The following is a 72,089-nucleotide window of genomic DNA, read 5'->3' on the forward strand; positions in this document are numbered from 1 at the left end:
TACCCGATAAATGGAGGAATTTTGCCACATTCCTCATAAGCCTCGTAAACACGAGAGGAGCAGGACTTAGGCCAAAGCACAGGGCCTGAAACTGGTACACCACATTGTCGAACACAAATCTCAGAAAAGGTTGGGAATCTGAGTGAATGGGGATGTGGAAGTAAGCGTCTCTTAGGTCGAGAGAGACCATCCAGTCTCCCTTTCTGACCGCTGCTAAGACTGACTTCGTGGTCTCCATGGTGAACTTTGTCTTTGTGACAAAGACGTTCAGAGCACTGACGTCTAGCACCGGTCTCTAACCTCCTGTCTTCTTCGGTACTAGGAAGAGACAGTTGTAAAACCCCGGTGATTGAAGGTCCGAGACTTTGACCACCGCTCCCTTCTCTAGCAAAAAAGACACTTCTAGTTTCAGGGCTTGTCTCTTTGCTTCCTCTCGGTACCTGGGAGAGAGATCGATGGGGGAAGTCGCTAGAGGAGGTTTGCGTACAAATGGGATTTTGTACCCCTCTCTGAGCAACCTCACAGACTGTTGATCTGCGCCTCTCTTCTCCCAGGCTCGCCAGAAGTTCTTGAGTCTGGCACCTACTGCTGTCTGAAGCTGCGGGCAGTCAGACTCTGCCACGCGAGGACTTGGCTCCTTTCCTCTTTCCTCTCTTTCCTTCGGCACGAGTACTTCCCCTGCTGGGGGCTCTGCCACGAAAGGGCGGAATAAACCTGGACGCTGGAGTGTCTATCCTAGGTCTAGCAGAAAAGGCAGACAAAGGGGTCCCTTTGCGAGCCGAGGACGCAACCAAGTCATGGGTGTCCTTCTGCACTAGAGACAATGCTATGTCCTTAACCAAAAGTTCAGGAAACAAGAACTTAGACAAAGGGGCAAAGAGTAGCTCAGATCGTTGACAGGGCGTCACTCCTGCTGACAGAAAAGAGCACAGAGACTCTCGTTTCTTTAGGACTCCTGAAGTAAACGAGGAGGAGAGCTCATTGGATCCATCTCGGATGGCCTTATCCATGCAGGACATAATGAGTAAGGAGACATCTCTATCGGCCGATGAGATTTTCCTACTCAAGGCTCCCAAACACCAGTCAAGGAAGTTGAAAACTTCAAACGCCCTAAAAATGCCTTTAAGTAGATGGTCAAGGTCTGAGGATGACCAACTAATCTTCGAGCGTCTCATGGCTAGGCAGCGGGGAGAGTCTACAAGACTTGAGAAGTCGCCCTGGGCAGAGGCAGGAACTCCCAAGCCGAGAACTTCTCCTGTGGCATACCAGACGCTCGATCCAGACGAGAGTTTAGATGGGGGGAAGGCAAAGGCCGTCTTCCCTAAACTCCTCTTGGTTTCCAACCAATCGCCTAACAGCCGTAAAGCTCTCTTGGATGAGCGAGAGAGAACGAGTTTTGTAAAGGCTGGCATGTCAGCAGGTACGCCTAAAACAAACTCAGACGGCGGCGAACGAGGAGCCACAGAGACAAAGTGTTCAGGAAACAACTCTTTAAAAATGAGCATGACTTTTTTAAAGTCCATAGATGGCGGAACTGCTCTAGGCTCATCAATATCTGAAGGATGATCCTCAGGCTGAGGGTCAGCAACGTCCTCATCCGAAAGTTCCTCATCTGACAACTGATGAGAAACAAGCAAAGGGGTTGGCAATGCTTGACACGCAGCGTCCGCCCGCACTGGTGCATAAGTGGCGGAGCAGGACGCAGCGTCCTGAAACTGCTTGACAGTCTGGGAACTGTCAACAACAACAGGTGCGTGAGGACGCACAGCGTCCACCCGAGACTGCTTAGACCGCCTAGGTTGTGCAGTCAAAACAACTCTAGGTTGCGGAGGTTGACGCACCGCGTCAAAACAAGTCAACTCTGATGGTTGGCGAACGTCCTGAACGTCACCAGGCGCATCAGCGAGTTGCCTAACGTCCACATGCGGCTGAAAATCCACACGAGACCGCATCGAGTGTGGTACTAACCCAACCGTTTGACGTGAGATGGCTACACCAACGTCAACAGGACGCACAACAGAACGCTTGGGTGGCTGAAGGCCAGGATCTCTATGAGATAAACGGCTAGGCTCAACGGAAACCTTATCTGCATTGTAGTCTTCCATAAGGGACGCAAGCTTAGACTGCATGTCCTGCAGTATAACCCATTTAGGGTCTACGGGAACGGGTGCGGTAACAGACGGGGTTAGCGTCTGAGACGGCACAACTTTGCCTTGCTTAGGCGGCGAGCAGTCATCCGATGACAGCAACGGGTCCGAACTGTCCCAATGACTACATCCAGGACGTTGGACCTGTCCTGAAGGGACCGACTTCCGTTTAAGAGGCCTAGAAACCTTGCTCCATGGTTTCTTGCGTGAAAAGCCTTCGGAAGACGAGGTAAAAATGGGCTCTCTCGTCTTATGGTAGGGGCGATCTTGACGAGATACGCCTGATACCATAGAGGGAACGTCTGTTCGCTGATCAAGGCCTCTCGAACCCATAAGTCGTACGACATTGCTTCTCCCCTGGGCTTGGGAGCTTGCAAGAGGTCCCGGACTAGGTGAATGACAGGCACGAACAGACGAACCCTCGGTCGCAACACTGTTCACAACACTTTGCGCACTAATCACTTTCCCACTTTCCGCCGTGGCACTATGGCACTTAAGTTCCTTCACGTCAGCCATGAGTTGATTACGGTCACTTGCTAACGCTTCAACTCTCTCCCCCAAGGCATGAATAGCACGTAACATGTCTTGCATAGACGGTTCCTGAGTGCTAGAAGGGGGGTTAGGAACAACCACTACAGGGGAAGGATTAGGTTCAGGGGTATGTGGAGAGGAAAAATCTACGGACCTAGATGAACTTCTCCTTACCCTATCTCTCTCTAGTCTACGTGCATATTTATCGTATTCGAGCCAATCGAATTCCGAAAGGCCCACGCATTCCTCACACCGATCTCCCAATTGACAGGTTTTACCCCGACAATTGGAACAAACAGTATGTGGGTCGAGAGAAGCCTTTGGAAGACGCCTATTACAGTCCCTAGCATTACACTTTCGAAATCTAGGTACTTGAGAAGGGTCAGCCATTTTGAATTAGTCAAAGAAAATTCCAAAAACAATCCAAGTCATCAACAAATAATCCGATTCAATAAAGAGTTCAAGAGTTTATGTTGAGGAAAACACCTGTACTGCGAAAGCTCAAACCAAAATAAAGTACTTCACCAAATATGATGGGAAAACTCCAGGTTCTACAGCGAGTATGAATACGTCTTGTCGTCAACGTCGACAGAGAAGAATTGAAGGTTTTGTTTACATACAAGAGTGGTATCTGGCCGACAGTTGGCGCTGGTGGGCACACCCGCAACCTTCATAGCGATCGCTCGCGAGTTTTTTGAGTGTGTTTTCTGTCGAGCCGCAGAGTTGCAGCTATTATATATTCACCGGCTAAGTTAAATATTTAAAAAGCAAGTGAAAGAGAAATAAGATCGAAATATATGCCTAAGTGTACCCTCAAGCAAGAGACAGTGGAAGACCATAGTACAGAGGCTTTGGCACTATCCAAGATTAGAGAACAATGTTTTGATTTTGAAGTGTCTTTCTCATAGAAGAGCTAGGTCTACTTTTGCACCATACTGATTCTGTAATACTTATAGGTCTATCCTTCACATTCCATAAATCTTCAACACGCTTATTCAAACACAAAATTCATTATTAATACAGTACATCTCTTGATATTAGTATTTTATCTTAAAATCCATTTGCCTATCAACCTTCCTTTCAGCAACTGCTTTCCTGTTGAACATCTCTTCAATTTCTTAAAACAGATTTAATGATGTACTTGCAATTATTTAAAGGAAAAAAAGGAATATATTCATCCAAATATACTTCTCAATACTTTCTACGACACCACCTAAGCTATCATGAAATACACTCTAGTGGACAGATGAATATTTTTGCAACCGCCCAGAGTAAATTATTATTCGTTGTCAGTCCATTCAGATCAAAACCCTTTTCCGTTCATGCGACCATAATTGCTTTATAGAAAATCAATTTAAATTTCTAATGCAATTTTCAATTTCTTTTCATCTTTATTCCTTTTTTCAATATTGCTAAGAAACGTCAACTCAAGTAGGTTGGTACATTTCGCCATTGCTCTCTGGCCAAAAGTCATGAGACTGATAGCAATTCTGTCATGCCAGGGACAACCACTGTGTAAAACCTGTCACTATAGAATTTTCTTTTCCACTGTTATCCCTACATTAAGGAGTTGGTTGCATGATGCATCCTCTCCTATGTCTTCTTCTCTCCATATCATCCTTCACCTTATCTCGCCCTCTAATTCTCTGCCTCCCTCCTCGTTTTCTCCCCGTACAAGTTCCTTCCAAGGCCTCCACACTCCCGTCCTACCATTCATCTTCAACACGTCCACACCATCACAGCCGTGACATTCTTCTCACCTCTGTAATCTTCACTTTGCCTGTCATTCTTCCTATTCACCATTTTCCCATCTTGCAAGCAGCGATATTACCGTATAACATACATACATACATACATATACCAGGGCACTTCCCCCAATTTTGGGGGGTAGCCGACATCAACAAAGAAACAAAAACAAAAAGGGGACCTCTACTCTCTACGTTCCTCCCAGCCTAACCAGGGACTCAGCCGAGTTCAGCTGCGTTATCCCTGCGTGTCGTAAGAGGCGACTAAAAGGGACGGGACGAGGGGGCTAGGAACCTCCTCTCCTGTACCTACATCCTGTGAGACATCGACATTACTGTATAAACCAAATATAAACCTTACAATACAATTGAGCATACGCTTCACATGGGAAATAAAAAGCCTTTGTATTATCTTTATCTATTTTCAATACAAATGCAAAATAAATACTATTGCATGAGTAGTTCTACAGTTTAAGAAATTTTCTTAGTACTCATACTAATGAATATAACCCTTTGTGAGCCAGTCCTAAAATTTTATGAGATCAGATTATAGTATCATTTGATTGTAATCCATTACAAAAATAGAGCCTTTTTCAAAGCTATAAAGCACTAAAAAGACATAAACGGTAGCTATGTTACAACGATAAAAAACAAAATATTTTCAGCATCAATCAATAATCATGCTTGATATTTTTCAATTAATCAATTGTTATGTGAGATAACCACAGTACAAGCCTTCAATGTCTCTTTTTTTACTATACCTATTTGAATACCATCCTATTGTACTTTGAAATAAATGATACTTTAACATGATTATTGATACCGACAAATGAGTCTCTGGACTACAAAACTGCCATGGATTGCATTGTAATACTACAAAAGTTGGAATGGAGTGAAAGAGAAAAGGATTCTGGGGGATTTTAAGTTTGCTGTGATTTCAGTTTACCATAAAAAAAGTTGTGCCATGAAATAGTGACAAAAGAAACCTAAAATGTTTTTTAATCTGAAGGGTCAACTCTGTATACTGTGGTACATCAACTATAGTCAATTCCTTTTAGTGAGGCAAATTTGCACAGACTCACATGGGTGCCCTTTTAGCTTGGAAAAGTTTCCTAAGAGCTGATTGCTGATTGGTCGGAAGTATTTTTGTCCTACCAATCAGCAATTATGAAACTTTTCCGAGCTAAAAGGGCACCCCTATGTCGGTACAATTCTGCCTCACTAAAGAGAATTGATTATAGATGCATAACCTTAATTATGCAAAAAGACAATGTGAATGCAGTATACATATGTGAATTAATATGTATCTTAAAATTTTCGTCATTGATACATTTCTCCTCACCAGTTGAAATTCTCAACTCTTACAGGCTGGTGACATGAGACTGAAATCAAAAGGACCAAATATTAACTGGAATCGAGATTTGTAGTAAATTTTCCATCATGACTCCAAAAATGTTACACAACCAATATAAAAAAAAATATAAATAAAAACAGAGATCATGGAAGCAACAAGAAAATGACAACTATGAAATAGGAAAAAACAGATTTTGGTAAATACCAAACTTTATATTTACCTTTTTTTTTGTATTTTCCAATACCTTTCAAAGAAACCTCTGTAAAATATCATTTGTTGATGCAATTCAGTTTCAAAGACTTTTATTATATCACTGAATTCATCTTAAAAGACATTTTGAGACATGATATTTGGCAGGTTAACCAGACGTAATTTGAGCCCATCATGTGGATAGCAAAAACATACCCTGCTGGGTACCTATATAGAATAACCTTCAAGATGCTTATTCTTATTCCCTTGTTAAATAATAAGTATGATAAACAAGATTATTCCCAACTGCTATTTTTCAAGCAGATCTGAAATTTCTATTAAACAAAGGACTACAGCAGTGAAGCAATCTTTTATATGAAAAAAAAAAATCTCAAGCCCCTTTGATTTTTTGTGATTTAAAGTAAAACAATAATTAAACAAATTATAGTTTCAATAAAGATAATAAAAACAATTTGAAAGATCAAAAGACTAATTTGTACCAAATACTCTCACTGAAAGTTTTCATCCTTAATAAATACTTAAAGTTATGAGATGGAAGGAATTGATTTAAATATCTTCTATAAAACAAGCAGATGGCGTATGAACAATGAAACCTTTGATTTTGTCGACAAGTGTTTGATTCTGGTATCGCCATAAAGGTAAGCACAATTTTTATCAAAAGAATGTGTCAAGAATTAATCTGGTAAGCACAATTTTTATCAAAAGAATGTGTCAAGAATTAATCTGGTAAGCAGAATTTTTATCAAAAGAATGTGTCAAGAATTAATTTTATGGCAGGGACCATATGAGATGATTTCTTTAATAAACACTTTGGTTAATTCAAAAGGAATGAATGTATTTCTAATTCTATAAAATTTGAATTGTGTAATTTAAATCTTGCAGAATCTACAATATATAAATTCTTATCCAATCGCCAGTTGATCGATTAAAGAAATAACGAACAACAGACTCTTCTCGCATAACGTTAGAAGTTTGAGAAATGTTATCATCTGAAAAATATCAACATTCACAAACTACGTCAATATCGTTAAGTCTGACTTGGTGGCAGGAAAGTGATGCCGAGATCTAAAACTTGAAACTTTAAAACAGGTACTACTTTAAAAGCACTCCTTACATGATATACTATGGCAAGTATCGAAGATTTTCGTTTGTACTCTCTCCAGTGCAAATAAATATTTCCATAATTTCTAAAAGTTATGACAAATTTTTCACCTTTCATTTCAAAAACCGATTTTTATGCTAACCCTGTGCGACTTCAGAAATTAAGCAGTAGTCATGACAATTTAAAATAATGAAACTAACCAAAAAGAACTGAAATTCAGGTAAATAAAAATAAAACTTCATAAATAACAACGCTATAAATTATAGATGAAGACTGAAATTTATTCAAGCAAATATACTGAATCTTCTTGATATGGAATTGGTTTTACTTACTGCACCGAGTTGAACTTTTAACGTAGGACCACATTCAGGGAAAATCTTATATCAAAATGCTGATGATGACGACGGTGACACACTGTACGGTATTCCAAAGCAAGCCAGAAATAGATTAAAAGTGTTTGTTCACTGTAAAACCATGAAACAGCCTTATCAAATATCTAAACCACCTTCCACCTCAGATTAAAAATCAAACAAAAAAGAAAAACACTCGAGTGACATGGATTAACAACAGAACCCTAAACATCCCATTTTTTTATATTTTTAGGGGCTGACTGGTCACAGAGGGTTACTACAAATTGAAGGATGCTAATTCACATAAAATCTCTTGTTCAGCACAACAATCTGAGTTCAAAGGAATATGCTTTCCATACCTGTGAATCTATCGCACTAAAATCCCTACCAGAGAGAAATACACTAACAGATTAGGCTGCGGTAATTTTTTTTCACGGCTCTTTATCTTCTACGTGACAAAAAATAGGTCGAGAGAGTATTGTCTAAAGGACCTGAGTAAGTGCCTACTGTGGGGTCAAATGCAAATATACCCAATAACACAACTGCATGAAGAACAGTAATATAACAGACCCAAACTTGACCAGTAATCCTTACCCTTTCTCAGTTTTATAGCTCCTTTACACAATCTCCAAAAGGTCAAAGGTTACAAATTGTACTTGTATAAAATATTTTTGCACCTGGAAGGAGAATACACAGACAAAGGATGTGATTGTAACTTGAATTTTCAACTTGAAAAGAAAAAAAAAAAAGTCAGACGCCAGTCGATTTTTTCCCTTCTTTTCAAAAACTTCAAGTTAATAAAGTGAAGAGGTGGGATCTGTATATTGTTAAAAATATATAGAATACATATATATATTCAATGTCAATGAAAAAAATATTCTTGAAAATCTCAAAATGATCAACTGAAAACAACGGCTATCTCCATCTAGATATTTTGCAGTTCACCATCTTGTACTTTTAAAGATGCACATTAAGAAAGATATATAAACTTCCTGCTGATTCACTATCTTCCAGCGACACCATAAACAAGCAATGCTCTAATTGTGACATCTGTGTGTACCACTATACAATGAACCCCTGATCTAAACCGCTACGGAAGAAACTGTTGAAGAGAAATTGTTTCACCAAGGCCTCCGGAGCTCTTCTACAAAATGAGGATAAACAAACTAAAAGCAGAACGGTGTTTACGGGTAGCTTTCATGAAGCACGAGTCTAGAAATGATATCTACTTGAAAGTAAGTTGTACATAACAGGAAAAAAAAATTTAAATCTTTGTAAACAAAGGCAATGAGATGTAAACGAGCAAAATTGCCTCTCTATGCAACGTCTACACGATGGTAATTTCACCCACGGTACATTTTCAATGATGTTATATATCAATTTCAATGAATAGTACACACGCGTTAATTATTTTACAGCGTACGTTAACCACTAACAAGTTTAAGGCTATCAAAGTGACCTCTTAAATGCCAAATCTGATGAAAACAACAGCTAGCCAGCTACCGGCAAACACAAGCACAACAATGACTGAGATGCCTTGAGCATCACCTGTCTTCTACTAATAAAAATAACATAGGTTATATTTCAAGAGGGAAACATACTTAAGCTTCTTTGCTAGTCTAAATATGAACACTTAAGATAATAAAGCTATCTATAGCTAATTTTGATGATGACAACAAATCGCTGAGCTGTTGCATTTCAATCCAATCTGCTGAAAAAAAAACTAAATTGACAACAGAAATGAAAAAATAAAATACTGGACCAACGGCACTCATAAGAAACACTATACTACTATTACATAAAAAACTTGAACATAGCCACAAAAAAAAATTTCTGTTCTTTGAAATAACAATAACCTATAAAATGCTTACGATACTTATAAATAGTAACTTCCTGTGAATCAAAGTATCATAAGAGCATAATATCATTGATGTATGAAATTTACCTCAACTATTTCATAATTTCACATCATGTTAAGTGAAATGTTACACTAAAAACTCAGAAAAAAAATTCTGATTTAAACACAGTATTAACATTATACATCTGCTTAAAAGAGGCAACTCATATCTGGCTCTCCACAGCACCTACATTCTCAGCTCCCTGTTAAGTAAAATCATAATTATTTCTCCTTCAAGAAACATTATACCAACAAATTCTTCAATGTAAATAAAGAGGCTCTACAGTAGCTCTCTTTCTTTCCTTGGAAAACATAAACAGCATGCATCTAAATTTCTCCAATTCTGGTGTGTTGAAGCTTAAAATGTCCCCATCACTACTTTATTCAACTCATCCTGCATCCCTACAACCCTTCCTTACACTTGTTCATTGCATTATTCCAAGAAAGACAGTAACCAAAAAAAAAAAAAACATTATTTCCTCATACTGCAGTAAGAATAGTACAAAAAAGTTTAAATTTCAAACCAAATGGTTTGTCCTGGCAAGAATGAGGTCCATGGTGTGCAGTGGCACATTGCTATTTCCTACCTTAACATAATTTTTTCATACGATGATGAAAAAACCAAGAAAGACTCAACACAGGAAAAAGTTTTATAGCTGTGGAAGCTGTTCGACCGGCGTGAAAAACTTGAAATCCTCTGGGAAAAGATCTTTAGCTTTTGGGTACATCAGTTTGTAGGATTGTCTGATGGTTACATCAGCAACACCTGCTATGTCACCAATTTCCTTCTGAGTTTTCTTGTCTTCTGAGGCCTGAAATGTAAGGAAAAACAAGACTTATGAATTTGAAATATATGACCAAATATATGAACACTGAGATTACCAAACAATTCTTCTTCACCCGAGTGGTTACTGCACTATCCATTGTTCAGTGGCCACTTTCCTCTATATAAGGCTAGAAAAGACTCTTTAGCTAAGGTAGGCAGTTCTTCTAGAAGGACACTCCAAAATCAAACCATTCTTCACTATTCCTGGGTATTGCCACAGCCTCTGTACCATGGTCTTCTACTGTCTTGAGTTAGAGTTCTCTTGCTTGAGGGTACACTCGGGCTCACTATTCTATCTTATTTCTCCTCCTCTTGTTTTGTTAAAGTTTTAATAGTTTACATAGGAGATATTTTAATGTTGTTACTCTTAAAATATTGTATTTTTCCTTGTTTCCCTTCCTCACTGGGCTATTTTCCTTGTTGGAGCCGCTGGGCTTATAGCATCCTGCTTTTCCAATTAGAGTTGTAGCTTAGCAAATAATAACAAGAAATGCTGGGGTTGGGAGGTCATTTGTCATGCAAGTACAACTGGGGGGTAAAACTCTGCAGTTGCTCTAAAGAGTTAGAATCAGAACAGGTTTAACAGCAAAATGGTCGAGAGGAAGCAAGAACGGAGGTGTAAAAAATTAAAAGTCAGTATTGCCAGGGGCCAACAAGATGCTGCAAAAAAGACAAGTCGTGCATACAGTACACCCTGTGAGGTGTATTAACAGAACTAACCTCCCTCTACAGGAAGAGGAGCAATGATTAAAATTTGAAGTTTAAGATTCTATAAAAAGAGAATGCTAACTTGCATCTAGTGTAGGCATGTTTTTCTAAAGTTATGGATACTTCCATGTATGTGGTCAAAACAAACATTTCAATCTATCTGAAGCTGAAACACTCATATATAATAAGAATTATACACATTATTATTATTATTACTAGCCAAGCTACAACCCTAGTTGGAAAAGCAAGATGCTATAAGCCCAAGGGCTCCAACAGGGAAAAATAGCCCAGTGAGGAAAGGAAATAAGGAAATAAATAAATGATGAGAATAAATTAACAATATATCATTCTAAAAACAGTAACAGCGTCAAACAGATATGTCCTATATAAACTATTAACAATGTCAAAAACAGATATGTCATATATAAACAATAAAAACTCATGTCAGCCTGGTCAACAAATCTAGTTTATAAAGTGATATTTATTTTAATATTGTTGCTCTTCTTAAAAATATTTTATTTTTCCTCGTTCCCTTTCCTAACTGAGCTATTTTCCCTGTTGGAGCCCTCTGTGCTTATAGCATCCTGCTTTTCCAACTAGAGTTGTAGCTTAGCAAGTAATAATAATAAGAGGAAACGATACTTTGGTCACATACACCCCGTTTCTTCTACTATGCAGTACATGAAATTGAGGTGAAAGGCAAAACCTTGCTATTCGTGATAGTAAAAGAACAGAGGAATATATCATTCACATAGATACAGAATAATGAATCATAATTTACTGACTCATTTTTCTCCAATGACTAATGTAGCATGAAAGAATAATATACCACAGATGTTACCATGATCATAAAATTACAATATTCCACAGCTGAGAGAAGCCCAGGTGTTACCATAATGAGGATATGATCTCGAAACAAGTTTATCGTACATTCAATAAAGGCAGATAACATCACAAACTGACTTTCAATGTACTCAGAAGATTTATGATGCTTCAGCTACTAAAACATTCCCCACTAGTTTTGAGTATAATAACTCAGTTTTAATCGATTAAACCTCGTAATGAAAATCAGAAAAACAAATTTAATCTAAAAAAATTAAGAATTAACAGCTGAATGACATGATTTTTTTACTAGCCAAATTCCCAAGAATTTAGCAAATCAATTATTGGTCTTTTGATGAGCAATAACAATTTTATAGGGGGAAGGTTTTCTCCAAAGCCGTGTCTAAAAATGCTGCGATCTGATTTTGAAAACTACCGTATACTTCGCCATACAAGACAACCGTTAGATGAGATGAAGACGAAAATTAGGGCAAATTTGAATGAATTTAAGTCATCTTTTATACAAGATAATTGCTAAATTACAAAACCATTTGTGTATAGGTTAGATTTTGCACTAACAAAACTCACAAAATATTGGTTTTGTACTGATTATATTTTTTTAAGGAAATAAAGGCGATTTTATATAATTTTTTTCCTAAGCACGCCACCTAAAGGGAAACCATTGTTTTGTTTACTCTATTGCCGATCATAATGAACACACACACTCATCCAAGTGATAGCTAATGATATGAATAGCTTTTAGTAATGATGTTATTACAAAAATTACAAATTCGGAGACAATTTGTATTTTTCCCTAACGCATAGAAACCTGTAGTTACTGTACCCTTAGAAATTCTTACAAAACAGGAAAACCATTCTGTTTGTGTTCAGTCAACAATAATAAACTATCGCTAATGACAGTATCTTCTTCTTCTTTGTCTACATCTTTTCCCACTTCTATGTGGGGTCGATGTTTCTGGTCAGCTTTCCCCATCTACCTCTGTCCCACACCTCATCACCGGTTAATCCCTTTGATCGAAGGTCATCTTTGATACAGTACAATTTATGATAATTTTACTACCCACATTAACAATACCATGAACATTATTGATAGGGTAGAGATCTATAAAGGTTGCTGAGAATGCAACCATAACTCGATGTTTTCAATTCCTTAGCTGGACTCGCACGGATGAAAGTTGATTTCATTGTTATCAAAATTTTTGTTCAAATAGGTTATCATGAACATATGCCAATATGTACAGTAAATATGCTTTGGTTACCTTTATTTTCAGTTATCATAGTCAGGCCTGGGCTTGCCTATCAATAAGCATCACTTGGAATTCAAGGTGTGATTTTCAGAAAGATTGTATGAGACTAACTCCAATTCTCAGGGGGTGAACCTGAGGATTTAAGGGTCATTGTATATGTGGCAATATTTGTTACTACATTTGCACTTTAAACTCACTCCCCTCAGTATAGCACACTCGACAGTGAAGCTTACCACCCTTCAAAAAAAAAAAAAAAAAAAAAAAATGAAAAAAAATAAATAAATAAGAAGATCTCTACCTGAGATGCCATATAAATGGCTGCTGCAGCTACAGAGATCGGTGATCTTCCAGGAACGATGTCCAAGTCAACGGCTTTTCTTGCTATGTGAGTCGCACCCTTTTGGACTGAAGCCGGCAGACCCAAGTTGGAGCAAAATCTGGACATGAAATCTCCAGTGGTGATGAGGTCAACCTGGGTTTCCAAAGCCTTCAAAATCAGCTTGAAGCAGCGACCAATTTCTTTCTTGCTAATTTTACTCACGGCACAAATTTCCTGAAATATTGGGGGGGGGGGGGGAATTGACGATAAAGGAAAATTCTCAAAGGCTTGAAGAGGAAATTTCTAAATGTTCAATGCATCCTCCAAATACTTAATCTATACATATGTATATTGTATGGTGATACAAAATGTCATATACGAAAAACCAGTGCAAATCTAAAGATCCAATCACAACATCGTACAATTAAACCCTCTGATCACCTTGAATGTACGTGGGACTCCCTCTTGTCGACAGGCAATATAGAGAGAAGCAGAAGCAATCGCATCATTACTTCGTCCTTTAAGATTTTTCCCATCATGGACCTGAAAAAAATAAACTACTGTAGTGTTTCTTAAATTGAAAATATCAAGTGAGATTAGAAACAACACACAAGGCTACAAATTATTAAAATGTTTCTATCTAACATAGTGGTACCAGTACAAGATCACTGTCTTGTTAAAATCACCCACATACACACTTGCTACAATTGGGAAATGAACACTACAGTATTGGAAAGAGATTAGGTGTTTAATGCTAAGAAATTCATCAGTCTAGTTACATTCCTTAATATATAAAAGGAAAACATTCCTAAATATATACAGTAAAAGAAAAAAACATTAATAAATATATAAAAGAAAATTATCAAACTGCCTTATATGTCACCCGTGCACTCCCCATTTCTTATTCTGATCGTTGTTAATGTTTCTAAAATGTCTTATTTTAATTGTTCATCACTTTTTATAGTGTTTATTTCCTTATTTCGTTTCCTCACTGGACTATTTTTCTTTGTTGGAGCCCTTGGGCTTATAGCATCTTGCTTTTCCAACTAGGGTTGTAACTAAGCTAGTAATAATAATAATAATAATAATAATAATAATAATAATCCAGAAACTTAGCCGGTAAGTACTTGAAGAATCTACCTATACAACAGAATCTATTATACATTTCGGTAATTTGCAAACAAAAATATTCTAATAAAGAAAAATTACTGGTCTTTACAAACCAACATCTAAACAGCATCAAACAAAAATACAACATCCATGCATTAGTAAATGAATAGGGAAATAACTATTCATAATTAAAATGCCCGAAGATATTCCTACGCAAAACTTTAAAAGATATTCCTACGCAAAACTTTAAAGATATTCCTACGCAAAACTTTAAAGATATTCCTACGCAAAACTTTAAAAGATATTCCTACGCAAAACTTTAAAGATATTCCTACGCAAAACTTTAAAGATATTCCTACGCAAAACTTTAAAAGATATTCCTACGCAAAACTTTAAAGATATTCCTACGCAAAACTTTAAAGTTAATCCTACGCAAAACTTTAAAAGATATTCCTACGCAAAACTTTAAAGATATTCCTACGCAAAACTTTAAAGATATTCCTACGCAAAACTTTAAAAGATATTCCTACGCAAAACTTTAAAGATATTCCTACGCAAAACTTTAAAGATATTCCTACGCAAAACTTTAAAGATATTCCTACGCAAAACTTTAAAAGATATTCCTACGCAAAACTTTAAAGATATTCCTACGCAAAACTTTAAAAGATATTCCTACGCAAAACTTTAAAGATATTCCTACGCAAAACTTTAAAGATATTCCTACGCAAAACTTTAAAAGATATTCCTACGCAAAACTTTAAAGATATTCCTACGCAAAACTTTAAAGATATTCCTACGCAAAACTTTAAAAGATATTCCTACGCAAAACTTTAAAGATATTCCTACGCAAAACTTTAAAGATATTCCTAAGCAAAACTTTGAAGATATTCCTACGCAAAACTTTAAAGTTATTCCTACGCAAAACTTTAAAAGATATTTCTACGCAAAACTTTAAAGATATTCCTAAGCAAAACTTTAAAGATATTCCTACGCAAAACTTTAAAGATATTCCTACGTAAAACTTTAAAGATATTCCTACGCAAAACTTTAAAGTTATTCCTACGCAAAACTTTAAAAGATATTTCTACGCAAAACTTTAAAGATATTCCTAAGCAAAACTTTAAAGATATTCCTACGCAAAACTTTAAAAGATATTCCTACGCAAAACTTTAAAGATATTCCTACGCAAAACTTTAAAGATATTCCTACGCAAAACTTTAAAGATATTCCTACGCAAAACTTTAAAAGATATTCCTACGCAAAACTTTAAAGATATTCCTACGCAAAACTTTAAAGATATTCCTAAGCAAAACTTTGAAGATATTCCTACGCAAAACTTTAAAGTTATTCCTACGCAAAACTTTAAAAGATATTTCTACGCAAAACTTTAAAGATATTCCTACGCAAAACTTTAAAGATATTCCTACGCAAAACTTTAAAGATATTCCTACGCAAAACTTTAAAGTTATTCCTACGCAAAACTTTAAAAGATATTCCTACGCAAAACTTTGAAGATATTCCTACGCAAAACTTTAAAGATATTCCTACGCAAAACTTTAAAGATATTCCTACGCAAAACTTTATAGATATTCCTACGCAAAACTTTAAAGTTATTCCTATGCAAAACTTTAAAGTTATTCCTACGCAAAACTTCAAAGTTATTCCTACGCAAAACTTTTAAGATATTCCTACGCGAAACTTTAAAGATATTCCCACGCAAAACTTTAAAAGATATTCCTACGCAAAACTTTAAAGTTATTCCTACGCAAAACTTTAAAGTTATTCCTACGCAAAACTTTAAAAGATATTTCTACGCAAAACTTTAAAAGATATTTCTACGCAAAACTTTAAAGATATTCCTACGCAAAACTTTAAAGATATTCCTACGCAAAACTTTAAAGATATTCCTACGCAAAACATTAAAGATATTCCTACGCAAAACATTAAAGATATTCCTACGCAAAACTTTAAAGATATTCCTACGCAAAACTTTAAAGTTATTCCTACGCAAAACTTTAAAAGATATTTCTACGCAAAACTTTAAAGATATTCCTAAGCAAAACTTTAAAAGATATTCCTACGCAAAACTTTAAAGATATTCCTACGTAAAACTTTAAAGATATTCCTACGCAAAACTTTAAAGTTATTCCTACGCAAAACTTTAAAAGATATTTCTACGCAAAACTTTAAAGATATTCCTACGCAAAACTTTAAAGATATTCCTACGCAAAACTTTAAAGATATTCCTACGCAACACTTTAAAGATATTCCTACGCAAAACTTTAAAGATATTCCTACGCAAAACTTTAAAAGATATTTCTACGCAAAACTTTAAAGATATTCCTACGCAAAACTTTAAAGATATTCCTACGCAAAACTTTAAAGATATTCCTAAGCAAAACTTTAAAGATATTCCTACACAAAACTTAAGATATTCCTAAGAAAAACTTTAAAGATATTCCTACTCAAAACTTTAAAGATATTTCTACGCAAAACTTTAAAGATATTCTTACACAAAACTTTACTTACTTGCTTAAAAAGAACATTAGCTCTGTCTACAATGGCTTTGGGAAGGTTGATTTTGTCCGCCATGTTGGCTATCTCCCTGAAAGCATTGATGAGGGCTCTGTCTGAACTGCTCATCTGAAATATCAAAATGACATAAGATATATTAGTTCAACAAAACCTTTTATTTATCTTGATTTCACTATACACTGCGTTCTTGTGGGAGACTTGAAAAAAAATATTAAAAGATGACAAATTCGAAGATAATTTGTATTTTTCCTAACCATACAAACCTTAGCTATTTACATTGGGTTTACCTTTTAGCGCAGCTGAAATGGCGAGCCATTAGAATTTAACGAGGGTGTATTACCCCCGCGCTAGTTAGCGGGGGGGGGGGGGGGGGTAGGGGAGTGGTAGCTAGCTACCCCTCCCCCCCTCACACACACAGATGAATGCTCACTTTCACTTAGAGGTAGGACTTGTCTTGGGGGACAGGGCTGACGGGCAAATATGTGTAAATAGCTAAGGTTTGTATGGTTAGGAAAAATACAAATTATCTTCGAATTTGTCATTTGTTCCGTAACCGAAATACAAACCACGCTATTTACATTGGGTGACTTACCCCTTAGGTAGGGTGGAAAGTCCCCAGCCATACTGGCTTTGACTTTACCCGGGGACTCAGAATCCGAGTGAGTCGCACTCGAGAAAAGGAGTCCCTGCACCTCACAAGTTCCTTGCTCCGCAAGGAACCGTGTGGCCTACATAAGCTTGTGTGTGAAGGAAGAAGTGTGACCCGTCCTAGGCAGTTGACCTGGAGTTCCAGAAGGAACTCTGGGTTAGGACGTTCCCAATACCACCTCGTGAGGGTATGGGGGACGCGACAGTATTGACTCAATACTCGGAACACAAGGAAGCATGGTTTACCTGCAGAGGTTCGAGGTCAGCTATGCAGAGACCAGGATGCTGCTTCCCCGTAGAGGGGATGATGAAGAAAGAAATAAAGGCCAGACCTACTTCTTTTGTTCATGCAGACTAAAACCTGATAACAATGCACTCAAACTTCTGCTACCTGTCCAAAAAGGAGCCTGAGGTTAGACCAGCTGTTGTGTAGCCACCACAGAGCGATAGAAAACGTATCGAGACTCCTGTGGGTCACGCCCTGCAGGAAGCGGGCTGCGAAGGTCATTAGACGCTTCCAGACTCCAGCTTGTAGCACCTGCGTCACAGAGTAGTATTACTCGAAGGCGAGGGACGTTGCAATGTATCCGACATCGTGCTGTAGGGCGACGTGACGGGGGAGGGTCTGGAGTCAGGTCGAGATGAATGTCCTTGAGTCCGAGCTGAAGAGGTGTACTGGTGACTCTCCCCAGTGTCCTTGTGCTCCCAAACCAGCTGCAACTGAGGACAAACTGCAGCTGTTCCCAAAGCTAACCTCTCGATTCCTTTACTGGCAAGAAAGAGAAGGTCTTGGGACATCAGATACAGAATGGAGACTCGAAATCTTGAAGGAATTGGACCGAAGGGCCGGGACCCCCAGATTCTGAGTCTAGCCAACAACTCAGGAGCGAACCTGAATGTTGCCTTCCCCCATTCCTTAGAAAGGGCGGAGTCGTACGAGACCAAGAAGATTGCTTACACACTGGCCGCGGCCAGAGTGAGCAGGAGCCCCAAGACGGAATACGATCAGAGGCCTGACGTAAAGGGTCTTGAGAAGATCTCAAGGGACTAAAAAGTCCGAGCCATGCTCCAAGTTGGAGGTCTTCCTCCGACTAGGGCAGGGACGATCGTAGCTTCGCATGAGCGAGGAAAGATCCAGCGGGCAGGAAAAAGTTATTCCTTTAAGCCTGAAGATCAGGGAAAGGCTGAGCGACAGGCTTCATTGCCGAGAGAGGAAAGGAGTTTCCTCCCGCCGAAAGGCAATAAGACCGTTATTGCTGGAGAAGAGGCCTCAAGGGAAGAGGTATATCTCCCACGGTACCAACCACCGAAGACTCTTCACTTTGCCTGGAAGACCCATGCAAATGACTATCGCAGATGACGCGACCTCCGTACCGCGACTGTAGCCCCAGGCCTCAACAAGACAGCTCACACCGTTGCCATATTACAGAAACGAACTAGATCGGTAACTGTAAAAAAATAAAACAAAAATCATTAGTACACATTCATTCCCCGGGGAAGGCTCCGAAGAGGATTCCCGAGGGAAAGGAAACAAGAATTACACAACAGGCACGTGCTCTCACAACCACTTACACTCACGGAAGGAGAGCTGTAACCAAAACAGAATTATAACAATTATAATTATGAAACTATGTAATTATGTTATTTTCCTTAGTAAAATAAATTTTTGAATATACTTACCCGATGATCATGTAGCTGTCAACTCTGTTGCCCGACAGAAAAATCTAAGGTCGGGATACGCCAGCGATCGCTATACAGGTGGGGGTGTACACAACAGCGCCATCTGTCGAGTAGGTACTCAGGTACTTCTTGTCAACAAGAACTCAATTTTCTCCTCGGTCCACTGGTTCTCTATGGGGAGGAAGGGAGGGTCCTTAAATTCATGATCATCGGGTAAGTATATTCAAAAATTTATTTTACTAAGGAAAATAACATTTTTCAATATTAATCTTACCCGATGATCATGTAGCTGATTCACACCCAGGGGGGTGGGTGGAGACCAGCATACATGTTAACATTAGAAGCTAAGTATCCCGTATTTCATTTTAGCAGTTATTCAAAATAACAAACATAAAATAAATAAGTACCTGGTAAGGAAGTCGACTTGAACCATTACTCTGCCTTTTTAAGTACGTCTTCCTTACTGAGCCTAGCGATCCTCTTAGGATGCTGAGCGACTCCTAGGTGCTGAAGTATGAAGGGCTGCAACCCATACTAAAGGACCTCATCACAACCTCTAATCTAGGCGCTTCTCAAGAAAGAATTTGACCACCCGCCAAATCAACCAGGATGCGGAAGGCTTCTTAGCCTTCCGTACAACCCAAAAAACAACAATAAAAAGCATTTCAAGAGAAAGATTAAAAAAGGTTATGGGATTATGGGAATGTAGTGGTTGAGCCCTCACCTACTACTGCACTCGCTGCTACGAATGGTCCCAGGGTGTAGCAGTTCTCGTAAAGAGACTGGACATCTTTGAGGTAAAATGATGCGAACACTGACTTGCTTCTCCAATAGGTTGTATCCATAACACTCTGCAGAGAACGGTTCTGTTTGAAGGCCACTGAAGTAGCGACAGCTCTAACTTCATGTGTCCTTACCTTCAGCAAAGCAAGGTCTTCTTCCTTCAGATGAGAATGGGCCTCTCTAATCAAAAGCCTGATGTAATAAGAAACTGCGTTCTTAGACATCGGTAAAGCAGGTTTCTTGATAGAACACCATAAAGCTTCTGATTGTCCTCGTAATGGCTTTGTACGTCTTAAATAGTACTTAAGAGCTCTTACTGGGCAAAGTACTCTCTCTTGTTCGTTCCCAACCAAGTTGGACAGGCTTGGGATCTCGAACGACTTGGGCCAAGGACGAGAAGGAAGCTCGTTTTTAGCTAAAAAACCAAGCTGCAAGGAACATGTAGCCGTTTCAGATGTAAAACCTATGTTCCTGCTGAAGGCGTGAATCTCACTGACTCTTTTAGCTGTTGCTAAGCAAACGAGGAAAAGAGTCTTCAATGTGAGATCCTTAAAAGAGGCTGATTGAAGCGGTTCGAACCTTGCTGACATCAGGAACCTTAAAACCACGTCCAGGTTCCAGCCTGGTGTGGCCAACCGACCCTCCTTTGAGGTCTCAAAAGACTTAAGGAGGTCCTGTAGATCTTTGTTGGTGGAAAGATCTAAGCCTCTGTGGCGGAAGACCGCTGCCAACATGCTTCTGTAACCTTTGATCGTAGGAGCTGATAGGGATCTTACATTCCTTAGATGTAAAAGGAAGTCAGCTATCTGCGTTACAGAGGTACTGGTTGAGGAAACTGCATTCGCCTTGCACCAGCTTCGGAAGACTTCCCATTTTGACTGGTAGACTTTGAGAGTGGATGTCCTCCTTGCTCTGGCAATCGCTCTGGCTGCCTCCTTCGAAAAGCCTCTAGCTCTTGAGAGTCTTTCGATAGTCTGAAGGCAGTCAGACGAAGAGCGTGGAGGCTTGGGTGTACCTTCTTTACGTGCGGCTGACGCAGAAGGTCCACTCTTAGAGGAAGAGTCCTGGGAACGTCCACTAGCCATTGCAGTACCTCGGTGAACCATTCTCTCGCGGGCCAGAGGGGAGCAACCAACGTCAACCGTGTCCCTTCGTGAGAGGCGAACTTCTGTAGTACCTTGTTGACAATCTTGAACGGAGGGAACGCATACAGGTCTAGATGGGACCAATCCAGAAGAAAGGCATCCACGTGAACTGCTGCTGGGTCTGGAATCGGTGAACAATACATCGGGAGCCTCTTGGTCATCGAGGTAGCGAATAGATCTATGGTGGGCTGACCCCACAGGGCCCATAGTCTGCTGCAAACATTCTTGTGAAGGGTCCACTCTGTGGGGATGACCTGACCCTTCCGGCTGAGGCGATCTGCCATGACATTCATGTCGCCCTGAATGAACCTCGTTACCAGCGAAATCTTTCGATCTTTTGACCAAGTGAGGAGGTCCCTTGCGATCTCGAACAACTTCCTCGAATGAGTCCCTCCTTGCTTGGAGATGTACGCCAAGGCTGTGGTGTTGTCGGAGTTCACCTCCACCACCTTGCTTAGATGGAGGGACTTGAAGTTTATCAAGGCCAGATGAACTGCCAATAGCTCCTTGCAGTTGATGTGAAGTGTTCTTTGCTCCTGATTCCACGTGCCCGAGCATTCCTGTCCGTCCAGTGTCGCACCCCAGCCCGTGTCCGATGCGTCCGAGAAGAGACGGTGGTCGGGGGTCTGAACAGCCAATGGTAGACCTTCCTTGAGAAGAATGCTGTTCTTCCACCACGTCAGTGTAGACCTCATCTCTTCGGATATAGGCACTGAGACCGCTTCTAGCGTCATGTCCTTTCTCCAGTGAGTAGCTAGATGATACTGAATGGGGCGGAGGTGGAGTCTCCCTAACTCGATGAACTGGGCCAGCGATGAAAGTGTCCCTGTTAGACTCATCCACTGCCTGACTGAACATCGGTTCCTTCTCAGCATGCTCTGGATGCATTCTAGGGCTTGACTGATCCTGGGGGCCGACGGAAAAGCCCGAAAAGCTCGACTCTGAATCTCCATACCTAGATAGACAATGGTTTGGGATGGGACGAGTTGGGACTTCTCTATATTGACCAGGAGACCCAATTCCTTGGTCAGATCCATAGTCCATCTGAGATTCTCCAGACAGCGACGACTTGACGAAGCTCTTAAAAGCCAGTCGTCCAAATAGAGGGAGGCTCTGATGTCTGCTAAGTGAAGGAATTTGGCAATATTCCTCATCAGTTTGGTAAACACAAGAGGTGCCGTGCTTAGGCCAAAGCACAGGGCTTGGAACTGGTACACGACCTTTCCAAAGACGAACCTTAGGAAAGGTTGGGAGTCTGGATGGACGGGGACATGAAAGTACGCGTCTTTCAGGTCCAACGAGACCATCCAGTCTTCCTTCCTGACCGCTGCTAGGACCGACTTCGTCGTCTCCATTGTGAACGTCTGCTTGGAGACAAAAGCATTGAGAGCACTGACGTCCAGCACCGGTCTCCAACCTCCTGTCTTCTTCGCTACCAGGAAGAGACGGTTGTAGAAGCCCGGGGATTGATGGTCCCGGACTATGACTACCGCTCCCTTTTGTAGCAAGAGCGACACCTCTTGTTGCAACGCTAGCCTCTTGTCCTTCTTGTAGTTGGGAGAGAGGTTGAAGGGAGAAGTTGCTAGAGGGGGACTGCGGCAGAAAGGAATCCTGTACCCCTCCCTTAGCAACTTCACAGACTGAGCGTCTGCACCTCTGTTCTCCCAAGCCTGCCAGAAGTTCTTGAGCCTGGCTCCCACTGCTGTCTGGAGAGGTAGGCAGTCAGATTCTGCCTTTTGAGGACTTGGAACCCTTCTTCGATTTGCCACGATGACTGTCGGCACGGGTACCCCCTCTGCTGGAGGTTCTGCCACGAAAGGGCGGGATGAACCTAGACGCTGGTGTGTCCATCCTAGGTCTAGGCACGGAAGGTAAAGCTTTGGCCTTACGTGCGGAGGACGCCACCAGGTCATGGGTATCCTTCTGGATCAACGAGGCAGCCATCCCCTTGATCAGCTCTTCCGGAAAGAGACACTTGGAAAGCGGAGCAAACAACAACTCCGACTTCTGGCAAGGAGTGATCCCAGCAGACAAGAAGGAGCAAAGATGGTCTCTCTTCTTAAGCACTCCCGACACGTACGAAGCCGCAAGCTCACCAGACCCATCCCGAATGGCTTTGTCCATGCTAGACATGATAAGCATGGCAGAGTCCTTATCCGAAGGGGAAGTCTTTCTGCTTAACGCTCCCAAACACCAATCGAGGAAGTTGAAGATCTCAAAAGCACGAAAAACTCCCTTCAACAGATGATCCATGTCAGAAAAGGACCAGCAAATCTTAGATCGTCTCATAGCCAGCCTGCGGGGAGAGTCAACCAGACTTGAGAAGTCGCCCTGGGCAGAGGCAGGAACTCCCAAGCCGGGTTCCTCTCCCGTGGCATACCAGACGCTAGATTTGGAAGCAAGCTTGGTAGGCGGAAAGATGAAAGCAGTCTTTCCCAGCTGCTTCTTGGACTGCAACCACTCTCCCATAACCCTCAAAGCTCTCTTGGATGAGCGTGCGAGTACGAGTTTGGTGAAGGCAGGAGCTGCTGACTGCATGCCTAAAGCAAACTCGGAGGGAGGAGAGCGAGGGGTTGCAGACACAAACTGTTCCGGATACAACTCCCTGAACAGGGCAAGGACTTTCCTAAAGTCTAAGGAGGGAGGCGTAGACTTGGGTTCTTCTAAGTCGGAGTGCGGATCGTCCAAATGCGCAGCTTCGTCGTCATCAGATACTCCATCATCCGAAAGCTGAGGAGGAAGTGGCAAAGGTGGAGCAGAAAGCTGAACGGCTGAATCCGGCAGCACGGGTGCATGCGTAGCTGCTGCGGATCCAACATCATGCCGCTGCTGGTCAGTCTGCGAGCTGGCAACAACAAAAGCGGAGTGCTGGTGCGTGGGAGGGACTGCCGTGGGTTGCGGAGCATGCCGCATTGCGTCAAAACACGGCAGCTTGACAGCACCTTCCCACTGCTGATGCGGTAGCTCACGCATGTCAACGGAGGGTGCAGCATGAACATGCGTCTGGCAGGGTCGACTGCGCATCGGTGGTGGAGCTCTCACAGGTGGAGTGTGGGAGCAGGCAGCCGCAGTATCTGCTGAGCGCACAACCGTGGCAGGTTGTAGGTTAACAGGTGCAGTGTCAACCTTCTCAGCACGATACTCCTGCATGAAGGAAGCAAGCTGAGACTGCATAGTCTGCAGCATGGACCACTTAGGGTCTACCGTGGTTGGTGCGGCAACAGACGGAGTAGTTGCCTGCTGCGGAACCACTCTACCTCTCTTGGGAGGTGTGCAGTCTTCGGAAGACTGCGGCGAGTCCGAACTGACCCAGTGGCTACACCTGGGCCGTTGGACTCGCTCGGAAGGGACCTTACGCTTGAGAGGTCGTGAGACCTTGGTCCAACGTTTCTTCCTCGAAACTTCTTCCACAGACGAGGAATGATAGGGCTCATTCGTCTGTTTGTGGATGGGACGATCTCTGACAGATACGTCCGCAACCACTGAGGGTACATCCGTACGCTGATCAAGGCCTGTCGAACCCTTTGGTCCTTCGACATTGCTTCTCCCCTGGGCTTGGGCGCTTGCAAGAGGTCCCGGACTGGGAGGACGACTGGCACGAACAGATGTACCCTCATGCGCAACACTGACACTGACACTTTTCACTTCACTTGCACTCACTACACTTCCCACTGCACTTTGCGCTTTCAACTCTTTGACATCGGCCAAAAGTTGATTCCGGTCATTAGCTAATGACTCCACTCTGTCACCAAGAGCCTGAATGGCACGCATCATGTCCGCCATGGAGGGTTGAGCACTAGTAGCAGGGTCGGGAGTCACCACTACAGGGGAAGGAGTAGGTTGAGGGGCATGGGGAGAGGAAAAATCAAAAGAGCGAGAAGAACTCCTCCTGATCCTATCCTTCTCTAGCCTACGTGCATTCTTTAGGAATTCGTTAAAATCGAATTCCGAAAGCCCAGCGCATTCCTCACATCGATCTTCCAATTGACAGGATTTACCCCTACAATTGGAACAAACGGTGTGAGGATCTATGGAGGCCTTCGGAAGACGCCTAGAACAAGCCCTAACGCTACACTGCCTGTACTTAGGGACTTGAGAATGGTCAGACATCTTGAATTCTTGAAATAGTCAAGGGGGAAATCCAAAATCTATCAAAGTTCATTAACAATTAATCCAAATCTAATCAAAAAGCTTGATAAGCTAATGATAAAGGTTCCTGAATAGCGAAGGCTAAAATCTAGAGCGAATACATCACCAAAATCGTGAAAAACAACTCCAGAAACAACAGCGTATCCAAGTAGGTCTTGCCGGTGGCACGACAGAGGAAAAATTGAGTTCTTGTTGACAAGAAGTACCTGAGTACCTACTCGACAGATGGCGCTGTTGTGTACACCCCCACCTGTATAGCGATCGCTGGCGTATCCCGACCTTAGATTTTTCTGTCGGGCAACAGAGTTGACAGCTACATGATCATCGGGTAAGATTAATAATGAAAAATGTAATTTAAAAATGAATGAACACTAAAGAAAGAACGAAAACCACGAAAGGAATCGTTCTACAAGCTGAAAAAAACAACTACAATTAGATTCATAAACTAATTGAGACAAACGTACGGCGTAGCAACCCCCCCACACGGAAAGGAAGCTACAAGGGCGTAGTAACACGTAGTAAAAGGGTGAACGACCTCAAGAGAGAGAGAGAGAGAGAGAGAAAGAACGAAGTCAAACTCGATTGCCACCCATAAAATTACGCCGTGGTGGCCTAACTGCCGAGGACACCACGTAGATATCGTACACTACACACACAAATCTGAAAAGGAAACTTACTGGTTTCTATACTCAAATAGATATACAAACATGAAAACATGTTTACATATATATTGAGTAAAAGAAAAGTAAGCGATTAAGTAAAGACAAAACAAACAATGGCTGCCAAGAGAGGACCAAGACAGAGATGTCTGTCACAGTCCGAGCCAAAAGTGAAAGTGAGCATTCATCTGTGTGTGAGGGGGGGGAGGGGTAGCTAGCTACCACTCCCCTACCACCCGCTAACTAGCGCGGGGGTAATACACCCTCGTTAAATTCTAATGGCTCGCCATTTCAGCTGCGCTAAAAGGTAAACCCAATGTAAATAGCGTGGTTTGTATTTCGGTTACGGAACAATTAATTTTTAAAGCTGGTTTTTTTGCATAATTGCAAGAGGTCTAAGTTACACTGTAATACATTGCAAATCCTTCCTTACGAAAGAACGTAGAGACAAAATTAACTAAAAAAAAAAGATGACGGACTGAAATTAAGTCACCTTGATTATAACCTTGAACAAAAACGTAACCTTGATAATTAAAAATTCTACCATGACAATTGTAAATTAAAATGTAACCTTCACCACACAAAAGTCTTGAAATACCAGCGGGAATACGGAGAGAACCCTTATTTTCAAAAAGGTAATCATAACCATGCCAAGAATTTCCTTCCTTTCTACATCAATCTCATTTTTCTCTCTGGTATATATGATAAAAACTTACTGATCTTCTGTTTTGAAATCTTGGACCACCAAATGCTTCAAACCCAGCACCGCCTGCTCCCGGACCAATAATGGTAGACAAATCAGAACCATTCAGTAGAGGATTTTCTGCCCCACCAACACGAGAAGGATCGCTGTTAGCTTTCTCGTTACTGAAGGTACGCCACTCAGAGCCTACATCTATAACCCTGTAGAGAGTGAAAAATAAGCATAAGAATTACAAGAAAACTACAGATGAAAGACTACGAACATCCGAGGCATATTCATTTCAGTGCTAATCAATTACAGCAATGCGTATCTCACAGCAACAGCAGACAATAAAGGGCTACCTATACTCCATTTCTTTTAGCAAGGCATATTTGCACCGACTCGCAACGGTGCCCCTTTAGCTTGGAAAAGTTTCCTGATTGCTGACTGGTTGGACAAGATAATTCTAACCAATCAGCGATTAGGAAACTTTTCCGAGCTAAAAGGGCACCGTTGCGAGTCGGTGTAAATATGCCTCGCTAAAAGAAATGGACTACGTATAGTATGATTACCTACAATTTTATCCTTCACTGCCAGTAATTGATACTCGGTATACCAATATAGCATGAATTATTATCAATATTAATGAAGGATACGAAGACAAGACATTTAGATGCATTTGGAAAAGCTACTATAACACTTTTCCAGTTTGGCTTTTAGTGAGAATGGGAGGAACACAAAGCAACCAATAAAAGAGTACCCAGAGATGAACATCATTACATCCGCCAACAAAGTTGGAAAGTTATATTTTTGCCCAGGTTTGTCTATTTGTGGACAACTTCCTGGCCACAATTTTACTCATTGAGTAGTGAAACTTTCAGGAATTAATTGTTATGTTGAGACGTGGAAGTGATTCAATTTTAAAATTCAAGAAGTCCTAAGTCAAAGGTCAAGTTTGAGCAAAAGGTGGACCGAATTAACCCTAAGGAAAGCTGGTTTCGAGAAATAAGCTGCCGTGGCGGAGGTCTGGACTCTCAGAGTGTTTTTTTTAGTTATTATTATTATTATTGTTATTATTATTATAACTATTATTATTATTACTACTAGCTAAGCTACAACCCTAGTTGGAAAATTAGGATATTATAAGCCCAAGGGATCCTACAAGTAAAAATAGCCCATAGAGTTAAGGAAATAATGAAATAAACTACATGAGAAGTAATGAACAATTAAAATAACATATTTTAAGAACTGTAACAATATCATAATACAGGGTAACTACAAAAGACTTATTTCAGCCTGTTCAACATAAATACATTCGCTGCAATTCTGAACTTTTGAAAGATATGTATCAGCCTTGAAAGGACTTGATTTGACTTATAAAAGAAAGTTATTAGTAAAATATGTACGAGATCCGTGAAGCACACTGAATATTTCTCGTCATCTTACCTGTCTCCAACTACAAGGCCACATTCTGAGCAAATCTGGTCTCCAGCACGATAATCTTCGATAAGATGTGCATCTGGATGCTGAGGACAGCACACTTCATTGAATCTTCCCCTGCTGCAAAAAAATAATAGTCCATATTTTACCAGCTTGGATGTAGTAACAATATATTTCTTTTTCCTTGTGAAACCAAAAATAATAGTAAAATCATATGGAAATATAATCATTGCTGATAAATATTCTATCGTTCAGTACAACAATAAGAAGTATAAAAAATGTATGCTGTATATCAAATAATGAACAGCCTCTACAATGCTTCCAAAAGGCTCAAATCACCGACACTTCTTTTCTAGGATAGTCTCTACAAATGTACATTACAATAATACAGTATGTACAGTATTATAAATTTCAAAATGCAAATAAATAATATAAAGCACTGGACAATAAAAAAGATTCTTAAATGGTACGGTCTACAAAATTATTTGCAGCAAATAAAATATGAGAATACCAGAATAAAGTACTGTACCTGCAAACCTGCCCTAAACATACAATGAGATATGACAAATTTCAAAAGTAATTTCTATTTTATCTAGCAATACAAACCAGAGTCATTTAATTAGGAAGATTATTTCAGCACTCAGCTGGAATCAGTCATTAAAGTCGGATGACAAGTGGTTATCCAGCTAGTGAGGGTGCAGGCCAAGGAGCCACATAGCCATCACTTCTGACCTTTCAACGAGGGCTAAGAGGTGGTATGGTCATGTCATGAGAAGAGATGAACAGTATATTGGGAGGAGAGTGAGGGAAATGGAGGTACAAGGAACGAGAAGGAGAGGGAGACCAAAGGGAAGGTGGGTGGACTGTATCAAGGATTACCTTTGATCAAAGGGATTAACCGGTGATGAGGTGTGGGACAGAGGTAGATGGAGAAAGCTGACCAAAAACATCGACCCCACATAAAAGTGGGAAAAGATGTAAACAAATAAGAAGAACGAGGACTAAGAGTGGTGGTTGAGGAGGGAAGTTGGATTAGGATTAAAGGACTAAGGTTTGTGTGGCTAGGGAAAATACAAATTACGTTAAGAATTTGTCATTTGTTCCTACAAGTCAGGCAAACCCTACCCCTTTAACTAGGGAGACTCCCAGCTTGGTGGGTTGGAAGTCCACTGGAACCCAAACTGGAAGGTTCACTTTCTTCCCTGAAAGTAATCAATACTTGATCTCAGGAGAAGCAAAACAATGACACCCACAGCTCCCTTCCTTTCATATGGGACTGATAGGACCCTAGCAGTACAAGCACACATGCCACCGTTGTCTGCTCATGGCTCTCCGGCAGAAGAGACACGGTATCCTGCACCGACGAGTTCTGCAACTCCCAACACCACCTCCGGGGTAACCTGTCTGAGAAGCGTAAAACTTGTGGGCTCTTCAAAACCAAGTTAGCCCACAGGTGACTGCCTTCCCACACAACAGCATAAGACTCTTGTACTTCTCAAAAGCCTCAAATGTCGACAACCTCGTTGGCTTTGCAAAGACCGTTACAGCTCCTGACTACTGGTCAAGCCAGAAAAATACATGGAGAAAGGCTAAGGCCAAAGCCTCTATGGCCGCCTACCCAAGAGGTCGAGAACGACTTCCCTTTCACCTTGAGACTCTACAACAAGAACTCCATCAGCATGCACACTTGACGGATCATCAGCAGAAGTGTAGACACAGTGTTCTACGTCATGTAGAATCTAGAGAGAAGGGAGGAGGCAGGATCTTGCTTGCCCTGCTGGATCTGAATGACTTCTCAGATCCTCAGCTCTGTTTACTCCTCTAATCCAGGGCCAAGTCCTTTAGAACCAACCATGGCAACTCCAACGAGGGTTTCAATCCTTAAGGGGCCACAAATTGTCAATCAATGTCTGATGTCCTCCCCTAGGTGGTGCCACGGTTGCTCCCTCAGGACATTATACTCTTCAAAGAAATTCTCAGACTCATGGTAGTCTACTTCAGCTGCCTCTGGATAGCAGCCGGAAGTCCTCAAGACATCCTGCCCCCAAGCATCCTCATCCCTTACCAAAGCAGCATGCTCCGGAGACTCAGCGACTACACCCTCTCACCACGAGTACGACAATTCAGTCTCAAAAGACAGAACAGGAAAAATTATCGTATGGGCTGACGAAAATCCAGCAGGCCAACAGCAATGGGAGGAAAACTGGCATGGGAACCCGCATAAGCAAAAGTACCAGGTACAATTCTTACTGCAACTCAGAGTAGAGGGGTAACAACGGCCCTGGGCTCCAAGGCATACTTCCTGAGGATCGATTCAGGGCATATGCAATGGGGACACTGCAGTAGTTGGATGACGGATGTCGAAACACTTCAGATTCTTATACTTCCCACTCCCCAAGAAAAACTATCTTGACTCTTCCTACACCAGCGAGGCCAAAGTCAGAGTACATGACACTACAATGTAGGAGTTACCGAGGTCAGAGCAAGAACAGCTAAAACCAAAGTACAGTCAGACCTCCTACTTTGCAAGGGTTAGGTAACAGAGATGATGTTTAAAATAAATATGAGACACTTTCCAGTCATGCAAATAAAACAACAAAAAGGTACATACACCTATATAAAATCATAAGACAAACAATGAGTACAGATGGATAAATTACTGTATATCAACAATGTTGTGCAAAAATTGGTATGCGATCTCAAAGTCGTGCTTTTGCTTTTGTATGCGATCTCAGTAGCGATCTCACTTCACGGAGAAGCAAGAACCATTAGTTTTTCTAAAAAAATATACACCAGGAATAATTATCTAAGAAATAAGACAGTAATCAATCATTGATGTTAGCATGCGCTGCTCAACAATTCCGCTTGCCAGTACATACGGAGATTGATGTTTTTATTTTTTCACGAGCAAAGAGAGCCCACAGCAAAGCAAGAGACATTAGATTTTCTATTATTCTTGTTTTTTTAACTATTAAAACAATTACGATGGCATACCAAAGCAAAAGAATTATTTCTGAGATTGCATACCAAAACATCTAACATAAACAGTAGCCCTTCCCATGTTGCTATACGGTAAATTATATTTACAACTTTTAAGGAATGGGGCACTATAACTGGGTTATTTAAATTCTAAAATGGTATTTTCATTATAAAATAAATTTTTGAACATACTTACCCGGTAGTTATATATATAGCTTATGTCCCCGACATCAACGGCAGAAAATTCGAAACTCGCGCCAATCACCGATTGGATAGCCAGGTGTACCACCCATGCGCTCTAGCGAGGTACCTAGGAACCATTCCAGGAACCCTCATATATTCCATGCCTCTAGTCTCTTAGAGGGGAGGAGGGTGGGACTTTAATTATATATAACTACCGGGTAAGTATGTTCAAAAATTTATTTTATAATGAAAATACCATTTTTAAACATAAGACTTACCCGGTAGTTATATGTATAGCTGATTAACACCTTTCGTGGAGGGTTAGAGACAGCTAGTATATCTGGAATTTTTCTCAAGAGTTATTGAAACAAACTTAAGGGTTCGTACCTGATAAGGAAGCTGACTTCAATGATTCTCTGTCTCATTATGTCTGCTAGCCTTATGAGATCCAGCGATCCTCCCAGGGGGCTGAAGATCCATAAAACAAATAAAAGTTCCAAGAGAAGAAAAGGTTATTGGGATTATGGGAACGTAGTGGTGGATCCTTCACCCACTACTGCACTCGCTATCACGAATGGTCCCATAATGTAGCAGTCCTCATAAAGAGTCTGGACACGATTAAACTAGTGTGAAGTGAACACAGATTTATTCCCCCAAAAGGTTGTGTCCATAATGCTCCACAACAATCTATTCTGCTTGAAGATCATTCAAGTTGTTATAGTACTAACCTCATGCGTCTTGACCTTAGAAACTTGAGGCCAGTCTCATTGTAATGTGTATGAGCCTCTCTTAAGAGTCTGATGAAGAATGAAAGGACATTCTTGACATCTGAAAAACGAGGGCTTCTTAATCGAGCACCAAAGAGCTTTCGACTTGCCTCGCAACCCTTTCATACTGCCTGGGTAGAACTTCAGGGTTCTTACTGGACACAGGACTCTCTCCAACTCCTCGCTAACCATATCCAAAAAATTCGGAAACTCAAAAGCCTTAGGTCAAGGTTGAGAAAGGCGGTCTTTCCTGGCGAGAAAGCCTAACTGCAATGAGCAGATAGCTCCGTTATCTCGAAAGCCAACGTTTTACTAAAACGTATTTATTAACTGATTCTTTTAGATGTCACAAGACTAACAAGAAAAATAGTTTTCATCGAGAGGTCCTTAAAATGAAGATGAAAGCAAGTGCTCAAGTTTGTCACTCATAAGGAACTTCAGGATTGAGTCCAGGATCCAAGCTGGTGAATCCTGGTTGTTTGATGTTACAAACAAGTTGAGAAATTCCTGTAGGACTTCATCAATCGAAAGGTCCAAGATACTGTGTCTGACAACAGTCGCTAACACACACCTGTATCCCTTAATGGAAGAGGATGAACAAATGAGCTTCCTTCTAAGGTAAAACAGGAAGTCAGCAATCTGAGTTGTAGAGATACTGGAAGAGAAAACAGAGTTGACTCTGCACCATTCTCTAAAGCCTCCCATTTGGATTGATAAATCCTGACGGTAGAAGTTCTTGTTGCTCTTGTAAAACACTTAGCTGCCTCTTTCGAAAACCTCTATTCCTGTGAGGTTTCAAAAGGTTGAAGGTAGCTAAAAGAAGAGCTTGGAGACTAGAAAGGTAACTTTCCACGAGAGGTTGTTTGAGTAAAACTACTCTTAATGGAAGACTTCTAGGAGAGTCCACCATCCATTCCAGTATCTCTGTAAACCATCCTCTTGAGGGCCAAAAGGCGGCCACTAAGGTCACCTCGTCCCTTCGTGCGACACAAAGTTTTGTGTCACCTTGTAAAGGAAATAGAACGAGGAAAACGTACACATCCAGATTGGACCAGACTAACAGGAAAGCGTCTATGTGGACTGCTTCGAGATCTGGCACTGGAGAGCAATCAGTTTCTAGTCTCTTTGTCTGTTAAATCACGAATAGGACTATACAAGAACGACACCAAAGTCGCCACAGATTCTTGCAGATTTCTCGATGGAGTGTCCATTCTCCAGCTGAGACTGTTCTGCCATAAGTTCTTCTCTTTTTAAAGAACCTTGTTAGAAGGAAAACATTCTCCTAAGCCCAGATGAGAAGACTCCTCTCAGTCCCGTAAAGGAGCCTCGAGTGGGTTCCGTCTTGCTTGGCAATGAAAGCCAAATCTGTGGTGTGATCGGCATAGACCTGCACCACTTTGTTCCAAACTGATTCTTCAAAGCCTTTTGAGAGCCAACAGTTCTTTTGGGTGATGAGGAAGCTCCTCTGATCCTCTGTCCAAAGTCCCGAAGCTTCCAACTGTCTAGTGTTGGTCCCACCCCGAATCCGAGGTAACGAGACACAACACAAGGTCTAAGATCCTCTGTTCAAAAGGAGTGACCTTCTGTAAGTTTGACTGGATCGAACCACCACTGAAGGCAACTTCTTATGGCATCCTAAAAGAGATGCATATTGACTCAAGACCTTCTCCTTGTCCCAAAATGATTGAGGTTGAAATGGAGAGAATAAACTTGACTCTGCATCACCATCCTTAAATAAAGTATTTTCTGTGATGGTGTCAGAAGATCTAACGGAACTAGTGACGTTGTGTTTATCAGGATACATCTATTAAGGTCCTGACTCCTGGCGTCAAGGAAACCCAGATCACCGCCTATGTCGCCGCGTTGTACTAAGGCTAGACGCTCGACAAAAAACTTTTGTGATCAAAGAGATCGGAACTAAGACGTCCTTGATCTCGACATTCGATTCGACTAGTGTCACCACGAAGTCCGAGGTTCTCATGTTTAATGTCATGCCTCCTTCTAGATCTCCAACGTCGAGTGTCCTGAAAGACAGGGCGCCGAGCGTCCTGTAAGACGTGGCGCCGAGCTTCCTGTAAAACGTGGCGCCGAGCGTCCTGAAAGACGTGGTGCCGAGCGTCCTGAAAGACGTGGTGCCGAGCGTCCTGAAAGACGAGGTGCCGAGCGTCCTGTAAGACGTGGCGCCGAGCTTCCTGTAAGACGAGGCTCCGAGCATCCTGTAAGACGTGGAGCCGAGCTTCCTGTAAGACGTGGAGCCGAGCGTCCTGTGAGACGTGGCTCCGAACATCCTGGAAGGTGTGACGCCGAACGTCCTATAAGACGTGGTGCTAAGCGTCCTGGTGTCAGAAGAGACTCGTCTTGATGACAGGAATACGCAATTCTTCTGAAAGGTTCAAAGTTATCTGAAAATCCTTCATGAAAATCGTAAGAAAGAGCTCTGGTAAGTCAATCATCCAGATACAGGGAGGATCTGATGTCTCTTGAGTGCAGTATTCTGCTACATTAGCAAAAGTTTAATTGCAAAGCCTGCCTCTTAAACTCCTCTCTAGATCTGGGAGAGAGATCTATTGGAGCTAAAACTAAAGGAGGTTTCCCTATGAAAAGAAATTGTAGTCCTCCTTCAGAAGATGTACTGACCAAAGGTCTGCTCCCCTCTTCTCCCAAGATTGCCAGAAGTTATGTAGTCTGGCTCTACTGCCTGAAGGCGAAAACAGTCATACTCTGCTTCGCCTTGTGACCAGGCTGACATGAGACTTTAAATAGTTCATGATTTCAATGTCTCCATGGAGAACTTTGACTTCTGAACGAAGGCATTGAGAGCAGTTACATCCAGGACCGGATAAAAGCCTCCCTCTCCCAAAAGAGAGACATTTGATGTTGCAAAGATTGTTTTGAAGAGAGATCTTATCAGAGATACTAACAAAGGAGGTTTCACTAGGAAAAAGATTTCGCATCCATCCTTTAGGAATAGCACGGACCTCAAAGTTATCCTGCCCCATTGTCTGGAATCCTTAAGAGACTCAGTGATCCACCCAGGGGGCTGTAGAAATCTCTGTGGGGCTGCCACAAGGTCCTCGACCTTAACGTGGTTAGACCTCCACCCTTGCTATCCCGGAATACCTGATAAGGAAGCTGGCTTCATGGGTTTATATGCCTCATTTACCTGAATTCCTTGAGAGACTCAGCAATCCACCCAGAGGGCTGTAACAGTCTCTGTGGGGCTGCCACAAGGTCCTCGACCTTAGCGTGGCTAGACCACCACCCTATATGACATATCTGTTTTAGACGTTGTTATGACGTTGTTACTGTTTTAAGAATGATTTATTGTTAAATTATCCTCATAATTTATTTAACTCCTTCTTTCCTTTCCTCGCTGGGCTATTTTTACCTATTGGTGCCCTTGGGCTTAAAGCATCTTACTTTTCCAACTAGGGTTGTAGCTTGGCTAGAGATAATAATAAAAATAATCTCGTACCCCAGATACAAGATCTAGAGGCCAGGTTATTCAGAGGAAAAAAGAACGCTGTCTCTCCTTGGTCCTTCCAAGACTCTATATACAGTCTCCTATCATCCTTAAAGCTTCATTTATGACCAGGTGTAAATTCAGAGGGTGGCGAACGTGAATCAACAGGCATAAAATAATTTGGAAACTAATCATAAAAACTTTCATGAGTTTCTAAATCAACTGAAGCACGAAAGGAATAAGGATCTTCTCCTTCTGAGAATCTCAAATTCAACAGGAGAAAAGTGATCACCAATGTCTTCTACTGACAAAGATCTTGTAAGACGTGGCGCCGAACGTCCTGAAAGACGAGGTGCCGAGCAACCTGATAGACTAGGCGCTGATCGTCCTGAAAGACGTGGCGCCGAGCGACCTGAAAGACGTGGCGCAGAGCTTTCTGAAAGACGAGGCGTCGATTGTCCTGAAAGACGTGGCGCCGAGCGTCCTGAAAGACGTGGCGCCGAACGTACTGAAAGACGTGGCGCCGAGCGTTCTGATAGACGAGGCGCCGATTGTCCTGAAAGACGTGGCGCCGAGCGTCCTGAAAGACTTAGCGCCGAGCGTAAAATGATCTTCATTACGTCACTCGGCGGGTTCGGTTCATCAGAGGGTTCTCATGGCCGACTGGCGCTCTGGAATAAAAACCGTGTCTATGTTGGTTCATAAGCATTATAGTATTGCTATTATCAGCAAATGTGATGCAATGCAAGACTCTAACAGCAATGTTAGAAGCTTAACATCCAACGCTCTTTGCTTTCCCATGGCAAGGGCAAGCATTCTTGGGAATGTCAACGGGAATGCTCAAGAGGACGTCTACTCGTGAGCTAACGCCTCTCGTTTCCTTTGGCCGATCGACATTCCTTCTCCCAGGGATTGGGGAGCTTGGAGGAGGTCTAAGGCTAGGAAAAAACGTCCACTGTGCTGAATAAATTCACTGCACTAATTTAGCACTGAAACATGATATTTTAATTATAAAATAAATTTTTGAATATACTTAGCCGGTGAATATATAATAGCTGCTGCTCCAGCGGCTCGACAGAAAACACACACAAAAACTCGCGAGCGATCGCTATGAAGGTTGCGGGTGTGCCCACCAGCGCCAACTATCGGCCAGATACCACACATGCATGTAAACAAGCCTTCAATTCTTCTTGTCCCGCTGCGTCTCTATTGGGGAGGAAGGGAGGGCCTTTAATTTATATATTCACCGGGTAAGTATATTCAAAAATTTATTTTATAATTAAAATATCATTTTTAAATATTTAACTTAGCCGGTGAATATATAATAGCTGATTCACACCCAAGGCGGTGGGTAGAGACCAGAGTTAATTAAGTTTACAGCGTATATGCTTAGAGTTTTTGACAGTTATCAATATAACAAAACCCAAATATATAGGTACCTGGTAAGGAAGTTGACTTAGACGATTACTCTGCCTTGTAAGTCTGTCTTCCTCACGAAGCCCAGCGATCCTCTTAGGATGCTGAAAGACTCCCAGGAGCTGAAGTATCAAGGGTTGCAACCCATACAAACAGGACCTCATCAAACCTCTAATCTGGGCGCTCTCAAGAAATGACTTTGACCACCCGCCAAATCAACCAGGATGCGAAAGGCTTCTTAGCCTTCCGTACAACCCAAAAAAACAATATTAAAAACATTTCAAGAGACAGAATAAAAAGGATATTGGAATTAGGGAAGTGTAGTGGTAGAACCCTCACCCACTACTGCACTCGCTGCAACGAATGGACCCAGTGTGTAGCAGTCCTCGTAAAGAGTCTGGACATCTTTTAAGTAAAATGACGCGAACACTGACTTGCTTCTCCAAAAAGTCGCGTCCATGATACTTTGCAGAGATCTATTTTGCTTGAAGGCCACGGAGGTTGCTATAGCTCTAACTTCGTGCGTCTTAACCTTAAGCAAACATCGGTCTTTCTCATTCAAGTGAGAATGAGCTTCTCGTATTAAAAATCTGATAAAATATGACAAAGCATTCTTTGACATAGGCAATGATGGTTTCTTAACTGAGCACCATAATGCCTCAGATTTACCTCGTAATGACTTAGTACGAGCTAAATAGAACTTAAGAGCTCTAACAGGACATAATACTCTTTCCAGTTCATTGCCTACGATCTCTGATAAGCAAGGAATATCAAAAGATTTAGGCCAATGACGAGAAGGCAGTTCATTTTTGGCCAGGAAACCAAGTTGAAGAGAACAAGTGGCTTTTTCTGTAGAAAAGCCGATGTTCTTACTGAAGGCATGTAGTTCACTGACTCTTTTAGCCGAGGCCAAGCACACTAGGAAAAGTGTCTTGAGAGTGAGATCCTTCAGGGAGGCTGAATGTAATGGCTCAAACCTGTCTGACATGAGGAACCTTAGGACCACGTCTAAGTTCCATCCAGGAGTTGCCAAACGACGTTCCTTAGAGGTCTCAAAAGACTTAAGGAGATCTTGTAGATCTTTATTGTTGGAAAGATCTAAGCCTCTATGCCGAAAGACCGAAGCCAACATGCTCCTGTAGCCCTTGATCGTGGGAGCTGAAAGGGAGCGAACCTTTCTCAGATGTAAGAGAAAATCAGCGATTTGGGCTACAGAGGTACTGGACGAGGACACAGATGCTGACTTGCACCAGTCTCGAAAGACTTCCCACTTCGACTGGTATACTCTAATGGTAGAAGCTCTCCTCGCTCTTGCAATCGCACTGGCTGCCTCCTTTGAAAAGCCTCGAGCTCTTGAGAGTCTTTCGATAGTCTGAAGGCAGTCAGACGAAGAGCGGGGAGGTTTTGGTGTACATTCTTTACGTGGGGCTGACGTAACAGATCTACCCTTAGAGGAAGACTTCTTGGAAAGTCTACCAGCCATCGAAGTACCTCGGTGAACCACTCTCTCGCGGGCCAGAGGGGAGCAACCAACGTCAACCTTGTCCCTTCGTGAGAGGCGAACTTCTGCAGTACCTTGTTGACAATCTTGAATGGTGGGAATGCATACAAGTCCAGATGAGACCAATCTAGGAGAAATGCGTCTATGTGTATTGCTGCTGGGTCTGGGACTGGAGAGCAATAGATTGGAAGTCTCTTGGTCATCGAGGTTGCAAAGAGGTCTATGGTGGGTTGACCCCAAGTCGCCCAAAGACTCTTGCACACGTCCTTGTGGAGGGTCCAATCCGTAGGAATTACCTGACCCCTCCGACTGAGGCAGTCTGCTAAGACGTTCAAGTCGCCCTGGATAAACCTCGTTAACAGGGAGATGCCTCGATCTCTTGACCAAATGAGCAGGTCCCTTGCGATCTCGTACAGCGTGAGGGAGTGGGTGCCTCCTTGCTTGGAGATGTATGCCAAGGCTGTGGTATTGTCGGAGTTGATCTCTACCACTTTGTTTCGAAGGAGACTCTCGAATTTCATCAAGGCCGAGTGGACTGCCAAAAGCTCCTTGCCGTTGATGTGCATGCTCCTCTGACTTGAGGTCCACAGACCTGAGCATTCCCGACCGTCCAGGGTCGCACCCCAACCCAAATCCGACGCGTCTGAGAATAGTACGTGGTTTGGGTTTGAACTGCTAGGGAAAGTCCCTCTCTCAGACTGATATTGTCGTTCCACCAATTCAGGCATGCCTTTACTGGTTCGGAGACCGGGATTGAGACCGTCTCTAACGTCTTGTCCTTTTTCCAGTGAAAGGCTAGATGGAACTGGAGAGGTCGAAGGTGTAGCCTTCCTAGCGAGACAAACTGCTCCAGGGATGATAGAGTTCCTACAAGACTCATCCAATTCCTGACTGAGCACCGTTCTCTCTTCAACATCAGTTGGACTTTGAGCAGGGCTTGCTCTATTCGGGTGGCAGACGGAAAAGCCCGAAAAACTGGACTGCGAATCTCCATCCCTAAATACAGTATAGTTTGGGATGGAATCAGCTGGGACTTTTCTAGGTTGACCAAAAGTCCCCATTCCTTGGTCAGATCCAATGTCCAATGAAGATCCTGCAGACAGCGATGACTGGACGAGGCTCTGAGAAGCCAGTCGTCCAAGTACAGGGAGGCTCGGATTCCTGATAAATGGAGGAATTTTGCTACATTCCTCATAAGCCTCGTAAACACGAGAGGAGCAGGACTTAGGCCAAAGCACAGGGCCCGAAACTGGTATACCACATTTTTTAAAACAAACCTCAGAAACGGTTGGGAATCTGGGTGTATAGGGATGTGGAAGTACGCGTCTCTTAGGTCGAGAGAGACCATCCAGTCTCCCTTTCTGACCGCTGCTAAGACTGATTTCGTGGTCTCCATGGTGAACTTTGTCTTCGTAACAAAGACGTTGAGTGCACTGACGTCTAGCACCGGTCTCCAACCTCCTGTCTTCTTCGGGACTAGGAAGAGACGGTTGTAAAACCCCGGTGATTGAAGGTCCGAGACTTTCACCACCGCTCCCTTCTCTAGCAATAGAGACACTTCTAGGTTTAGGGCTTGTCTCTTTGACTCCTCTCGGTACCTGGGAGAGAGGTCGATGGGGGAAGTCGCTAGAGGAGGTTTGCGTACAAATGGAATTTTGTACCCCTCTCTGAGCAACCGAACAGACTGTTGGTCTGCGCCCCTCTTCTCCCAGGCCTGCCAGAAGCTCTTCAATCTGGCTCCTACTGCTGTCTGAGGCTGTGGGCAGTCAGACTCTGCCACGTGAGAACTTGGCTCCTCTCTTCTTTCCTCTCTTTCCCTCGGCACGAGTACTTCCCCTGCTGGGAGCTCTGCCACGAAAGGGCGGAATAAATCTGGACGCCGGAGTGTCGATCCTGGGTCTAGCAGAAAAGGATGTAGAAGGAGTCCCTTTGCGAGCAGAGGACGCCACCAAGTCATGGGTGTCCTTCTGCACGAGTGAAGAAGCTATGTCCTTAACCAATTGTTGCGGGAACAAAAACTTTGATAAGGGAGCAAAGAGCAGTTCTGATCTCTGACAGGGAGTAACTCCTGCCGAAAGAAAAGCGCAAAGGGACTCTCGCTTCTTTAAGACTCCCAACGTAAAAGAGGAGGCGAGCTCATTGGAACCATCGCGGATGGCTTTATCCATACAGGACATAATCAGTAAGGAGACATCTCTATCAGCCGATGAGATTTTCCTACTTAAGGCTCCCAAAGACCAGTCAAAGAAGTTGAAAACTTCAAAGGCTCTGTATACGCCTTTCAGCAGATGGTCAAGGTCCGAGGAGGACCAACTAATCTTCGAGCGTCTCATGGCTAGGCGACGGGGAGAGTCTACGAGGCTTGAGAAGTCACCCTGGGCAGAGGCAGGGACTCCCAAGCCGAGAACTTCTCCCGTGGCATACCAGACGCTCGATCTAGACGAGAGCTTTGACGGAGGGAAGGCAAAGGCCGTCTTCCCAAAACTCCTCCTGGTTTCCAACCAGTCGCCTAAAAGTCGTAAAGCTCTCTTGGAAGAGCGAGAGAGCACTAGCTTTGTAAAGGCTGGCATGTTAGCAGGTAAGCCTAGAGCAAACTCAGACGGTGGCGAACGAGGAGCAACAGTGACGAAGTGATCGGGAAAAAGCTCCTTAAAAATTAACATGACTTTCTTAAAGTCCATTGATGGAGGAACCGTTCTAGGTTCGTCTACATCCGAAGGATGATCATCATGATGAGGGTCAGCAACGTCCTCATCTGAAGGATCATCATCTGACAACTGCTGAGTAACAAGCAAAGGGGTTGGCAATGCTTGACACGCAGAGTCCACACGCACTGGTGCATTAGTAGCAGTCCAGGACGCTACGTCATGTAACTGCTTAACAGCTTGTGAACTGTCAACAACAACAGGAGCGGGAGGACGCTCGACGTCAACTCGAGACTGTTTTGACTGCCTAGACTGAGCAGTCAAAACAACTCTAGACTGCGGTGGTTGACGCTCAGCGTCAAAACAAGTCAACTCCGCTGGTTGGCGAACGTCCTGAACGTCAACAAGAGCATTAGAAAGTGGCTGAACGTCCATATGCGGCTGAAAGTCAACACGTGACTGCATCGAGTGAGGCTCTACAAAGCGTGACTGACGTGACTTAGTAACGCCAACGTCAACAGGACGAGCAAAGGCTCGTTTAGGCGGCTGAAGGCCAGGATCTCGATGAGATAAGCAGCGAGGATCATCGCGAACCTTATCGGCAGAATAGTCTTCCATAAGGGAGGCGAGCTTAATCTTCATGTCTTGCAGTACAACCCATTTAGGATCAACGGGAATGGGTGCGGTAAACGTCGGGGTTAACGTCTGAGACGGCACAACCTTGCCTACACCAAGACTCTCTGAGCCTGTGTAACGTTGTTGCTTAGGCGGCGAGCCGTCTTCCGATGACTGCAAAGGGTCAGAGCTGTCCCAATGGCTACAGCCAGGACGCTGGACCTGTCCTGAAGGGACCGACTTTCGCTTAAGGGGCCTAGAAACCTTGCTCCACGGTTTCTTATGCGAAAAGCCTTCGGATGACGAGGAGAAAATGGTCTCTCTCGTCTTATGGTAGGGGCGATCTTGGTGAGACACGCCTGATACCATAGAGGGAACATCTGTTCGCTGATCAAGGCCTCTCGAACCCATAAGTCGTACGACATTACTTCTCCCCTGGGCTTGGGAGCTTGCAAGAGGTCTCGGACTAGGTGAACGACAGGCACGAACAGACGAACCTTCGGTCGCAACACTGTTCACAACACTTTGCGCACTAATCACTTTCCCACGATTTTCCGCTGTGGCACTCTGACACTTAAGCTCTTTAACGTCAGCCATGAGTTGATTACGATCTGTTGCTAACGATTCAACTCTTTCACCCAAGGCATTAATGGCACGTAACATGTCTCGCATCGATGGTTCCTGAGTGCCAGTAGGGGGTTCAGGCACAACCACTACAGGGGAAGGATTAGGTTCAGGGGCATGTGGAGAGGAAAAATCTACTGACCTAGAGGAACTCCTCCTTACCCTATCTCTCTCTAGCTTACGAGAATACTTGTCGTATTCGAGCCAATCGAATTCCGAAAGGCCCACGCATTCCTCAACACCGATCTCCTAATTGACAGGTTTTACCCCGACAATTAGAACACACAGTATGTGGGTCGAGAGAGGCCTTTGGAAGACGCCTATTGCAATCCCTAGCATTACACTTACGAAATCTAGGGGCTTGTGAAGCGTCAGCCATTTTGAATTAGTCAAAGAAAGTCCAAAAAATAATCCAGTCATCAACAATTAAATCTGTCCAATAAAGAGTTCAAGAGTTTAAGTTGAGGAAAAACACCTGCACTGCGAAAGCTCAAACCAAAATGAAGTACTTCACCAAATATGTTGAGAAAACTCCAGGTTATACAGCGAGTATTGATACGTCTTGTCATCAAGGTCGACAGAGAAGAATTGAAGGCTTGTTTACATGCATGTGTGGTATCTGGGCGATAGTTGGCGCTGGTGGGCACACCCGCAACCTTCATAGCGATCGCTCGCGAGTTTTTGTGTGTTTTCTGTCGAGCCGCTGGAGCAGCAGCTATTATATATTCACCGGCTAAGTTAAATATTTAAAACTAAACATTGTAAATACACAACGGGGGGGAATCTAAACTGTAATTTTTGTAAAAATGAGGAAGAAGAATTGACCCATTTTTTGTTTTGCCATACGATAGAAAAGAAAGAAATGAAATAGAGCTTCAACAACCCTACAAGGAAGCCCAAGAGAAAATAATAGGATAATTTTTATTCAGTGAAAGAAATTTTGAAAAAAAAATATTAAACCTGATGTGGAGGAAAAGACAACAGTATAAGAGAAAGATAAATTATAGAGGAGCTGATGTAAAGGCTATACCTCAACCCCGAACCTGAACCCGAGCAATAGCAATACATAGGCAGATATTTGGTTCATCAGGGCTGCCACGCACATAGAAAATGAGAATACTTCCTAACCCTGCCTCTCATTATCCAAATTTAATTATGAGCATTTATGTGTATGTTGGTCCACCAAACTAATATGATATTTTAATTATAAAATAAATTTTTGAATATACTTACCCGGTGAATATATAATAGCTGCAACTCTGTTGCTCGACAGACACATACAGTAAAAAACTCGCCAGCGATCGCTATACAGGTTGCGGGTGTGCCCACCAGCGCCAACTGTCGGCCAGATACCACTCTCGATGTAAACAAAGACTCAATTTCTTCTCATCCCACTGCGTCTCTATTGGGGAGGAAGGGAGGGTCGTTTAATTTATATATTCACCGGGTAAGTATATTCAAAAATTTATTTTATAATTAAAATATCATTTTTAAATATTTAACTTAGCCGGTGAATATATAATAGCTGATTCACACCCAAGGAGGTGGGTAGAGACCAGAGTTAAATATGTTTACATCGTATAAGCTAAGAGTTTTTTATTTCATTTTGGCAGTTATCAATATAACAAAACCAAAATAAATAGGTACCTGGTAAGGAAGTCGACTTAGACGATTACTCTGCCTTGTAAGTACGTCTTCCTTACGGAGCCCAGCGATCCTCTTAGGATGCTGACAGACCCCCAGGAGCTGAAGTATCAAGGGCTGCAACCCATACAACAGGACCTCATCAAACCCCTAATCTGGGCGCTCTCAAGAAATGACTTTGACCACCCGCCAAATCAACCAGGATGCGAAAGACTTCTTAGCCTTCCGGACAACCCATAAAAACATTAAAACATTTCAAGAGACAGATTAAAAGGATATGGAATTAGGGAATTGTAGTGGTTGAGCCCTCACCCACTACTGCACTCGCTGCTACGAATGGTCCCAGTGTGTAGCAGTTCTCGTAAAGAGACTGGACATCTTTCAAGTAAAATGACGCGAACACTGACTTGCTTCTCCAATAGGTTGCGTCCATGATACTTTGCAGAGATCTATTTTGCTTAAAGGCCACGGAAGTTGCTACAGCTCTAACCTCGTGCGTCTTAATCTTAAGCAAAGATCGGTCTTCCTCACTCAAGTGTGAATGAGCTTCTCGTATTAACAATCTGATAAAGTCTGACCAAGCATTCTTTGACATAGGCAAGGATGGTTTCTTAACCGAACACCATAACGCTTCAGATTGGCCTCGTAAAGGTTTAGTACGAGCTAAGTAGAACTTAAGAGCTCTAACAGGGCATAAGACTCTTTCTAGTTCATTGCCTACGATCTCCGATAATCTAGGAATATCGAAAGATTTAGGCCAAGGACGAGAAGGTAGCTCATTTTTGGCTAGGAAACCAAGTTGCAGAGAACAAGTAGCTTTTTCTGACGAAAACCCGATGTTCTTGCTGAAGGCATGAAGCTCACTGACTCTTTTAGCCGAGGCTAAGCATACCAGGAAAAGTCTTAAGAGTGAGATCTTTCAGAGAGGCTGACTGCAAAGGCTCAAACCTGTCTGACATGAGGAATCTTAGGACCACGTCTAAATTCCACCCAGGAGTAGCCAAACGACGCTCCTTAGAGGTCTCGAAAGACTTAAGGAGGTCTTGCAGATCTTTATTGTTGGAAAGATCTAAGCCTCTATGCCGGAAGACCGAGGCCAACATGCTTCTGTAGCCCTTGATAGTAGGAGCTGAAAGGGATCGTACTTTTCTCAGGTATAAGAGAAAATCAGCTATTTGGGTTACAGAGGTACTGGTCGAGGATACGGAAACTGACTTGCACCAGTCTCAGAAGACTTCCCACTTCGATTGGTAGACTCTAATGGTAGACGCTCTCCTTGCTCTAGCAATCGCACTGGCTGCCTCCTTCGAAAAGCCTCTAGCTCTCTCGAGAGTCTTTCGATAGTCTGAAGGCAGTCAGACGAAGAGCGTGAAGGCTTTGGTGTACCTTCTTTACGTGTGGTTGACGTAGAAGGTCTACTCTTAGAGGAAGACTTCTGGGAACGTCTACTAGCCATCGAAGTACCTCGGTGAACCATTCTCTCGCAGGCCAGAGGGGAGCAACTAACGTCAACCTTGTCCCTTCGTGAGAGGCGAATTTCTGCAGTACCTTATTGACAATCTTGAATGGTGGGAATGCGTAAAGATCTAGATGTGACCAATCTAGGAGGAAGGCATCTATATGTATTGCTGCTGGGTCCGGGACTGGAGAGCAATAGATTGGAAGCCTCTTGGTCAGCGAGGTTGCAAAGAGATCTATGGTGGGTTGACCCCAAGTCGCCCAAAGTCTCTTGCACACATCCTTGTGGAGGGTCCATTCGATTGGAATTACTTGACCTTTCCGACTGAGACAATCTGCTAGGACGTTCAAGTCGCCCTGGATGAACCTCGTTACTAGGGAGATGCCTCGATCTTTTGATCAGATGAGCAGGTCCCTTGCGATCTCGTACAAAGTCAGTGAGTGGGTACCTCCCTGTTTGGAAATGTACGCCAAGGCCGTGGTGTTGTCCGAGTTTACCTCCACCACCTTGCCTCGAAGGAGATTCTCGAAGCTTATCAAGGCCAGATGAACCGCCAAAAGCTCCTTGCTGTTGATATGCATGCTCCTCTGACTCGAGTTCCACAGACCTGAGCATTCCCGACCGTCCAGCGTCGCGCCCCAGCCCAAGTCCGATGCGTCCGAGAAGAGAACGTGGTTGGGTATCTGAACTGCTAGGGGAAAACCATCTCGTAGGCTGATATTGTCCTTCCACCAAGTCAGACAAGACTTTATCTTTTCGGAAATCGGGATCGAGACCGCCTCTAGCGTCTTGTCCTTTTTCCAGTGAAGAGCCAGATGGAATTGAAGAGGACGGAGGTGTAGCCTTCCTAGCGAGACAAATTGCTCCAGGGATGACAGCGTCCCTACCAGACTCATCCACAGCCTGACTGAGCAGCGTTCTTTCTTCAGCATCTTCTGGATGGAGAGCAGGGCTTGATCTATTCTGGGGGCCGACGGAAAAGCCCGAAAAACTCGACTGTGAATCTCCATCCCTAAATACAGAATAGTTTGGGATGGGACCAGCTGTGCCTTTTCCAAATTGACTAGGAGTCCCAATTCCTTGGCCAGATCTAGAGTCCAATTGAGATCCTTCAGACAGCGATGACTGGAAGAGGCTCTGAGAAGCCAGTCGTCCAAGTACAGGGAGGCTCTGATCTCCGATAGCTCGAAACTGGTACCCCACATTCCTGTAAACAAACCTCAGAAACGGTTGGGAATCCGGGTGTATAGGAATGTGGAAGTATGCCTCCTGAAGGTCGAGAGAGACCATCCAGTCGCCTTCCATAAATGCTGTCAAGACAGCCTGGTAGACTTCATCGCGAAGTTTGTCTTGACAATGAACACATTGAGCGCACTTGCCTCTTACTTACTCCTGCAGTGAACATGGCTGCCAAATCATGGAGCCATCCCTGAGGGACTTGTCCCTGCAGAGAACGTGGCTGTCAGATCATTGGAGCCATCCCTGAAAGCCTTGTTTATGCATGACATAATTGTACAGCAAAACTTCAAAGGCTCAAAAACAGCTGTGAAGTTGACCTGGAAAATCTTGGAGCGTCTCCTGGCCAGGCGCCAGGGAGAGTCTACGAGATTTGAGAAGTCTATCTGGGCAGAGGCAGAAACTCCCAAGCCGAGAACTTCTCTCGTGTCATATCAGACTCTCGCTCTATAAGCCAGTTTAAAAGAAGGGAAAGCAAAGGCTGTATCCCCCAAACTCCTCCTGGTGATAAACCAGTCGCCTAGCAAACGTAAAGCTCTCTAGGAGAGCGAGAGAGCACTAGCTTATAAAACAACGGCTTCGAAGTAGCTAGGCCTAGTGTAAGCTCTGACGTTTAGGCGAACGAGGAGCAGCAGTTACAAAAAGATCCGGACAAAGATCCTTAAAAATCAGCATGATTTATTTAAAGTCCATAGAGGGCTAAGCAGCTTTAGGCTCCTCTCCGTCTGACAGAGTCCTCAAGGGAATATCAGTAGGAGGGGGAACAGCAACTTCCTCATCTAAAGGAACCTTGTCCGATAATAGCTGAGTCTCAAGCAAGGGAGAGACCTACCGTGGTGGCAATGCTTTACAAGCAGAGTCCACACGCACTGGTGCATTAGTAGCGGACCAGGACGCAACGTCAAGTAACTGCTTGACAGTCTGTGAACTGTCAACAACAACAGGTGCGAGAGACCAGGACGCAACGTCATGTAACTGCTTGACAGTCTGTGAACTGTCAACAACAACAGGTGCGTGAGGACGCACAGCGTCCACTCGAGACTGCTTTGACCGCCTAGATTGAGCAGTCAAAACAACTCTAGAATGCGGAGGTTGACGCACAGCGTCAAAACAAGTCAACTCCGATTGTTAGCGAACGTCCTGAACGTCAACAAGAGCATCAGCAAGTGGCCTAACGTCCAAATGTGGCTGAAAATCCACACGAGACCGCATCGAGTATGGTTCTAAACAACCTGACTGACGTGACTTAGCTACGCCAACGTCACCAGGACGCACAAAGGAACGTTAGGTTGGCTGAAAGCCAGGATCTCGATGAGATAAACGGCTAGGCTCAACGGACTAATCGGCAGAATAGTCTTCCATAAGGGAGGCAAGCTTATTCTGCATGTCTTGCCGTACAACCCATTTAGGATCAACGGAAATGGTTGCGGTAAGAGACGAGGGTAACGTCTGTGACCGCAAAACCTTGCCAACAAAAAGACTCTCGGAGTCTGTGTTACGCTTTTGTTAGGCGGCGAGCAGTTTTCCGATGACTGCATAGGGTCAGAGCTGTCCTAATGGCTACAACCAGGACGCTGGACCTGTCCTGAAAGGACTGACTTTCGCTTAAGGGCCTCGAAACCTTGTTTCAGGTTTCTTATGCGAAAAGCCTTCGGATGACGAGGAGAAAATTGTCTCTCTCGCCTTATGGTAGGGGAGATCTTGGTAAGATACACCCGATACCATAGAGGGAACGTCTGTTCGCTGATCAAGGCCTCTCGAACCCATAAGTCGTACGACATTACTTCTCCCCTGGGCTTGGGAGCTTGCAAGAGGTCCCGGACTAGGTGAACGACAGGCACGAACAGACGAACCCTCGGTTACGCAACACTGTAACACTTTGCGCAATATCACTTTATCACTACGATTTTCTGTTTTGCACTTATTTCACTGAAATCGAAACTTTAAACTGATTTCTACCTGAAGCACGCAATTCTACCCTCATCAAAAGGTAGTAAATGCGAAATCAGTCGTATAATGCAAGCACATTAATACCAGCAAAAAACAGTAAACATCTTTTAAGATAAAAAAAAAAAATCAGTGACAGGGGAAGAGACTAAACACTAGTTCATTCAAAACTACGTTTTCAATCTCTCACCGTACATTGCCTGGGGACGAGAATAAAACTAAAAACGTTTTATCCTTTCTCCCCGTACAGAGACTAGGGACGAGAGTAACTCGAGAACAACGTTACCCGCTTGAACGGAACGTTTTCTCTCCTCTCTCTCCCTCCGTCTCTATCTCTCTCTCTCTCTCTCTCTCTCTTGATTTCGCACCTAAGAGAAGAGCCCAATTACGTTTCGTCAAAAAAACATGTTATTTGACCAAAGGAAAAAACTGAAAGGTTTTTCAATTAAAAAGTTCCTTTAAAATAGAATTTAAAACATTTAAGCTTTGAAAGAAGAATGAACAAAACGTCAGAATCGATTTACTCTTTCTGCAAAGTGAAACCGTGATACTCTCTCTCTCTATCGTAACGATAGAGCGCAAACTGCGTAGCATAAATAAACTAAACGTTAGTTCATCTTTGAAAACAGTACGAAGACTATTCAAAGAAAATCTTTCATAAAATATTTATTAAAAATATTCATTTAAAAAGTTTTAAATCATTAGCTCTTTAAAAGCTATTTACAATTGAAAGGGCTCAACGTTGTTTAACTTCGGTTTCCAAGTTAGGACCGCCTACTCTCAGGAAAGGTCGCATATAAACAAATCATTAAAATTTAATTTTTTTTTGTTTATTATAAATGGAAAGTTAATCGAAGAGGCCTAATAAAGGCGGTGAGATATAAAATATATAGAGGAAAATCTATAATTAATTTATAACGTGATAAGATAATTGCTAAAAGTCTAAACACACTTCCGTCTAAGGGAAGGGTCGGCCATTTAAAAGTCAAAGAAAGTCCATACTCTCTTTGTCATCAAAAATTAAATCTATCCAAAAACGAGTTCAAGATTTAAGATGAAGATAAAACACCTGCACTGCGAAAGCTCAAACCAAAATGAAGTACTTCACCAAATATGTTGAGAAAACTCCAGGTTCTACAGCGAGTAAAAGTACGTCTTGTCGACACGTCGACAGAGAAGAAATTGAGTCTTTGTTTACATCGAGAGTGGTATCTGGCCGACAGTTGGCGCTGGTGGGCACACCCGCAACCTGTATAGCGATCGCTGGCGAGTTTTTTACTGTATGTGTCTGTCGAGCAACAGAGTTGCAGCTATTATATATTCACCGGCTAAGTTAAATATTTAAAAGTACATTGTTCATTTACTAGTCTTTGTTCGGCATTGGCTCGCAATTTTATATTACAGAATCTCTTTACTCCCCTACGCTGGCAAAAGGTACGGAGCCTTTGTATATCAGCGGCCAGTTCCTTACGCTTGCATGGAGAATGTGAATTTTCTTCCCATTTTCTGTGGGAAGATGTTCTGCAAAATGTCTACACAAGAACACCACACAACTTAAACTTCCCCCACCTAACCTAACCTACAAGGCATATCCTTACATAACTGACATGGGTTGTAATGGACCCCTGCGATCCCCCTTCAGACTGCCGTATTCTTAGCCAGCCATCATCATGCATACAGATGGCGGTAAAGTTTTGAAAAAGTAGTTTTTTTCCAAGATTACATTTCCCTGTGATACAGTACAATAATAACCAGATAGCTGCTATCATACATACACCACAAAAGTAGATTTCACTACGCATGTTAGTCGTGTGAGAGAGTATTTTGATGGAAACACACCCAGTGCAACTACATACATACTACTCTACCCAAAATTAATAAGGATGATCTTAAGATTTCCAAAGTTTAAATAGGAAGTACTGTATATGGAAGCGACTGTTTAAAATACCTAAATAGAATTTGGTGTATGCCAAGGTTGGCCCCCTTCTGTTTTCAGTGTCAAAAAATTCAATTTACGAATTCTGACCAACAATAGGGTCTTGGCGGCCATTGAGATTCTGGAGCCTATAAGGTAACCTTTTGTCTCAGCTTACAGTAACTCTCATCCCAAGCTTAAGTCATCGTTATTAACGAACAAATTAACGGATGCAATTCCCGCTTTTATATGTCTAGATATTGCTTTCACAAAACGGTTCGGAAGCTAATTCGAGAACCATTTTGGGCATAACAAAGAACATTTAGCGTTATCAACAACTGTTGCTTAAGCCTAAAATTACTAATCTGGAAAAGTTCAGAAACAAGGCTCGTTTACTGGTGCTTTGTACAGTGTGTTATCTGCACAAACTACCAATGTCTCTAATATACTTCAACAAACTCGCAGGTGAAAATGACATGTAATTCCTACTCTTTTTACCTAAATAATAAAACACAAATTTCGCAGACATACCTTGCAGACGCCATTTTTGGTATGTAGGATTGTTCTTTTCAATCAAACTGAAATTAATATCAGTGAGTCTTTGTAAAACTTATTCACATAATACAATATAACTGTAAGATTTCGATTATATATTTAGTTTTTTAATGGATTTGTTTATTAAACAAGAATGTATCTTTATGGAGGCGTAAGAAGGTTAAAAGCCAACTTTTATCGAGTAGTGAACACATCCAAACATTTGCCCTTCTGTCTTAGATTCGAAAGTATTTTTGATAAGAAAACACCTTCACAACAATCACATATATCACATTTTATCCAAATTCATAACATAGATAGAAAAAATATAAGTTTTAAATTGTTTCTTTATGAGTTGAGATCAATTTCTTAATAATTCACATTAACAATTAGTCAAATATCTTTGGAGTTAATGCCATCTGTAATGTCATCATGTGAGAACATTTACCTACATTACAAAATTTTCTCGTTTCGATGATGAATATTTTATTTTTTCATTCCAACATGCATTGAAGAATACAGCTCCACCGTTTAAGTGATATGGAAGCAAAGCTTTTGCCTGAATAGTAATTGTCAATTATTCATTTCTTTGATATGCGTATCTGGAATGTACAATTTCTCACTGCAGTAACTTGAACGCCTACCACCATCCCTCCCCCACTCTCTCTCTCTCTCTCTCTCTCTCTCTCTCTCTCTCTCTCTCTCTCTCTCTCTCTCTCTCTCTCTCTCTCTCTCTCAGAATGAAACTGCGTCTTATTTTCGCATCGCGAAAATCATCTCTTCTTTCATTTCAAAGTACACGTATTTGTAAATGAACTTTGTCACGTTACGTAGTCGACTATTGCTTTCAAAGCCAACATGTCACCTACTTATATTTACGGGCTGCCTCAGTGCAAGAGCCCGTGCATTTGATATTATGCAAGGCACTCGAAAACGAGCATACGAACGAACTAACGAACTTAATTCAATTTAATACGCTAGTCCGAGCACCATAAGCGTGCTTTCCGGCCTTGACTGTTTTGCTTGTTTGCTAATGGCTGTTTTTTTTTTTTTCTGGTTTTGTCACAAACTGAAAACTGTACTATGCAGGACCTAAAATACTTGTTTATCATATACATTCTTAAGTATTTAGAATATCATATAGTACAATCCGAGTGTAATATATTCAATCCACGCTATCAAATTGTCGTGAATAGGAAAGTCTAGACTCTAGACCTTTTTGAAAGCCTAAATATCATCAATCCTTCGGATGTTGAGTTGGCTCATGTTATACAATCTTGGGTAGAAGATAGAAGGGTGAGCAGGGCACCAGCCACCCGTTGAGATACTACGGCCAAAGAGTTATTTTGGGTCCTTTGACTGGTCAGACGGTATCACATCAAAGACCTCTCTCTGGTTACGGGTCATTTTCCGTTTGCATACACATACACTGAATAGTCTGGTCTAATCTTTTCACATTCTTTTTTGTCATCATACGCCTGGCAACACTAAGATTGGTAAGGGTAGAAGACTCTTCAGCTATGGTAAGCAGCTCTTCTAGGAGAAGGACACTCCAAAATCAAACCATTGTTCTCAAGTCTTGGGTAGTGCCATAGCCTCTGTACCATAGTCTTCCACTATCTTCGGTTAGAGTTCTCTAGCATGAGAGTAAACTCTGGCACACTATTCTATCTTATTTCTCTTCCTCTTTTTTCACTTTTTTGTTTGGTAATCTCAATGCTGTCAGGTGTATAAAATCGGCCAGACTATTCGGTGTATGTGTAGGCAGAGGAAAAAATGAAGCGTAACTAGAGAGAGGGGTCCAATGTAGTACTGTCTGGACAGGCAAAGAAGCCAATAACTTTCTAGCGCTAGTATCTCAACAGGTGGTTGGTGTCCTTGTCAATTTACCTACTACCTTTTGATCAGATAGTCAAGTTTCTCAAAAAAAAAATGTCAACCATGTAAGTAAGTTTCGGCACAGTGTCAAATCCGGACGTCGGACGTCGGATGCCGTCCGGGAGAATAGAAAACCGCTTGTATCACCGGTAAAGGCGCCATAATACGCCACTTTTTTGACACTGGTAATTTTCACTGATACTTTCTGTTATTTCCTGAATAAATGTTCGAAAAATATTGATTTATTTTCATTTTATTGAGAATAATCTCAATCAGTTACAGTCCAGTGTTGCAGACCAATAATAATGACTGTGGAGTGTATGCTATTGCTAATGCTGTAGAATTGGGCTGTAACAATTTAAAATCATTATTAAAGGGTGGAACTAGTCCATGGATCTATGATGAAAGCCAGATGAGACCACACTTAATAAAATGATTGGAAAGAAAAAAATTTTAACCTTTTCCAAAAATTTCCAGAAAATCACCAATTCAGGTGAAAAGCACGCATCATAAAATTGAAATGGATTGTCCATGCATTCGACCAATTTTTTTCTTATTTTGACAAATTAGTGCAATGCCCAGAATGTGATACATGGTATCATCCAGTGTGTGGTAATAAAGGTGCCAAAACATTATTAAATGAAACTTGGATTTGTGACAGATGTACTAAGTGATATATTAACAACACATTAAAAAAACAAAAGAGGGGCCTGGATGGTTTGTGTGTGCATCGTCTCACACTTACATCACACTTACATGCATATATGTAAAACTGCTTTTGTTGTATTTCTACTTGTAGTCTCGTGTAACTTTTAAAATAAACTATTCTAACATGTTGTTTGTTTGGTCGAATCAAGTGCAATTGGGATATCATTGTTGTAAATTTCTTGAAATTTTTTGTGTCTGTGATAAAACTTTTTACATTTACCTTTACATTAATTTTAGTATTTACCTTTTCTTAATTGTGTTATTATTTCTTTCAATTGAGTATATTTGCTTATATTTATGGTTATGGGAAATAATATGGTGTAGGGTGGTGGATTAGTTGGTTAGACTGTCAACTGCCTTCCCGTGGCTCTGACTGGGCAACAGGCACAGGCTATTATAAAACAAATAAAAACAAATTGATTGATAAAATTTCAGTACATATCAAGTGAAATAGGCTTCATTTCTTACATGTAGTATCCTGTGTCTGGCTAAAGTTGGCAACATTTTAATTGGTTAGTGGATCATACTAAACCTATTGGCAACTAAATGCAGGGTAAAGGGAGTGGTAGGCCCTTTCTCCTTATGTTACTTTACAGCCGGGTAAATTCTTATCTGAGACTGCTGATTGGCGACGTTCGGCTTTTATCCTAACAGGGTAAAATAGCGGGCAGTTAAATAGTGTAACGTTGACGTCCGATTGAGATTATTCTCAATAACATGAAAATAAACCAATATTTTTCGAATATTTATTCAGAAAATAACAGAAAGTATCAGTGAACATTACTTGTCACAAAAAAGAGGTGTATTTCCGCGTCTTTCCCGGTGATACAAGCGATTTTCTATTCTCCTGGACGGCATCCGACGTCCGACGTCCGGATTTTACACAGTGCCGTAAGTTTCTGAATGAAATAGTCATCAGTGAAAAAAAAATCTCCATCTTTTATTTTATTTTCTCAGATGATCAATGTATAGCAATTATTCATTTCGAAGTTCTTACATGACTCTCTGAAGGACCTTTTCACAGTTCCTGGGTCCTGGATCCTAGTTGCTCACTCCGCAAAATAAGTTTGCAGGCACTCTATCCCTTTATGGCTAGGTGCAAAACTTCTAAGCTTATTTTTTATATTATAATAAAGCTTATTTTACCTGTACCATAAATAAATTAACAATGAAATTCTCAATCTTTACTTTTATCACATTCTACCTTGAAATCAGATAGGATAACACCTCGCTATCATCAGTTTTGGCAACCTATTGTGGTCAGTTTGGTAAGGGTAGAAGAGACTTTCGTTAAGCTTAGCAGTTCTTCTAGGAGGACACTCCAAAATCAAACCATAGTCTTGGGTGGTGCCATAACCTCTGTATCATGGTCTTCCAATGTCTTGGGTTAGAGTTCTCTTGGTTGAGGGTACACTCGGGCACACCTTTCAATCTTTATTTTTTTTCTTCATTTTTTTGGGGAGAGGAGGGAATAGTGTGTTGGCCAGGCTTAATATAAGGGTCATGGATGCCTGGTGGTTTATCAAGAGGTTGTCTTTTCCTTATATGATTCTTTGTCTTCTGAAAACCATCCTTACTGTCCTCCCTTCAGTTGAAGTGGCTATCATGGAGGGTATTTAGCCTTGCATGGTGTATCGGCTCCTCCATGTTGACCAGTTTTTCCAACTTTTTTTTTTTTTATAATCTATGGGTGTGATCAATCACTTTATTTATATTTCTGCATATATTGTTTTTGTCATTATCCTTGTTAATTTAGTTTTTAAGTATGATGTATCCTATTTATTACCATTAATTCTTATGCTATCTGGAGACCAGTAGGCCTACGTCTTAGATTTCGTCAATGTCGTATACATGCAAATATTCAAGACCTTACAGTTGCATCCAGACAGTATGATATTCTTTTGTGCCCAGAAACTTTGGTTTCTGGGATACTCATCTGAATTCTGAACCCAAGAAGTTTTATTCCAGCTGTGTGACCAAGTTGTGGAATGATCTTCCTAGTCGGGTAATTAAATCGGTAGAACTTCAAAAGTTCAAATTTGCAGAATTTTCTTTTTATTTTGAACAACATGTCACAAGTCTTTTATAGTTTATATATGAAATATCTGTTTTGATGTTACTGTTTTTTTTTAATATTTTATTCTAATTGTTCATTATTTCTCACATGGTTAATTTATTTCCTTATTTCCTTTCTTCATTGAGCTATTTTCCCTGTTGGAGCCCTTGGGCTTATAGCATTTTGCTTTTCCAACTGGGTTTGTGGGTTAGCTAATAATAATGATGATAATAATAATAATAATAATAATAATAATAATAATAATAATAATAATAATAATAATAATAATAATAATACATTTTGGATAGTTGGTATATTTTCACAACACATCTAGTCCTAACAATTTGGTAACAATGAAATTTACTAGATTTAGCATAATTTGGCCTCAAATTTAGTGTCTAGCATAATTGATCTTTTGACATAATTCTAGCATAATCTTGCTATGCTTAGAATAAGTTTAGTAGGTAGTGGGTTGGCCAAGGAACCAACCACCCGTTGAGATACTACCACCAGAGAGTTATTGGGGCCTTTGGCTAGACAATACCACACTGGATCCCTCTCTCTTGTTACGGCCCATTTCATCTTTGCTGACACATGCAAAGAATAGTCTGGCCTATTCTTTACACATTCTCCTCTTTCCCTATACACTTGACAACACTGAAATTGCCAAACAATTCTTCTTCTCTCAAGAGGTTAACTACTGCACTCTGATATGTTCAGTGGCTACTTTCCTCTTGGTAAGGTCAGAAGAGACTCTTTAGCTATGGTAAGCAGCTCTTCTAGGAGAATGACACTCTGAAATCAACCCATTGTTCTCTAGTCTTGAGTAGTGCCATAGCCTCTGTACCATGGTCTTCCACTGTCTTAGGTTGGGTTCTCTTGCTTGATGGTACACTTGGGCACATTATTCCATCTCAATTCTCTTCATCTTGTGTTGTTAAAGCCTATTTGTGGTTTACACAGGAAATATTTAAATTAATGTTGTTACTGTTCTTGAAATTTTTTTTTTCCTTGTCCCCATTCTTCACTGGGATATTATTTTCCCTGTTGGAGCCCCTGGGGTTATAGCATCCTGCTTTTCTAACTTGGGTTGTAGCTAAGCAAGTAATAATAATAATAATAATAATAATAATAATAATAATAATAATAATAATAATAATAATAATAATAATAATAATAATAATAATGATGATGATGATGATGATGATAATAATAATAATAATAATAATAATAATAATAATAATAATAATAATAATAATAATAATAATAATAATAATAATAATTACTTCGGTTTTCATTATCACACGATTTTATTCAAGAGGTAACTATAGAGGCAAGTAGCATCTACTACTACTACTACTGTAACTTATCCAAGTAAGTGGTTGTTATTACTTTTACAAATTACATTTTACTGTAATTATCATTGGTTAAAATCACGTATTTGAACTGTTTCGTAATCAATTAAGATTTTCCTTATCATTATTTAAGTTAATGACTGTTGTCATTTAACTTTAAATACAAATAAGCTTGATTTGTCTAACTTAGGTCCGCCTGCTTGGATGAGTTTATGGTAAGTTCTGGTTTTTAAGCTTTTTATAAACATTATGGCTATACCAAAAACCATAAACTTTTTAATGAATTACCTGAAGAGTCAACCACATTGTAAATTAGGAAGATTAGATAAGGGAGATATTAAAGGAATACATACTTTTTTACTTTTAGGGGTCAAATTCGGTATTTTTGTAGTGAATTACATGGCAATGTAACCTAGGAAAAAAACTACTGTTTCTTATAGAAAAAATTACGATCTCTTCAAAAATGACACCAAGTTTATCCAGATATACTATTTTGTATTTTCCTCCGGTTATTATAATTTCAAGAAGGTAATGTATAGAGAAGAAAAGGCTTGTTTTACGTTTATATATCGATTCTCCAGTATGTTTTCCCCACCCAAAACCCCGAGTTCCCACTGGGGGTCCCCCATTATTGGAGGATATAGATGTATATATGTTTCTGAAACTATTAATTTGCAACGGGAACGGGTGTCATTTTCTAAGAGAGCGTAATTTTTTCTATTAGAAACAGTAGTTTTTTTCCTAGGTTACATTGCCCTGTAATTCACTACAATGAAACCTTAAATTCTCGCTCTCCATCAGACACTAAGAGTCTGTTCAGGCGGGCCTTGGTGTGTGAAAATAATTTCTTTCCAGTTAATATATTGCTCTGTATCTTTTCAGTTATTCGCTAGCATTTGTATTCAGGCTTAATAGTTTTTAGTTCACTATTATATCACTATTATAACACTTTCCAAAGAGATAAGTCTTCAGGTGTTTCTTGAAAGCTGCCACATTTTTGCTATTCTTGACATCAAGTGGAAGGTCGTTGAAGAGTCTCGGTGCAGCATAACAAAACGTTCTTCTTCCTATTGTATGATTCACACTAATTTCGAATAGTCTGTATGGGTCGTCAGCATGTCTAACTCTTACAGCAGTTTGAGGTTCGACCTGACTTTAGGGTCGAACCAGTAAATCTAACCCGAAATAAATGCTGTATATATTTAAAGCGAACGTACAGGGATACAGTCAGACTAACCCAACCTATCTTGGGGTGCTTGGCATCGTAATCCACGAGTACAGAAAAACAACCTGTAAACTCATAGAAAAACGCGGGACAACATATCTAAAAAAAAAAAACAATAGTAAATGATGTGCTTTCATCGAATTTGACCTTTATTTCCACTGTAAATAAGCCGTTCTACCGTTATGGACCCCTCGCCCCTTCTAGACAGGCACAGGTCGGGACCTGGGACTTTGGATGTGTGAAAGGAGACAGAACGCCTTACACCGATTTAGCGGTGTTAGGAAGTGTCGTTACTTACAATAACGACATGGAAAATCCATGGTTATTGAATATCTATGTTCATGTTGTATATGGAAAATTTTTCTTTATATTACATTGCGTTAAGTAGAAATGTGCAGGTTTGTGTACAAATGAATGTTTTATTTATATTTAATTGTAATAAGCATTGTTACCAAGGAATATTGTCTTGTGAATAGTTGTATAATTGGTTAACAATGCGATGTAAGTTGTTTGATAGTTTCGTTCGGTTTGTGTTGGATCGTTGGTTTCGTTCGTTTTGTTGTTTCTTTTGTCGTGAGCGAACGAGGCGGAAGTCGTGGCTTTGGGAGAGAGAGCGAACATATTATTTTCACGACAGAGGCAGCAGAGGTAACGGCCACAGTTGCTGCCTGTCACTTCTCAATGTACGTAGCGTGGTTTGGAGAACTTAATCAGAGTGAAGAGAATTTCACTTTGATTAAGGATGCTGTTCCTTCCCAGCATTTAATGAAGTGGATGAATTAGTCAACCGAAGTTTGGATGAGTATCTAATATTAATTAATTGCCTTGGATAGGATAAATCACTAGGGATATGCATATCTGTGCGTGGGATTCCGTGACTGGGTAAAATTAAATATATATTAATGGTATCGTGGTTTACCCGTGCCTATTGTAATCCGAACTCGGCAAGAACTTCATATGAAACTAGTAAGTAATAATTGGGGGGGAAAAAGCACAATAGAATATAGTATGTCCATTTGTTTTTGTAACACAACACAATGAATTCTTTATGTAGAGAAAGGGTCTTGAGTTCTCTTAAACAAATCTGGTAATTAGAAATTTCTGTATTTGACTGAAGTCATTATATGTTGTTGCTTGTTTGACCCTAATAAGTAACGATAGGAAGGTACACATTAGCAGATTTGAGAAACCTGCAGCAGGTCTTGCTAACTGGCAGGGGTTGAAAATAGCTTGAGTACCAGGCATATTTAACACTTACGAGATTTGTAAAAAGCCACAAAACCTAACAAACTCACCTAACCTAATCTAGTAGTTCCCAGGTCACAGACCTAGCCTGGGACAAGCCCCCAGACCCCCCTTCGTAGGTCACATACCTTCCCAGGTCACAGACCTAGCCAGGGTCAAGTCCCCAGACCCCCCTTCCTAGGTCACATACCTTCCCAGGTCACAGACCTAGCCAGGGTCAAGCCCCCAGACCCCCCCCCTAACTAGGTCACATACCTCCCAGGTCACAGACCTAGCCAGGGTCAAGCCCCCAGACCCCCCTTCCTAGGTCACAGACCTAGCCGGGATCAAGCCTCCAGACCCCCTACACACACCCATTCCCAGGTCTGAAAAGATATAGAAGTTATTGCTTATACAGTAATGACAATTAATGAATAAACTATATTTCAGATAAGCATAAAGTTACGTATGGTATGCTTTACTGTACAGTCTGTTCATTTCATTTTGTTTTCCAGGTGTCCTGTTAGTTTCCAGCTGCTAGGTAATGAAAGGGTTACCTGTTATCAGAAGTTTGACAATTGGTAGACCTTTTTTATGTAAAAGTGGGATCCACCATTTCCTCTCAAAATCCTCTGTGAAACTTACACCACGTCCTTTGGTCTGTAAGTATTTTTTTATGTAGTGTGCAGTATATATTTTCCCATAGAACATTGTCATATCTGTATAGTAAAGTGCTCAAATAACTTTTTGCACAAATAAATGTTGTCATACCTATAGGGGAAACTAGGGTCCTGCTGTCTTTATTGTTCATCTGTTTTGTCCATATTGTTTAGGAATATTAGCTGAAGTGTTTCTTAACTTTAAAACTTCCACTTTATCATTGTTTAAGGTTTGAATATTGATTTCATGGCAGCATTAAAATCTATATTTGCTCCATAACTAAGTACAAACCATCATTATTTGTAGTGGTATTACTTTTGGTGAAGCTGAAAGACGAGCCGTTAGACTTTTAGCGAGGGTTAACCACCCACCTGCTAGTTATCTGGCTTGGGAATTGGAGATAGGAACTACCTCTCTCTCTCACACACACACCTGGATTGTGAACCTCACTTTAATTTTGGTTCTGGGAGAGACACTTTAACTTACTGGCCTTTTGACTTGTTTTTTCTTAATCTTATTCGTTCCGTAACCGAAATACAAACCACGCTATTTACATTGGGTTTACCTTTTAGCGCAGCTGAAATGGCGAGCCATTAGAATTTAATGAGGGTGTATTACCCCCGCGCTAGTTAGCGGGGGGGGGGGGGGGGAGTGGTAGCTAGCTACCCCTCCCCCTCCCCCCCTCACACACAGATGAATGCTCATTTTCACTTTTGGCTCGGACTGTGACAGACGTCTTTGTCTTGGTCCTCTCTTGGCAGCCATTGTTTGTTTTGTCTTTACTTAATCGCTTACTTTTCTTTTACTCAATATATATGTAAACATGTTTTCATGTTTGTATATATATTTGAGTATAGAAATCAGTAAGTTTCCTTTTCAGAGTTGTGTGTGTAGTGCACGATATCTACGTGGAGTCCTCGGCAGTTAGGCCACCACGGCGTAATTTTATGGGTTGCGATCGAGTTTGACTTCGGTCTTTCTCTCTCTCTCTCTCTTGAGGTCGTTCACCCTTTTACTACGTGTTACTACGCCCTTGTAGCTTCCTTTCCGTGTGGGGGGGTTGCTACGCCGTACGTTTTGTCACAATTAGTTTATGAATCTAATTGTATTTTTTAATTTTTCAGCTTTGTAGAACGATTCCTTTCGGGGTTTTCGTTCTTTCTTTAGTGTTCATTCATTTTTAAATTAGATAATTACATAGATACATTATTATAATTGTTATAATTCTGTTTTGGTTACAGCTCTCCTTCCGTGAGTGTAAGTGGTTGTGAGGGCACGTGCCTGTTGTGTAATTCTTGTTTCCTTTCCCTCGGGATTCCTCTTCGGAGCCTTCCCGGGGGAATGAATGTGTACTAATGATTTTTGTTTTATTTTTTTACAGTTACCGATCTTGTTCATTTCTGTAATATGGTAACGGTGTGAGCTGTCTTGTTGAGGCCTGGGGATTCGGCTGTTGTTGCTTCCCCCCTTGTATTTTCGTCAGGGGCGTGTCTCCTTCTACTGGAAGTACTCCCGTGACGACGGACAGCTCTCCAGTTCATTTTAGAACTCTCAGGAGGCTTGCCTCCTTGGGTGTGTAACTTTCCTTCCGAGGGAAGTTTTTCTTGTCCAGGCTTGAGTTTTTCCCCTTTTGGGGGTTCTTCTCTTGCCTTTTATTTCGTGCGACTCTGCTCTTGGTGCTGAGCGGTCACACCTGCAGTTTCGCTCAAGGGGCTGGGCAACTGCAGGAGCCCCTCTTCGGAGGATTGCTCCTTTTTATGAATAGTACTTACCTGGCAGTTATATATATATAGCTGATATCTCTAAATCGGCAGAATTTTTCAAAACGAGGCAACCGCCTTGTGGTGGTTGGGAGGTAGGTGGTAACACCCGTCACAGGGTGGTCCAAGGAATCATTCCCGTGTCCAAGACTTCAGTTCATCTCTGCCGGCTGGATCGAAAACATCGTCGGTCCACCATTGAGAGTTTTTCGAATCATTTTCCCTTCGCTTTTTTGGACTTCGTTTGGTGAAGTACACTGATTTAGGGTTTTCGGCACAAGCGACGAAATCTATCGCCAGAGCAAGGAGGATCTCTTCACAAAGAGTCTACCAATCTAGGTGGGAGACCTTTAGAGCTTGGTGCAGGCGGCACAAGTTTCCTCATCCACTACCTCTCTGAGCCAGATTGCAGACTTCTTCTTGTACCTCAGACAGGATGCTAAGCTGGCTGTATCTACCATCAATGGATACAGCAGTATGCTCTCCACCGTCTTTAGGCATAGAGACCTAGAGTTGTCCCAAAATCAAGGTTTGCAGGACCTCATCGGGTCTTTTCAGACGACGTAATAGGTACTCTTAAACCTGGATGTGGTGTTTAAGTTTCTGTGCTCCAAGAAATTTGAACCTATCTCGCTAGCCTCTCTTCGGGTTGTAGCGAAGAAAACCCTCTCCCTTATGACTCTAGCGAATGCCAAGAGGTCAGCAAAGTCCTGGCGAAGAGGGTGAGCTTCAATTAGGATAGGGCAGTTTGTGCCTTAAGGTTCATCTTTCTCGTAAAGAGCGAGAACCCTTCGTAACCCTGTCCTACGACGTTTGATGTCATTAACCTCACGAACCTAGTGGGTCGAGAGAAGGAAAGACTCCTCTGCCCAGTTAGGTCCCTCAAAGTTTTTTTGGCTCACGCTATGAACGTGAGCTGTGCATCCAACTTGTTATGGTGTTCAGTGAAAGATCCGCCAAAAACCCCTGTCTAAGTATGCTTTGTCCTTTTTCCTGAGGGAGAAAATTAGGGAAGCCCACCTCTTATGTGAGGAGGAACACTTTGCCCTGTTGAAATTACGGGCTCACGAAGTGAGAGCCATTGCTACCTCTCTGGCATATCAGGAATATATGTTAGTTAGGCTATTCATGGATGCTATTTTCTAGAGGAGCAACTCTGTCTTCGCTTCTCATTAACTTAGAGAGGTGAGAGTAGACTTTGGCAAGTACTATACTTTGGGCCCATACATAGCTGCGGTTTATATGCATGTATGAGGGTTTGTGTTTTTATGATGGTCTGAGGACTTCGTCTTGTGGTGCGGTTCCCTCAGTCTAGATAGATAGTTTATGTCTATGTTGCAGGGTTAGGTGGTTAGTTTTAGTAAGGTTGCAGTTTTTATTATATGGGGGAAGGTAGTTTCTGAAGTCTAGTCAAGTTGTTGGTCTTATCCCTTTGACAGACTCGATTGAGTTTTTTGCAGCTTTGCAGGCATACTCCTGGATAAACTCTCCTAAGGGAAAGCCACTCTAAAGGCTGTACCTTTGAATCAGCTACCTTAGCAGGCAAGGAATCAAGGTGTTTTTATCTCCTACAACTCTTTTGTTGTTTCCCCAATGATGTTTACTGTCTGTTTCCCTCCTCCAATTGTGTGAATCAGCTATATATATATAACTGCCTCAGGAGACAGGTCGGGCATAGATGAACTGAAGTCTTGGACACGGGAATGATTCCTTGGACCACCCTGTGACGGGTGTTACCACCTACCTCCCAACCACCACAAGGCGGTTGCCTCGTTTTGAAAAATTCTGCCGATTTAGAGATATCAGCTATATATATATAACTGCCAGGTAAGTATTCATAAAACTTTGTTTTATCATAAAAACTCCATTTTAGGTCACTGGCTGACCAGTCTCTTCTACGAAGTGTTTCTCTTTCGTTCGCGAGAGAGTACACTCATAGAGACTTTTCTTCGGAGGATTCTTCTGCTGCTGTTGCTGTTGGCCTCCTCCGCCGTAAGGCCCACCGTCCACCTCGTCGTAAGGGCCTCTCATCTCCCTATAAGGGTGCTAAGAGGCGCCTTTTTGAATCTCTGTTTGCAGCCTACAACTCCTTCTTCTTGATCTTCCGCCTTGGTGCAGATGGACAGCAGTCTGATCTCGTCTTCCGACGGGCAACGGTCTTCCCGACGGACGGTTTTCCGACGGACATCAGTCTCCCGGCGGACAGGCAACGGTCTTCCGATGGACATCTGTCTCCCGACGGACAACGTTCCCTTCGGGGCAAAGGGTTGCCTCCCACGGGGGTTCTTCCCTTGCGTGTCAGGGTTCCCCTGCGCGCCCTTCTGCTGTGTTCTCTCCTGCTCCTGCTCAGTGTTAGTACACAGGCGCTCTCCTGCTCATCAGCGCTTCCTGATCGCTAGCACTCTCCTGTTCGCCAGCGCTCTCCTGTTCGTCAGCGCTCTCCTGTTCGTCAGCGCTCTCCTGTTCGTCAGCGCTCTCATGATGATCATCCCTGCTGTTCCTGTTGGTTCCTGTTACGCGCCCTGTGCGCCCACGTTCGCCCTCGCGATCTAGAACTTCGGTTCAGGTCTGGGTCAAGGACTCTTCTTCTATGCGCAAGCTTTCACGCGTTGCCTTCTGCTCGCCAGCGATCATCAGCTCGTCAGCGATCACCTGCTCGCCAGCGTTCACCTGCTCGCCAGCGCGCACAGGCGATATTAGTATCGCCTATTCAACAGCGTTCTACACGTCAGCGATCACCTGTCTTTACAGCCGGCGCGCCAACGTTCTCCAACGCTTCTGAAGGAACATGGTTCGCCAGCTACTAGCTAGCCATCACGCGATCGCCCACCTGCGCATGCCGCTCGCCATCGCGCGATCGCCCACCTGCGCATGCCGCTCGCCATTGCGCGATCGCCCACCTGCGCATGCCGCTCGCCATCGCGCGATTGCCCACCTGCGCATGCCGCTCGCCATCGCGTGATTGCCCACCTGCGCATGCTGCTCGCCATCGCGCGAACGCCCACCTGCGCATGCTGCTCGCCATCGCGCGATCACCTACCTGCGCATGCTGCTCGAAATCGCGCGATCGCTCACCTGCGCATGCTGCTCGCCATCGCTGGCCAACGCGTCGACATGCCACAACGCGCCATTGCCAACCTGCGCGTCAGCGCTCACCAGCTCACCACTGATCGCCTGTTGATCCACATCGCCAGCAGTCTTCCTCGCCCACGCGGCAGCGCGTTTCCTCGCCATCGCGCTAACTCTTGCGTTCGCCGCCTCGGACTCGCGCTCATTCACCTGCCCACCCTCGCGACCGCTTGCCCGCGCGACCGTTCGCCTGCGCCCGCGCGACCGTTCGCCTGCGCCCGCGCGACCGTTCGCCTGCGCCCGCGCGACCGTTCGCCTGCGCCCGCGCGACCGTTCGCCTGCGCCCGCGCGACCGTTCGCCTGCGCCCGCGCGACCGTTCGCCTGCGCCCGCGCGACCGTTCGCCTGCGCCCGCGCGACCGTTCGCCTGCGCCCGCGCGACCGTTCGCCTGCGCCCGCGCGACCGTTCGCCTGCGCGACCGTTCGCCTGCGCCCGCGCGACCGTTCGCCTGCGCCCGCGCGACCGTTCGCCTGCGCCCGCGCGACCGTTCGCCTGCGCCCGCGCGACCGTTCGCCTGCGCCCGCGCGACCGTTCGCCTGCGCCCGCGCGACCGTTCGCCTGCGCCCGCGCGACCGTTCGCCTGCGCCCGCGCGACCGTTCGCCTGCGCCCGCGCGACCGTTCGCCTGCGCCCGCGCGACCGTTCGCCTGCGCCCGCGCGACCGTTCGCCTGCGCCCGCGCGACCGTTCGCCTGCGCCCGCGCGACCGTTCGCCTGCGCCCGCGCGACCGTTCGCCTGCGCCCGCGCGACCGTTCGCCTGCGCCCGCGCGACCGTTCGCCTGCGCCCGCGCGACCGTTCGCCTGCGCCCGCGCGACCGTTCGCCTGCGCCCGCGCGACCGTTCGCCTGCGCCCGCGCGACCGTTCGCCTGCGCCCGCGCGACCGTTCGCCTGCGCCCGCGCGACCGTTCGCCTGCGCCCGCGCGACCGTTCGCCTGCGCCCGCGCGACCGCTCGCCCGCGCGACCGCTCGCCCGCGCGACCGCTCGCCCGCGCGACCGTTCGCCCGCGCGACCGTTCGCCCGCGCGCCCGTTCGCCCGCGCGCCCGCGCGCCAGTGTGACAGCAACACTCCTCTTTTCAGAACCTGGGTTAGCCCTTCCCCGTCATTCCCTGGAAGGATTTTTGGCGGGGGGCTTTCCGTTCGAGATTTCTCCATCGGCCAAGGGGTGATTGCTTACCCCTTCCTCTGGGGACTTACCAGGTCCTTTCCCTCCTCGGTTACGGCCCGAGGTTTGGTTCAAGGAAGCTACAGGAATTTCATGGGTACTTTCCTCCTCTCGGGCTCAGGCACCTTGGCCTTTCGTCGTTAAGTATCTAACTTGCGGACAAGCTCGATGTTGTACCATCTGGACGCGCTGACTGAGGCCTTCCTTCGGGTGTCTCATCTGTGGAGGTCGACAACCTCAGACACCCTTCCATCCTTGAGAAGAGTTTGTTTGTGCCCAAGGACAGAGACTTAGACAGCGGCTGTGCGGAGGAAATCGACTTCCGTTTTCACTCCTCCAAGGCGCTTTCTTCCAGACTCTGCAGGGCTCCAGCGCCTTTTTCTTTCAACCATGTCGGCCTAAGTTATCGGCTACGACAACTGAGACAAGGTGTCCAATTGCAGTTTCCTCCTGTCAGGAACAGATGGCACGGGAGGCTCCCCCGGGGAGGCCTAGTCCTAAAAGGAGCGGCAGAGTTCACGAACTCTAGGATTGCAGGTTTCTCGCTGGGAGGATGCTTATGGTTACTCATCCGGATGACAGCTTCCCGATGCCCATTCCTGCACGATCTCTGTGATCAGCCAAGAATATCGCGCCTGCGAAGGTCCTCCATAGGATCATCGACGGCTTCACCCCCGGCCTCTTCAGTCGATCCTTTCTTGTAAGGAAGGATCTGAGAGGGGAGTTCCGTAGTCGACCTCTCAGCCCTGATCAAGTTTGTCGAACAAACTTCGGCCAGCGTAGAACAGCAGAATCGATCAGACTGGTAACGAGGCGACAGGACTCCTTAAACCCTGGATCGGAAGGACGGGTACTTTGTTTCCATTCCATCCATCTTCCAGGGAGCTCGTGGAATTCAGCCTAGACTGCAAGTATTCCTGCTTATGATGCAGTGTGGCTATCCCGCCGTGGCATAGCAGGTTTTTTTCCCCAGAGAACTCTCCCTGCTTTACTCATGGCCGCTCAGGTGCAGGCTTCCACCTCCTTTGCTTTTTGGATGGCTGGTCAACTCCGGTAGGCTCGGGTTCGACCTTCTTCAGCGCCGGGACAAGCTTCCGGATGCTTACCATGAGTGTGGGTTCATGGTATTTTGCTTGGAGCCTTCTCTTCTTCTGCCTCAACATCTGGAGTATCTGGCCATGATATTGACTCAACGGCCTTACCACGTTGGAAACCCCGCTTCTCGTCCGTCCAGCGAGGTTAAGAACGTCGGTTCTGGTCGGTACTTGGATGGGTGACCACCTGGGGACGCCAGATTCTGTTGCCACATCCTCCGAGCCTTCCTTTCAGTTGACTGTGGCAAGACTGAGGAGAGTTGTAGTACCTGTTCTCAGTCAAGCAGAGCTTTCAGCCCTACCTTGGAACGTTTCCTAGTTCTCCTTTCCTCATTGACCCGTCTATAGTCCGAACGGTCGCCTCAGGATAAGTTCCATGTGGGGCGGTCCAAGTTCCGGTGGTTTCAGGCAACGTTTAACCGGACTTCCTGGCCCCTATGGGACCAGCGGAACTATTAGACCTGCAATGGGTGTTGACCTATGGAACCTCTTGATGGGAGTGGATATTCTCGTCCTTTCCCCATATTCTTGATGCTGTTCTCGGACTCGTCAAAGGAAAGGGGGGGTGGGGGCATGTTCCGGTCCAGGCTTATGGTCAAGACCTGAAGGATACCTCTCCATCATTCAGGAAGGCTTAGGGGCCGTAGTCTGGCCCCTCTACAGATCCTACAGCTCCTGCCGAGTCGCTCCGTGCACGTCGACTTCATGATTCTGGCGTGTTCTAACCAGCAGGGGACGCATTTTCACACCTTCACATCTTGCAGTAGAGATACCGGGATGATTGAGATACTCTCAATACCACCATCAACTCTCTTATTCCAGGCAGAGGAATGTTCTCTCCGACTATCCGAGCAGAGCCTCGTAGAGAGAGTGTACCTGGGGGTCTTTGACCTTGAGTAACCAGCAAGTCCTGGTCTGGGGGACCTGATCGCGACAGCTTGGAACCTCAAGCTTCCGCTGTTCTTCTCCCCAGTCTCAGACCCCGAGACTCTGGCAAGATGCATTCCGGTGATGGTGGGACAACTTCGACGCCTGCGTCTTCCCTCCTTTTTGTCTGTGGAGAATGGGTCTCAACAAGACCAGGTTGTCTGTCAACCTTTCAATAGGAGAGCTCCACTGGGACTATGCGCAGAACGGTTTCTGGACCCTCTGCTTCCCCTGACGGAACTCCCGGGAGAGCTTCTCCCACGGCGCAGACTACTCAAACAACCATACTGCAACATTTCTCCCGAACTGGGGCGTCGCTTCGGATTCATGCCTGGAGACACTACGCCGCCTCCTCAAGAAGAGACAACCCGCTACAGTCGCGGTACGGAGGTTGCGTCATCTGCGATAGTCACCCTCTTAATGAGAGAATGCCTTGATGAAGTCATTGAGCTTCAGCACGGCATTTCATTCCCGTGCTGAATCTTGGTGACGGGCAAGAGGGCTCTCGAACTTCGGGAAATTGCTCCTCCAGTTCGAATCTAAATTTCTCTTTCATCTTTTTCTTCTGCTTAATATTACTTCGACCTTCTCCTAATTTTATCAACTTTCTTTCATCTTGCTGTCCTATCTCTATGATTATTATTTTTCTTAGTTATATATATATGTAGATGTATGCATATATATATATATTTATTTATTTTATTTGTTCATTTATTTATTTATCTATTTTTTTCTATTTTATTTAAATGGCGTGGATATTTCCACATTCGTTATTACTGCCTGCTTAGATGAATGGGAGAAGGGATCACGGTTGGTAGGTATTCGCATTCAAAGCTATATATGAGAGTATTGGATGATCTCAGCCATCCCAAAGAATGTTTGGACCTTTTTGGCGGAACTACTCTCAAGGGTTGGGTCATCGGAATCCAGGGGGATCCAATCCTTGAGGTGGGATTCTTGGCTTTTGGCCAGAAGCCCATCATTACAGATATGGGGAGGATGATTCTATATTACTTTGGTCTCAGTCCTAACAGGCGGGTTTAGCTTACACCTGTGCCTCTATATCTGTTTTGATGCTATCCTTCGGGTAGGGTATGGAGTGGACCATCTGGGAAGTATACTCTCATTGTGCCGATAGTGGAGAATACAAATTTCCTTTCCAACGTATGATACTTTCTTATAATTCTCAAGCAGGTACCCCAACAAAACAACAACAAAAAACCTGAAAATCCCACCCTTAAATATGGACCCTTCAAATACTGACTCCCCATCCCCTGGATTTGCTGACTCCCCCCCGGCACTGTTGACGACTTCTGCTACTGTAATTAAGGAAAACTCTGTTGACGACCTTCGAACTAAAAAGGACCACTCTACTGATGTTAAAAAATCTAGCAATTTGGGTAACACAGGGAAACTACGATTCCTTCATGTTTCCCAAATCCCATTAGAGACAAATTATGATGATATATATAGAGCATTTGAGTGCTATGGATTGATAAAGGAAATAAGGATGAGACTTGGAGATGAAAAATGGGACTCTTGGATATCTTTTGAAAGTCATGATGAAGCGTTTAATGCCATAAGTAATATTAGTAGTATCAAAATTAACGAATTGAACATCATGGGAGCTCTTTGTGATAAGGTCCCAAAGGAATTGGATGTGTACAAACCTGCTGATTGGTTTAAAAAAGATAGAAATGTACCCATGCCTTCACAGAGAAAACCCAAACCACCAATGTGGCTCTTAGCTGAACCTAAAGGGATTATAGGGAATTATTTCAAGATATGTAAGTTTATCCAAAAAAGAGTAGGAACCATAGCACCTGGAGATATATCTCGTTTTGGGAAGAACAGTTATCTCATCCATGCCAAATCTTCGACTCAGTCTGCAATACTGTCTAACTTACAGACAGGCAGTGATGAAATTACATTGGAAATGAAACCTCATCTAAATTTTAGTTATGGAAGGGGAGTGGTCTTTAATAAGGACCTATACGAATTTACAGAGGAGGAGATACTTTCTATGTGTCCATTAAATGTATGGAAAGTGCATAAGGTTCCTGGAACTTCAATGATTATACTTACTTTCCAGGATGCTGATGTATCTTTCCATATTTTTATTGAAAATGAAAGGATTAAAGTTCGGCCTTTCAAACAAAAGCCCCTGCAATGTTTTAATTGTTTTAAATTTGGACACCCATCCAAAGTTTGCAAAAATGGAAAAATGTGTGGTATTTGCTCCAAAACTTATCATGGAGAATGTACACTTGAGGCCAGGTGTTCAAATTGCAATTTGAATCATAAATCAACTGATAGGAGATGCGAACTGTATAAGTTGGAGGAAGCTGCCCTAAACAAATCAAGTTTAGAACACATAAGTGTGGGACATGCAAAAAGACTGTTGAATAAATCAACCAGCTATGCAAAGGCCTTAAAATCAAAGGTAAATTTACCACAGGAGACAGCAACCCCACCTAGCACTGCCAGTAATCCTAAGAAAAGAAATACAACCTCTGATAATAAAGTACTGCATGACAAGGTAATCATATTGCCTTCTGAGGCTTTGCCACAGCGTATTAAAAATGGGTCATTACCCATCTCTGTACAGCCTTCGTCCCCCATTACCAACAATAGTACTAACCTCTCCCAGGCCATGTCCTTGCCTAATTTGATGGAGATGCCACCTGACACCAAGTTACCAGGTGCACCTGTATTGGGGAAGGTGCAAAACCCTGGTAGCTCAAAACCTACTAATCGGAAAAGAGAGAGACCTCCATCTCTCTCGCCCCCTTCCATAAGAAATATCAAAATTACGACGTCAAATAAATATGATGATTTGTCTGTTGATTTTTCAATATTAAACTTACCCGATAATCATGTAGCTGTCAACTCCGTTGCCCGACAGAATTCTATGGAGGGATACGCCAGCTATCACAATACTAGAAGGGGGTGTACTTACCAGCGCCACCTGTGGCCAGGTACTCAAGTACTTCTTGTTGACACCTCCTCAATTATTCCTCTGTCGTGCTTCCGGCAAGACGTTCTGGGATATGCTTATGATCTTCGAGTTTGTTCACGGCTAATTGGTGAAGTATTCTCTCAGATTTCGGCTGTCGCTTTACTGGAAACCTTCTTATATTAGCTAGATAGCTTTTATATAGTCCTGATATACGGTTAACGATCTTTTGCTTGATTTTGGAAACCCCTTTGGCTAACTCTTTGGATTCAAGATGTCTGACATTTCGCAAGCCCCCTCCCATAGACGATGTAGGTCTTGCAATAGGCGTATTCCGAAGGCCTCGGTAGATCCTCACACCGCTTGTTCTGACTGTAGGGACAGACCCTGTCAGTTAGAAAATCGATGTGAGGAATGCGCCGGACTTTCGGAACTGGAATTTGTCCGTCTTTTAAAATATTCAACTAAGTTAGAGAGAGGTAGAGTTAGGAGGAGTTCTTCTCACTCTTCACTGTTTTCCTCACCTCATGATCCCCTACCTTTTCCTACCCCTGTAGTGGCTACCCCCGAACCTACTGTTTGCCCTCCGCCTGATATGTCTATTGTTTTGCGTGCTATTCAGGCCTTAGGCGATAAAGTAGAGTCAGTGGTAAGTGACCATAAGTCTCTGATGGCCGAAGTTAAGGAACTTAAGGTCAAGAGTGCAGTGGGTGGAATTAGTGCCAGTGCTGTGACGAGTGCTAGTGTCAGTGCAGTGCCAAGTGCTAGTGTCAGTGCCAGTGTGGTGCGTGAGGATACTTCTGTGCGAGCCAGTCGTCCTCCCAGTCCGGGACCTCTTGCAAGCTCCCAAGCCCAGGGGAGAAGCAATGTCGAAGGGCATAAGGGTTCGGCAGGCCTTGTTAGGCGTACAGAAGT

The 72,089-nt window shown here is 42.9% G+C and overlaps 2 protein-coding genes across 3 annotated transcripts in view; one reads left to right on the forward strand and one right to left on the reverse strand.

Annotated features, from left to right (window-relative positions):
• Positions 1–7,048: 7,048 nt before the first annotated feature.
• On the reverse strand, positions 7,049–51,076 carry LOC137648917 (transcription initiation factor IIB-like). The gene is made up of 7 exons (XM_068382105.1): positions 51,036–51,076; positions 28,117–28,230; positions 26,705–26,891; positions 16,919–17,032; positions 13,721–13,822; positions 13,259–13,513; positions 7,049–10,148 (listed from the first exon to the last, which is right to left on the reverse strand). Exons 1-7 carry the CDS (start codon positions 51,047–51,049, stop codon positions 9,987–9,989), a joined length of 948 nt encoding a protein of 315 aa, XP_068238206.1. The 5' UTR covers positions 51,050–51,076; the 3' UTR covers positions 7,049–9,986.
• Positions 51,077–57,031: 5,955 nt separating this feature from the next.
• Naxe (NAD(P)HX epimerase) overlaps positions 57,032–72,089 on the forward strand; it is a 235,326-nt gene continuing 220,268 nt past the window's right edge. The window contains exons 1-2 of one of the 2 annotated variants that reach the window (XM_068382109.1): positions 57,032–57,054; positions 60,000–60,146. In XM_068382109.1, coding sequence (XP_068238210.1) covers positions 60,029–60,146 — 118 coding nt within the window. In that variant the 5' untranslated portion in view covers positions 57,032–57,054; positions 60,000–60,028. Of the gene's footprint in view, positions 57,055–57,113; positions 57,251–59,999; positions 60,147–72,089 lie in introns of those variants that run through there. The other variant, XM_068382107.1, reaches the window with a different exon arrangement.

Source organism: Palaemon carinicauda, chromosome 10 (genome assembly GCF_036898095.1).
Source record: "Palaemon carinicauda isolate YSFRI2023 chromosome 10, ASM3689809v2, whole genome shotgun sequence".
Taxonomy (NCBI): domain Eukaryota; kingdom Metazoa; phylum Arthropoda; class Malacostraca; order Decapoda; family Palaemonidae; genus Palaemon; species Palaemon carinicauda.

What these genes read in the sequence shown, in the direction of transcription:
- LOC137648917 (XM_068382105.1), bottom strand. An exon ending in GGCCTTGTAGTTGGAGACAG is followed by an intron (nt 26,892 to 28,116) that starts GTAAGATGACGA and finishes CACTCTCTACAG; the next exon opens with GGTTATAGATGTAGGCTCTG. An exon ending in CTAATGTTCTTTTTAAGCAA is followed by an intron (nt 13,823 to 16,918) that starts GTAAGTAAAGTT and finishes TATTTTTTTCAG; the next exon opens with GTCCATGATGGGAAAAATCT.